Source organism: Falco rusticolus, chromosome 7, assembly GCF_015220075.1.
Source record: "Falco rusticolus isolate bFalRus1 chromosome 7, bFalRus1.pri, whole genome shotgun sequence".
Lineage (NCBI taxonomy): Eukaryota > Metazoa > Chordata > Aves > Falconiformes > Falconidae > Falco > Falco rusticolus.
The window spans coordinates 37,456,322-37,528,410 of record NC_051193.1 but is presented as its reverse complement, the minus strand read 5'-3'; the positions used below and the strand labels follow the sequence as shown (position 1 = coordinate 37,528,410).

The following is a 72,089-nucleotide window of genomic DNA, read 5'->3' as shown; positions in this document are numbered from 1 at the left end:
AAAGCAGATCTTTAGAAAGAAACAGTTGCTGTCAGGGACCAGATTTGCACATCTGTACACGTTTGAGGGGTTTACTTCAAGCTAATCCTATTCCACTCCAGTAACCCAGACTCATGCCAATGGCTGAGATGTACTACGTGGGCAGCTGGAGCACATCCTCTGAGTTGTTTCGTTCAGAAGGAGAGCTGCTCACCTGCTCCAGGACCATGCACAGTAAGTGAAGTAAGCAAGCGACTCACTTCAAACAAGCACTGCTGATCCAAATGTTCATGTCTACATAGATGCACAGAGTACTCAAAACCAGAAGATAATTCTCATTGATCTCTCTACACAGAAGCAAATCATAGCCACCCTTAAAATATGGGATTGGAAAGCATGCTTTTCGTGTGGAGCTTTCCCTCACCCAAACACATCCAGTCCAAATGAATGACCCAACAAAAGTCCAAACCTATCTAACTGGATGCCTTTGTAAAGTTTGCAGTGTAAAATATTGCTGTAGGTTTTGCGTTCCACAGTGCCAACAACAGATGCGGAATGCTCCCTGTCTTTGTCCTCCAGCACCCTGAATCTTCACTACACGTATCTTCTTTCTGTTACAAGATTCAGCTTACAAAATTAATCATTCTCTTGACCCTTAAAATCCTGCCAACTATAAGTAACAATTCACTGCAGCTACATAATTGTCCTATTAATGTTTACTCCACTAGTGAATTACTGAAAACTGAAAATGTATGGGATTTTGGGTTTTTGCCAAGGGCTGGTTCAGTGAATAGGACAGAAAAAGAATTTAGACTTAATGCATCGTTGTAAGGAGAGTACAGAAAGCACCCCGGTGTTTAAACTTCTCACTGTCTTAATGCAAATGCTTATGAGCCCTGGTCCTCAGTGAGAACCTACTGTGGTAGGCATCATGGCATTGTCAGTTAATTTTTCTCACTGTTTTTAAAATTGCATTGTTTCATTCACACTTGTTTTTTTCAGTCAGTTGGCATCATACAGCTGATCAAATTGATCTGGATTTACTGCATTGCCTAAACCTTCTTTCATTAAAGGAAACTGTTAATCTTTAGCAACAAAGAGAAAGGTGGCTATATGCTCATTAAAACATTAAGATTTATTAAAACTACTTCCTTTGACACCTAGTTGAGGCTCAAATAGTGTCTACACCTCATGAGCATTTGGAGCAATCTAATCTGCCAAGGCATAAGGTAGGCAAAGCCAGTTCTGCGCAGCACAGCACATTGCTCTCTGGTATGAAGTAGAGCTGCTAACTCTAGCACATACACTGGTTCTTTCACCTGAACTCCAGCCTCAGACTTAATTAATACTAATACTGGTAATAATAATAATAGTAATAGCAGAAACATGAAAGGGGAAGGAGAACAAAAGACAGAAGGAAAGAAAGACTTCAATTCTTCATGTGAAACATCTGTCTAGAGCCAGAAAGACGTGTAAACTTCTCTTGCAGGAGCAGGGATGCGTACTGCACCAGTGAGTACTGCCAGAAAAATTACAACACATTCAGACACAACCAAGGAAGATGAATGCTGGTACTGTGATTCAAAGTATTGTCTCTAGCAGGTGGATTCAAAGAGCCTTGACAACACTTACTGATGCTGTGACAACAAATTGTGTTCTGTGAGTGAATTGTTTCTTTGTGCTTCCACAGGGGAAAATTTGGCCTTTTGCTCCAGTTCAGGAAAAGGATTTTTCAGAAAATACGAAAACAGTTGGGGAGTGAACACAGTCTGATTCTTCTCTTCAGCCTTATGATTTTTAATCTGAGATGGGAGGAGAGAGGAACACTGTAGTCTAAACCCGGTTGAGAGTAGCAGGAGTAGTGGCTGGGGTAGGAATCACTGCTGAGAAAAGGTTGCTGAATCTGCTTTTTCGTTCTTATCCTCGCTTATCTTCCAGCTCCTGCTTCCATAAGGAAAATATTCAATACAGAGAGATAGGCATGATGTCATGAGTACAGTTTCAGTTTAGGACGCTGGATTTATGGAGAAGCTGGAGAGGACTTTATTCAATTGTTTTTACAATGAGGCTAATTTTTTTCTGAAAGTGGGAATCTGTTACATTATGCCTGGCTGAGAAATGATGCCAAACTGTCATTGAAATTGAGATGACTGATGAACCAGGAGCTGATGCAGAGGGATAATGCTGTGTTTTAAACGGGGGAGCCAAATGAAAGCTTACTGCCCTCATGAGCACAGTGCTGCCACAGGGCAGGCTGGCTGTCACCAGCTTTCCCTGCCAGCCAAGGGCTGGCTTGCAGTCTTGCCCATGCTTTGTTCCCTTCCCTGATGGATGGCAGACTGCAGGCTCTGTAAGAGTTGGAGTGGAAGCCTACTTCTGCTTGGCAGTTCTGCCCAGAGCCAATTGGCATTACAAAAAAGCTAGATATCAATGGTTTGTTACAGTTGAATGATCCTTTTCAAGACCAGGCACCAAATGTTTGTGGTTTTCCAAACACAGACACTCTCCCTAGCCTCTTCTGCTAGCTGGCATCTGTATTGGTGCCCAGAAGCTTTCCAGCTTTGCTGGCTGGCTGGAGTTAAGATGCTGCTTCTTGGGTTGCTGATCTCCTCAGCCAGTACTCATGGTGAACGACTTGTCTGTGTGCTGCTTTAGCTGGTATTTGTGGAGGTCTGTGGTGGGTTGACCCTGGCTGGATGCCAGGTGCCCACCTAAGCTGTTCTATCACTCCCCTCCTCAGCTGGACAGGGAAAAGTGTAACAAAAGGCTGGTGGGTCAAGATAAGGACAGGGAGATCAGTCAGCAATTACCATCATGGGCAAAACAGACTGCAACTGGGAAAAAATTAGTTTAATTTATTATCAATCAAATCAGAGTACAATAATGAGAAATAAAATGAAACCTTAAAACCACCTTGCCCCCACCCCTCCCTTCTTCCCAGGCTTAACTTCACTCCTGATTTTCTCTGCCTCCCCCCAGCCAGCAGCTCAGGGGGCTGGGGAATGGGGGTTGGGATCAGTTCATCACGCGTTGTCTGTGCTGCTCCTTCCTCCTCAGGGGGAGGGCTCCTCACACTCATCCCCTGCCCCAGCATCAGGTCCCTCCCATGGGAGACAGTCCTTCATGAATTTCTCCAACGTGAATCCTTCCCATGGGCTGCAGTTCACAAACTGCTCCAGCCTGAGTCCCTCCCACAGGGTGCAGTCCTTCAGGAACAGATTGCTCCAGCACGGGTCCCCCCTGGGGTCACAAGTCCCACCAGCAAACCTGCTCCAGCCTGGGCTCCTCTTTCCAAGGTCCTGCCAGGAGCCTTCCCCAGCACAGGCTTCCCATTGGCTCACAGCCTCCTTCAGACATCCACCTGCTCCAGTGTGGGGTCCTCCAAGGACTGCAGGTGGATATCTGCTCCACCATTAACCTCCAAGGCTGCAGGAGGACAACCCTAATATCAGACTTGAAGTCCCCTTTGTGATGTAAATGTTATGATGCTTCCAACTGTATCTATATTCCCATCAGCCAGATACAACCAGATGAAAAGAATGTTCACACTCCCACGTTTGAGAACAGTAATGTCTTGCAATGGCTGAAATGTGTTACATTCTTAGTCTGCATTAGAAAAATGCAATGATAATAATTTGTCCAATTCTGAATAATAATTAGTAGGATCATGAATAGGGTAGATAACCAATACATGAAATTTCCTGTTTGGACTGACTGATCATACCAAGTTTTCGTTTGCATTATTCCTTTCTTTAGGACGGAGGGTTATGAGTAAGTATGGATGCATACCTCTGAGAGATCTAGGAGATCTTTTCTGAATGGAGTCACCGTTGACTTCAACATGTTAATGCATCTCTGGGAGCTTAAATTAACCGTAATTTGGTATAATACCTCTTATGCTGTGTTTCTTACACTTACTCGTGATTCTCCTGTGATAACCTCATAAACCCTCCAAAACTACAGTACAAAATCAAATTCTCTGCTTGCTACAATTTACAGTTACCCTGTTTCCATCCTGTCTGGAAAGTATAGTCCTATATGGACAATAAAACAAGAAAAAAGTATGGTAATTACCAGCCCAGAGTGCAATATTTATTGCAGATGATACAGGCAGTGGCTTAAAAGTTAGCCTGATTTTTCTTTAAGTGGTTGATGACATCAGAAACGCAGTAGGCTACATTTTCTGCCAGAGTAATGGGGTGAAACTGCACCCATTTATAGCAGCAAAGAATTTTGCCCAGAGTTTTTAAAGCTCCCACAGCAGCATATAATTTATGGTTTTTTCTGTAACAATGTTCACTGTTACACAGTATGTCTGAAATCAAACAAACCTTTGTGAGACAGATGGTTCTTACTATTGGAACTGAAATGATTTCCTAAAAAAACCACATCCATTATTTTCCCAGAAAGGGTCAGTGGTGTTATTTTGGGGGTTTTTGGCTAAGGAAAAAAAAACTGGGCACATGAAGAATGAGGGAAGATTAGGCCAAGTTCTCAAGTTATTCTCTCCAGTAACTGGGACGTGTATAAAATCTGTCCTTATGTAACCTAAATATTGGCCTATATAAAGGTCAGGCTTAGAGGTTCAAATTCTTTAAAAAGTCATATGTTCTTTTAAATGCTTCTTCCTTGCCTTGCTATGGAGAAAGTAGGTACCAACCAACATCCTACAGAGCACAGGAAACTGTGAGCTGACTGTGTGTGCCTCAGGGTTTGCTGTTTTTCATGTCTGTCTTCCAAACTACTGATGTATTGAGACATTTCAAGGCTTGCTTCCTTTGCTGCTAGCATCACATGATAGTACAGCTAACCTCAAAATTAATCTGTTTCTAGAAGACAGGAAAAAATCCCAGAACAACTACAGCAATTTTATTTAAAAAAAAAACCACAACAACCACCACCAACCAAACCAAATCACAAACAACAACAACAAAAAACCCCACACATTTAACTTCCAGTATGATGTTCTTGAAAATGACAGATATCACTAAGTAATTTAGGACATTAGCAAAATCCCTTTTTCAGCAGGAAAAGCATTCTGGTGCCCCAAGTCCATCCCTCTAAGGCACACAGTGGTACAGATGGGGGGAGGAGGAGCAGTAGATGTTTTCATGTATCAGCTGCTGCTGGTATTGTCATAGCAAGTGAAAACTCAAGGTTGATGGAAAAGCCACTAGCCACCTATGTGGATTTGGGATAATACCACACCTGGGCTGTTTGGCTAGCAGATTTTCATAAATACATATCTATTTAAATCAATTCTTGATTCCCACTCTCACCAAGAGAGAGAATTCATTTCAGGATGGCATGTGGAATAAGATTTTTTTTCTTATGCACATGTTGTATTTTTATCTGTTCTTCCTTTGCTGGGTGTTAGTGAAAGTGATTTCTCACTGGCAGAGAAATACTTTTCATTATGGCAAACTAGCACAAGTTAGAAAGTAGACTTTTATTCCCTTCTAGATCAATTATTTTATTATTTTTGCATATAAAATAGTCTCCTTTGCTTCTAGTATCTCATAACGGTACAACTAGCTTCAAAATTAAAAAGCAGTCTCTACGCAGAGGCCACAGTGCATATACTTAGGCAAGCCTGGGAGAAGCATAGGTAATACAGGTCTCTGCAAAATATTGCTTTAGGCAAGTTTACAACTTTCAGTGCCTTATATTTCTGTGCTCAGGAAGAGCTCTGTGGCAGAAATACTATCTTTAGAAATTGTCACCTGCATTACCATTCATTGAAAACACAACATAGTTGTTGTTTCTGGACTGTTTGTTCCCATACAGAAAATTAAGTTCACTTGAAAACATGTATAATAAAGACCAATATGTCGCAAAAGGCAGGCTTCTCTATTGCAAACATAATTTCTGCATTCAAAGTTATCTGAGTATTTAGCAAACAAAAGTCATTTAGGACAGCAAGCCAAATGCACTGTTAATCATCTGATTGTACATGCAAATCAGGCAGGTAGGCACATGATGGTTCGGATTGGCACCTTGAGAACTCAGATGTTGTTGGTACAAACCATAGCTGGAAGAAAGTGAGCTAGTGTTTCAAACGTATGAAAATGTACTAGTTAAGAATTTACTGTCCATAAATAGACCTTCTCCATGAGCAAAATTATCTGTACTCTGAGATACAAGAATCCATTTTTAAATGCTATTCTTTTATTGAATTTTGCAGTCAGGGCAATAACAAGAGCACAGTTGCAACTAGGCAACTGGGCGTGGATCTCTTACTTTGAACACCTCTGTAGAATGATGATAGATTCTAGCTGCAGGCCACGCTTTCTGTGTCTCCAGAGAGGCACAGCCTTTCTGTGTCTGAAAGGGATCAGCTAAAGCTGCCCAGTCAACTTTTGGGTCACCATTGTACTTGACCCATGCGTTAAGATGATGAGCCGTGTCTCAGAGATGTCAGTTTAAAATAAGGGAAAAATTGTAAATTAATTAAAATTCTAATATCTTATGTCTCTAGGACATCTCACCCAGCAGAAAGCAAGCTTTTTTTGTTGTTGTTGTTACTGTAAAACATACACTTTTCTAGTACCCTTTAAGCCATTCAAATTATTCTTTGAAACTGGGTAAAAAGTGGCTTTTCTGATGTCTAAGTGTCTGTCTGGTTTAGCCTGTCATGGTTTAACCCCGGCCAGCAACCAAGCACCGTGCAGCCGCTTGCTCGCTCCCCCAACCCAGAGGGGCGGGGAGGAGAATCAGAAAGGAATGTAAAACTCGCAGGTTGAGATAAGGTCAATTTAATAATTTAAACTGAATAAAAAGGAAAAAAAAACAATAACAGTAATAATAGTAACATTTATAATAGGTGGGGGAAAGCATAAAATCCAAAGGAAAAGGGAGCAAGGAAACCAAGTGATGCACAGTACAACTGCTCACCACCCGCTGACTGATGCCCAGCCAGTCCCCGAGCAGCAATCGGCAGGCCCCAACAAGCCCCCCAAGTTTCTATACCAAGCATGACCCCCCATGGTATGGAAAACCTCTTTGGCTAGTTCAGGTCAGCTGCCCTGGCTGTGTGTCCCCAGATTTCTTGTGCTGCTCCAGCCTTCTCACTGGTAGGGCCTGAGAAACTGAAAAGTTCTTGATTTAGTACAAACATTACCCAGCAACAACTAAAACCATCACTGTGTTATCAACATTGTTCTCAAATCAGAGCCAAAACATAGCACTGTACTAGCTACCAAGAAGAAAACCAACTCCATCGCAGGCAAAACCAGGACAGTATGCATCCCTTATTCCATACCATTTACATCATGCTACATTTTCCAATACAATGTCACCTCTCCTGTCCTTTATATAAATACACAGATATCATTCCCTTAGTCTATGGACCATCTCTCTAAAGTCCATTGAGTTCATTTAGTCCATGATGCTGAGATACATGTGTTAGAACAGTCTTTCTGGGCAGGGAAGATGGTACAAGGTGTTGGATTGCTGCATGTTAAAGCCAGTTCTGATTCCTTTACAGCTGCGCTGATCTGGTTTCACCAAAGTCATTCTTCGTTGGTGTGGCAGCTGAAGAGGAATAAGGTTCAGATCCTCAAATCTAAAATAGTAGAGATGGTGCCACAAGATATCCAGTCTTTCCAGGGCTGTGGGTTCAAATTCTACCATCGCCACCAATGACAGTATACAATATTATGTAACAATTAACGTTACTCAGTTTATTGGCTGTTTTCACCCAAAATCAGACACCCTTGAGGCACACATTAGACTTCCCCATCTTCCCGCATTACCCACCAAGTGCTCCCAGGCCCTGTAGCCAAGATGTAAAGAACAGGCTAAATTCTCCTTCTAAAGAGCTAAGCAGTAAGACAGCTTTAAAAGACAACCTTTTACAGATAAAAGGAATCGGAAATTAGTTTGAGATGACAGGACAGTAGCCCTAGTGTTAGAAAGGACACAGCAACTGATAGTTTAAGGATGAAGGTTGTCATTAGGTTATACTTCTGAGTATGACTGATGTGATTACAATACATGTAATCTTAACATGTGCTTGACTGGAAGACTGAAATATATTTGGTGCATGTCAGGTTCCTTTCTGTAATGCTTAGCTTCTATTTCTGATGCTTAAACAAAAGAATATAATTTTCTCCAAATTTTTATGTTAAAGATTGTTAAATTTCACCTGAAATAAATTATCATTCAATCAGTCTCTAACATCCACACACATTTAAATCAATTGGAAATCATAAGTTGATGCTGAAAAAATTGTATCAGCCTCCAAATATTCTTTTAAACTCCACATTCCTAACAATTTTAACTTGGCCGCTAACTTTATGTGATGAATTTACACTCCAGCTTCAGCTCCAGACACACATTGATAAACAGTCCCTTGACTTTAATAAGTTTTGGACAAAACACTTCTATGCCCTCTTATGATTTTCTTAATATGAGTAATAAGTGATGCATGTCATTTGTTCAGCAGTATTAAAATGGATGATTCAGTGAAACATGAACAATTCCTACTTCTAACTTAATGGTCGTGTTTTTATTATAATCTGTCAGGTTTAATGTTATTCATTGCATACCTTTTTAATCATGTTTGCTCAGTGTTTTGCACGATAGGGACAATAGTTTGCTTTTTGGATGTGATTATAAATCCCTATGAACACTGTTAAAATTAATCTTAGTCTAAGTGACTGGTTTTGAAAATGGCTTGACCATGTGGCTGCTATGTTTGCATGTATACTTTCTATTTATGGTTTAATTACAAGTGTGTAACTAGTGGGTGTAACAAACCAAGTTGTTTCCATACAACCAGCATTCCCAACGCTTGTTGCCCTCTCCTAGGGACAGCAGCCCAAGTTCGAGGAAGGACTCATTGGGGTAGTCTGTGAATAAACAGAGAACACAAAACAGCTCCTCTTTCAAAGACAACATGCTCATCAATCTATCTCAGCACACCAACGGTCTAACCTTTTCATCTTTGTAATTGTTGTGGGTGTTCCAGAGCAGAATTGTTTCCTTAATGAACACGCCCTTACCGATAAATGTGCCTGTCTTGTGCTTCTTGCCTTTGACTCTGCCTTTTCTGCTGTACACAGAGCAGTCCCGTGCTCCCACTGCTTGGTGTGAAAACTCTTGTATTCTCTCCAGAGAAGGCCCAAGCATCAGCTAAACCTTTGCTAGATCATATACAAGACTTACACCTGGACTGGGAGCCATTTAGTATTTTTCTAGGACTCCTACTAGCCTGCTGGTGGACACAGCCTGTTGGGGTATGACTCAGTTGCAAAGTGCAGCCACAAGGCTAACAGAAGGTTTGGGCACGGCTTAGCCCGGTCCTGATCATCCATCCTACATTATCACATTTTTTTGCTCTCAGTGCATCTCTAGTTGGATATGTCACTGGAATGCCTTTGGTCATGTTCTGCAGCTCTTTTACCTGCAGTAAATGCCGTAACGTTCTGTAGCATTACTTGCTGGCAAATCGTGAGAAAAAAATGTGTCTTTCTTGAGCACTGCAGGGAACTGAGTTTAATCTTTTTCAAGTGATTAAATTTTCCTTCTCATCATAGTGTGAATGAAATACAAGAATGACAGTGGTACCCATATTTCATATTTAAGACAGGTGGAAAATATCACTGTATTTGGGTGAGAAGGTTTTGTGATTGACTGGGAAGGTTTTACTGGGATGACAATGCCTTCGTTCTCAGGCACTGGTCCTTTTGTCAGCTCTCACTACCAGGTAATCTTATAAGAAACACTATTTAGGGGTTGTCATCTTCCACGTACATCATCACTTCATGCTGTGGTCTGAACCTGTCTCCAGCAGGTCCCTTCCTTGCCATGACAATAATCTACTATATTTCTTTTGCTGATGTCTGACAGAAGAGAATCATGCTCCGCTGCAGCTTGGCAAGCCTACAGGTTACCAGTTTTGTCTGCCAGGGAATGGGAGAAGGGTGGATGAAGGTGGGCAGTGGTGAGCAGTGACCATCAGCAGGGCAGCAGGCTGTCTGGTTGCTTGAACCTGGGTTCCTGCTAAAGGGTGAAACCCGCAGCTAAAACCACTCCCTGCCTCCTGCTGCTCCTTTCTTGGCCAGAGGGCTCAGTGTTCCCTCCTGAACCACTTTCAGCCACACCCAAGTACTAATTGTTTAGTAAATTGTCTTAGTAAAGCTTTAATTATCAAGTTGTTATGATTTAATTACTAGGAGACTGGTAGAGACTGAGGTGAGACTACCAAAGATGTATTACTTTTTATAATAATGGAATCTGATTTCTGTTCATCCAGGAAGAAGTCTTTTTACAAGCACAATATTTATAAGGTTTTATTCCTGTTCTAGGCAAGATTTATGTGAAGAAACACGAGGCTCTTCTAACATTTACTGTGCAGCCAACTTGGATTAAGCCTTGCACAAAAGATTTTTATCTCTTAGTTTCCAAATTTACAGAAGGTCTTATCCAAACCTGTTTTAAGTGTGTAAATGCTCAGGCAAATCATTGCCTGTAACCAAAAAAGAGGCTTAGAAAATATGACCTTACAATGGAAGAATTTATACGTGGAATAGATTGCTGCAAACAGAAAGGGAATTATCTGTTCCTTGTATCTACAGTGAACAGGACAAGAAGTAATGAGGCTAAATTAGATCAAAGGAGATTTAGGATAGACATTAGGGAAAACTCTCTAATGGTGGTGATAATTAACCACTGCAATAGCTTACCTTGAGAGAACATGGGCTCCCCATGGTTACAGCTTTTTAAGGACAGATTGAAAAAACCTCTATGAGGAGTAGATTAGGTTTCCCTGCTTCTAGCTGGCTGTGAGGTAATGGACTAGATGCCTTTCTGTGATCCTGCCTGTATCTTTGTCAGCCATTAGTCTGTGAAGTCAGAATAAGACTATGGATTTAATTGATCATTGAGGTTTTATAATTAATTAGATGCAGGATTGGTGATTTCGATGCAGTGAGAAACATGTTGTGTTCTGCTTAGGGCAGACTGCTAGAAAACAAATGTGCATACTGTTCTTTCATGAAGAGGGGATTTCTATCCTCTAGGGACACTGAACTAATAATCTAAAATAAAGGTAGCATATATCTGGTCACTGATGATGAAAGAATATATAATCTTTTTTACAGAAATATATCCAAGTGTTTGGACAGAAGTTTTGAGTGTGGTCTAATCAGTTACATTAAGGAATATTCAGATCAGTCAGAAGGTTCCATACAAAATGCTTAGTAGATTATGGCTAAAGCAGATAGGCTCTTGAATAGATATTAAGGCAATTCTTCTGGTTTGTATTTATAGCTCTGTGGGGGATCTGTTCCACCGGCTTTGACTCACAAATAACACTTTTCACATTTCACAGGAAATTTGATTGGTTGCATGGAAAAAAAAGTTGTTACACAAAAATGCTACCTTCTTCAGAGGGCAATGGATTTTTTTCTTAGTACAGCCTTACGGTTTTGCAAAAGCAAATTCAAAAGCAAATTAAGTCAGAAACAGAATCAGCAGTTATTTTACAAGATTTGCTTACGTGTGTGTCTAAATAACTTGTTTGCAGGAATATTGTTTAAAGGACAACATGGAGCTTTGTTTCAGGAAGAGAAAAAAGCCCAGCTGGAACATGAGAGAGAATCTTCATGGGTAAGTGAAACATCAAAGGAAAAGCAAAGGCAAGTAGCCAGGAAGAGAAGGAGGGAATGGATGGCAGAAGGAAGGGGGGTAGAAGGACATGGAAGTAGAAATATAAGTGAAATGCAGCTTCGAAGAACCTCTCAAAAGAAGACCAGATGCCCAAATTTGGTGCCAAGTGTCAGAAAAAAATAAGTAAGAGTCATATGATTCAAAGTAACAAAAATACAGAGCTAAATAACTTCAAGAGCCAAGGCTGGAGAATGCAGTTCCTTCTGGATATTTTAGGGTACTATTAGAAACCCTCTCCAACCAATGAACGTGAGGAACTCAGGAATATTGAACCAGTTGCAGAGAAGCAAGCTAGGAGCTGGTGCAGCTAGTGTGCAAGAGAGGTTGTAGTGATCAGGAGCGGTTGCAACATTGTCCATTCATGGGCGCCCACTCTTCTTCACAGGACGAGAAGAAATCAGAACTCCAGGAAACTGCTGAGAACCTAATCAGGCCTGGAGCAGGAAATACTAGTATTAAACATGATATTTGAAACTATGAGTTGTACAAAAAACCCCAAACAAACAAAACAAAAAACAAAACCGAAACAACCACAACAGGAGAAAAAGCCCTAAACAGCTGCTCCAGGATTTGTCTATAGCCAGGCTGTAGGCCCTTGAACCCTAAGCATGTTAGCAGCTTTTAATCTGTCATGGCCACAACTCAGGCCATTGGCAAGTGCATAAAGATAATCACAGCCATGAGAATGGCTCTGTTATGGTGATCTGAAGTCAAGGGAATCCCTGGCCATAGCACAGATTTGTTTTCTAGCAAGCTTTAAGGAACCTAGTTTATTTTTAAGCAGCGCTAAAGAGTTCAATATTGAAATCTTAAGAGCTGTTTGTTGACTCTGGATATATTGTTTCTATCCAGAGGCTGCATGAAATGTTAACGAGCATCTCTCTTATTTTTCTCAGTAGACTAGGAAGCAGGGGTTTAGGCAGTTAATAACCAGCATGCAAATGAATCTGTCATTCTCTAAGCCTAAATAAATATCCTTAGAATAAAAAGGTGAATCAGAAAGAGAAGTGAAATAAACCACTCCTATTATCTCTGTGATTCTTATCCAGCAAGCCTTTTATTTTAAAAGGAATAAATGTTTCCTGCGCATAGTTTCAGGCACAATGTATTTCATCAATATGTGTTTCTTTCTGTCCCTCTGGCTGGGATAGGTGTGAAATGGCAGATGCAAGCATCAAGAAGGGTAGTTGGTGTCGGTCTTCCAGACTGTGGCTGTCAAGTCAAGCACCTCCACATGGTGTGCAGGACCTTCCCACTGCTTGCTTGCCAGCTACAAGCAGAGGCACAACTCACTATCACTGAGACACCCTAGTACATAAATGCCTGAGCGGCGTGCCAGAAACTAAGTAGAAAATGAAATTTTGGTGCAGGTGATAATTGAAAAATGGAGAAACCGCTGTGAGATCTGAGAAGAGCGGAAGAGTTTTGGGAGAAGGAGGGAATGTGAAAGCAAAGGAAATTGGTAATGGAGAAGAGGAGGAGGAAGTGGGAAAGAAGATTTTAATGCACCTAATTAGTGTTCAGTCCAAAGGTATTGAAAGGGACTGATGTATAGTGCTCACAGTAGCACAGGGTGTTGTAATAAAGTAATAGGATTTGCCAGCATGTAATACAGATGCAGTGTTAATAAAGCCAATGAGGAATTTGCTAGGAAGGAGTATCGCAGGCCGTGATATCTGCTAGATCTACAGTGTGTCTGCTGAGAAATCTAACCCACAAGCTGGTTATATTACTTTCTTTACTACCATGGGAAACCTGCTCTTAAAAATACATTTAAGCAAGCGAGCATCAAACCCAGTAAACCCTTAGTGCTCCCCTTGTATTCATCTGCATCTCTTCCCACTGCTCCTTTAGTCCACTGCAGCCCAGGTTTGGGAACTACCAAATATATTGGACTCTCAAGTCCTGTCTCCAACCAAGGGTAACAGGAGAGAGAATGGAGAAAATACTTGTAGCAGTGGATTTCTGCAGAAGCCGCCCTAACATGGTCCTGAACTACAAACAACCATTATGTTGCCACATCTGTCTTGCAGATGCCTGGTCTTTATCTATCCAGGTTGTAGGAGTTGACTCTGGGGAAGTTTTGTGTGAATGTTCAAGGTCAGCCAGGCCTTGTATAAACTATGGCATAGGTTTCTTTGTTTTTTCATAACCCAGCTGAACAATTACGGATGTTCTTTCTTCACTTAACTGTATGTTAGGTCATAGGCTAGAGAAAGAATGAAATGTGTCCATCAGGTACTTCTATTTCCTCCCTTCCTGCCATTAGTTGTCCCGACTAGGACTCTTTTCCTCCTTTAGTCCTTGTATAGCTCAAAGTAGCTCCAGGTCATAGGACAGGGCAACAGGAAATCCTGAAATAAGTTGCATGCATGCAGAATCTTATTCCTGCATTAAACACAAGACCTTATACCGAGGGATATAATAGGAAGTCTGCTAACTAACTATGTGGACCCAATTTCAACATATCTGATTTTCTGCAAAGCAAATACATTTTTAAGCATAGGAAGGTGATGTAATTTTGTCATCCTCAGTATTCCTTGCTAAGGATCTGTGCAATTAATATTTCAGTTGTTAATTATCAAATGTCTTTAGAAATCTTTGTAGTATAGGACCATCAAAAAGATGTAGTACGGAGCTGTGTGACTTCTGTGTCCTGATGTAGTGTTAATTTTCTTTTGTTTATTCAAAACTCTTCTACAAGACAAATTAATTAGTACTGAAAAAAACATTTGCTAAATTTTGTAATGAAAAATAAAATAAGCCTTGTTCGTAATTCCTACCTTTATTCCTTTGTTGCAATTGCATAGTTCAAAGTTAAATAATTGAGGGATATTTTTTAGAAAAAGAATGGTGATGGAGCCAGTTGCTTTTTGATGCCTCCCCATTGCCTTAGTAAGCATGTGAAAAGTGATGTTTCTACACTCAGCAGGACCTAACAGAAATATTTGCCTTTGCTAACTTTTTGACACTTCTTTCAGTCAGCACCCAGCCTGAAATGTGGCATTTTTAGCATTCTGCTCTTGGCCAATCTCAAAGTAACGTCTTAGAATATAAGTTAGGTCTTTTATCAGCCTTCTCTCTGGCTTGGTTGCTCAGCCCTTCTCTTGTGCTCCTGCACGGATGTCCTCAAGCCAACTGACAGTAAAAATCCTTATAAGTCCATGACAGACCAACCAGCTTTGGCACCACAAGTGCGTTGGCACAGAGCAACTCTTCCTGCTGTGGTAGTCACTGTGTTAAACCTGGCTCAGTGGATCTTCACGTGTTACCACGTAGTGCACTGTAAGCAGTAAAAGGCCTAAATTCATAGTGTAGGAAATTGCTTTTTGTAGTGGGATCAGAACGTGGTTTTGAATTTACCTTAAAATTCTGTGGTTATAAGAGTCCACCCATTTTAGTGAGATTTAATGAAACCTATGTTACTTTATATTGCCTTGAGGGTTTGTTTTGGGTTTTTTGCTCTACAATTTGTATAATTGTTTTAGAGAATAGGGTTGAATAAATCATAATAGGAGATGTAACTAAAGCTATTATCCCAGCAGCAGGCCAAGCACATTGCATTTTAAAACACTGGGGAATTCCACATGGAGCATGTGCATATAGTAATAAGGATAAGAATGAACATTTATAGTAAGGGGTTATATATTTTCTTGTACTCCTCCTAAACTATTGTTTCTTGCAGATGTGAGATAATGATACCATCTTGTACTTGGATACCACAAATTATTTGCTGTTATACTCAACCAAAATCATTGGTTTATATAGAATGAAATAACTGCTTTATAAGAAATGTCTTTCTCAAAAGTATTGTTGAGTTAGTAAAAGACAGAAGAGTTATTGCAGACTATTTAGACCTTCTGTTAAAAATAAACAAACATGAGAGCTAAAAAGTATTTAAAAAATTGGCCAGACTTTCTCTAGTTCTGAGACATTTGCAGGTTAATAATGAAAAAGGAAATTTTCTGAGGGCAGATGTTACTGGTTAGTAGAAACCCATTTTTTCCACCAAAAATACATTTGAAAATTTCAGCCATCTTTAAAAGATCTGGTTTCAAAGGGTTACTTATTTGTCCCATCTACATGTACGGAAAGAAGGATATTACATTTTTGGCCATGTAGTTTTGATGTCTGCCTGGCAATGTACAGGAATTGTTAAGAGCATGCTGGATTTCCTCAGGAAAGAGAGCCAATATCCTCAACAGTATTGTGTATTTATTAAAAGACGGAACCAAGAATTGAGTTTCGCATCATCCAAACTTTTAGTGTTGCAGGTCCCTCCTTTTCCTTCCACACACACAGCCCCACCCCCACCACCACCCCCCAAGAGTAAGCCATTTGCTATTTAGCTATGTATGTTTCTGCTCTTCTTGTCTAGAGTTGCTTTGCAGAAGACGGTTCCATTTTTTACATCCCCAGTACTTCACTGAGGGTAATCTTGTTGCACTCAGCTACAAGTTAGGATAGACTACAGGGATGTATACCAGATCAAGTGCCTGGGAAGAAGCTTCCAGTTGTCCTAAATCAGTTTTTTTTAATTCTTCATAGATGCAAGAGAATCATTGGGAAGCAAAAAAAAAGTCAGAACTACTCTTTGAATCTCTCCCTTCCTCCACCACCACCCTGTACATGAGTTTGCTGGTTGCTCCTGTTTCCGACGTGGACAAACAACTGTCACTGTCATTTTGGTAAGACATCTCTCAGGCAGTCTTTAGTCACACATGGGAATGAGAGGAACAGAGCAACTGAGGGCACTAAATGAGAAATGCATGCTAGCAGCGTCAGTGTCCTCCCAGGAGCTTCTGCCTCAAGGGGAGAGCCCTCCTTTTCACAAAGCACACTGCCACATGAAGAAAATCCACCCCTACCCATCCAGAATCTTCAGGAGGTATTGCTAAAGCAACACTGACCTTTCTTTACTCTTTCTCCTGTCTGGCTGCATAGTCCTCACAGCAGAGGTCCAGTTGCTCTTTTGAGCCTTTGAAGATCCACCTTTGGGTGATGACGGAGGAAGGTCAGGGCTGAAAATAGGGACACTTTACAGATCCTGAGGTGATGGAATGGTGCCTGAGATTTGGCAGCAAAGATGCGGTAGCCGAGATGGTCCCTTGCTCTCCTTACTAGCAGGAACAGCAGACATCTGGTGTGATGTTGTCCTTTGCTTGTCTCCTGCTTCAGTGATACTAAGGCAGAGCTTGCTGCCAGCCAGAAACCAGCCTGCAGAGCTTTGCAGTTGCAGCTTTTCCCTTTTTTTTTTCTGCTTTATCTGTATGTTCATCTGTGTGTACCTCAGGAGAGCTGGCTAAAATCAAAAGTTCACTATTTCTTCCTCCAGCCACAATGCATCGGTTACTCAAATTAAAGGACAGACCTGCTGCGAAGATGAAAGTGTTCCCCAACTTGCAGCGATGTGTCATAAAGATACTGTACCAATCAGCTTGATACCTGTGGCTTTCTACTAAAAGCAAACGATATTTCACAGCAGCTAACCAAGCACACAGGTATGTATAAATTAAGCAAAATGCTCTTTATTTGCCTATTGCCTTTAAGTGACCACTTTGTGTGCGTAGAAATAAAGGTGTGGGGTTTTTTTTTCTTTTTAAAGGCAACCAATAAAAATAGCTAGGTTTTGGCTCCAGTACAAATGAATTCTTCCAGTAATTAAACAGGGTTAATTCTCTACTTAAAATTAAGTTTTCTATTTGAATTCAAATTTTATTTGTACCAGATTCTCACCTTGTCAACTATGTGCCAAGTAACACAATAACAGAAATGTGCCCAGTACAAAATCATGAGCCCACTGACGTAACCACCAAGATATATCTTTCAGTAAAAGTTGTTTTAATTTTTGGAGTAAGATGGGATTTTGAGTCATTTTTACTTCAAGAGATGTAGAAGAATTTTGAAGAATACCAGCTCAGGAACGGCTACTTTAGATGAGAATTATTATTTCTGAGTTCTTTCAAGGAAATCTATCCTAACAACAGGTGAAGACATGTCTTTTCCATGGTGCAGCAACTGTATGTAGATTGGACTCATGCAGGAACTCATTTACAAAATTAATTGCCTTCCACTAAAAATCCCTGACAAATGCCTATGCCCTTGCCTTCTCTAAAATAGAAGTATAGCCGGTAAATTACTTGAAAAAGTCAGATATACATCATGAGTTGTCCTTATCATCAGAGAAGGCAAAAAAACAGTATTACAGACACTAGCCATGCTGTGTACTGTGCCACTAAAAGGCACCTGGATGCTGCATTAGAGAGAGCTGCCTCTCTGATGTTCTAGGAAAGTAAAGGCAGGAGAGTGCTTAGTGTTTCTGAAGACCTTTTATAAGATACATATGAGCTTTTCTACAGAAATATCACTTCCCAGTAAAATGAGCAAACATATCCTTTGCATATATCTCTATAAATCTTAGAAATTTATCATTTTAATTATGCTTTTTGGAACATATTCCACTCTGATTTCTTAGGTTGTCTTGCGTTAGGACAGAAACTTTCCTAAGATTTTAAAGAATCATATCTTTGCATTCACCAACATCCATTTCCTCCAGTTTTTCCTTTAGATATCTTGAACTATTTTTCTATGTTGAAGATCAAGGTTTTCTTGTCTTTCCAGTTAATACATTCTTGTGGAGCTGTCCATCACCTAATTCCAAAGAACATGAGCCCAATCCTCATGTTGTATAAATCAGCTAATTGCCATGAAATCTGAAGGAGATCATTTACACTAGCTTAAGACCTACACTTCCTTTGTGTCTTCAAGGTAAATAAGAAGAGAAAGTAGAGAATGTTTTTCACTTAAATAGCATATTAGAAAAACCCCAAACCTAAATGTCATAGCACACATTTATAAACATATATAGCTTGATTTTCAGCCTGGCCAAAGTATCTGCAGCACAATGATGAGAAAAGAGTTACCTTCTATTCCACCAACCTGTGTCACCCAGGGTTTTAGCCATTTTTGTCTCTTGTATATCTTAAAGATATACACATATACATATACATCTTGTATATGACCTTCACACAGCAGCCAGCAGGTGAAACAGGAGAAACATACTTTTCTGGCATGAGGGGAGATCTGGAGAACTGCATTTCTGTTTATGGTCTCCCTCCCCATGTTCTGTGCTGCACAGCTATACCACTCATGAAGTCTCTAAGCCTGCTGGAAGATAAGAAGGGGCTGTGTCTCCACATGGTAATGCCTGCTCTGTTTCTTATACCAACAGATACTGTGAATCTCCATGTTGATCCAGCATGGCTATTTCTATTTGGCGCTCAGTGCTTGAGTCAATCAGTTTTAGGATTAAAACACCTGGAAACATCTAACTAAAGATCATCAACAATTTATAGACAAAACCAAAACTGTAAAATAAACATTGCAAAATGATGGAAGACATTTGCATTGTCCAGCCCAGAGAAGCACAAGAACAACCAAGTTTGAGCCCTACAGTACCTAATAGATTGAAGGCTCTGATGAAACAAGTGTGAATTGAAGGGATGAATGATGAAAATTACTGCACATTAACGATGCAGCGAGACTTACTGGATGGCAAAAGAACAGCCATAAACATCTGAAGTAGAGATGACTAAAATTGCAATGCTGAGAAATGAATGCAATATATATCAATTCAGCTCATGTCATCTGAACTCCATTATTTCTCAGCTGTCAGAAAGGCATCTAAATGGGATGTAAAATCTTGTAGATTTCCTCTGAGGACATAAAGGTCTGGATTCTTTGCCACCTCAAGATCTGCTCCATATACGGAGCCCAGCTGTAGCTGCCAAATTCTCAAGCTGCCTGGCCTTGAATGTAAGTCAGAAAAGACTAAGAGCTTTTTTATTGATCATGGTTATTAAAGGGCATTCTTCAGTTGTTGATCAGTGTGGCATAGTGCCCCTCACTTGTCTCCCTGAACAAATCACATTGTCTCTTTGCCTGTTTTCTCTGACACAACATCTGTTATGCCAGGATGTTGTGTGGCAGTTGATATCTCAACAGCCTGCATGGCTTTGAGCCCGCTAAGAATGCTTCCATTCGTGAGCTGGCAGCAAGTGTTTCCAGAGCTTTCCTGCTAATCAGGTTGCCTGCCAGTGGAGTTGTTCACTTTTGTCCATAGCTGTAATGGACAAGCTCTCTTTGGCTTCTTGTTCTTGGTTTATGTTATGTTCCTTGAAGGACCTAACTGGGTGAGATGGACCTCTCTAGAAAGCAGGAGATGGACCCTGCTTCCCAGCTTGTAGAAGTAAATTTAAGTAAAAGGACATACACAGTGATTAGTAATTCAGTTATTTCATCCTTGACTTCCTTTGGATCTCATGAGTGAATAGGCTCTAGTCCTGGTGATGTGTAACTGTTCATCTTTTCAGTCTGTTCCAGCATCACTTCAGTTTCTGCTGACTCCCCCACAAAGAATGATTTTTCAGTAGGAATATCTCTCATTTCTTCTGTGGTGAACAGTGATGCAGCAAAAGTCTCTAATCCCTCTGGAATTGCTCTGTGTTCTCTGACTATATCTTCCATATCCTGATTATCAGTGCACCCCAAAAATTTTCTGGCAGGCCTTTTGTTTCTGATGAGTATTAGTAATGTTTATCTGTAGTTTTGATTACTTTTGCTAGTTGCTTTTTAATGTCTTTGTTGCTGCTTCGTCTTTTGTTTCTAGACATATAAAAGCTGTATAGATCTCCCTATTTATGTTCTTTTTATACCCAGTCATTTCCAAGTTCTTCCATTTTAAAGCTACTGTTTTATTTCATGTTCCATTAAAACCCAGGTTTTTTGAGTTTTAAACCATTTCAGTCTTTGAGAGATCAGTGCAGGAGAAGATCCAGGCAAAGCCTTCTCAGAGCACTGGCCAATTCAGGGTGCCTTCATAATGCTGTTCTTCTATATCCTATTAAAGGGTCTAATTTAATTTCTCACTTCTCCCAAGCAAGAGTCATCATCAACCCACCATCTGCACAGATCAGAAGGGAAAAATATTTTTCCAAGGTGCTTCAGGAACGTGTTTAACTTCAGCGGTTCCCAGGTAATAATGAATGTTTCCAGAATTACTCTGGCAAAACAGTTTAGGCTTAGATGATCATTAGCTTTTGTTTTCAAATTTGCAAGTAAATATTTATTTTGTGCTCTTGAGTACCTGTTCTTTTTCAGATATTGTATGCTTCTTGTCGTTGATTCTTCCACCCACCTCATAAACCTCAAGACAGAACATCTGTTACTAAGTTCTCTGAGTGTGAGCCTGGACTTTGGTTTGAAGAAACCACACAGGAAATTAGACTCTGCTTTCCAGTTTGTTCTTTGTATCCACACAGCATTTAAAAAGCTTTAAAGTCTCACTGCTTTAAAAGAATACACCAGAACTACTTGAAATCTGGGACACTGAAAGCTTACTGCATGAAAGGGGCAAATATTGAAGAGCTGAAGTAACAGGGGACAAGTTCCAGAGTATATCCATCTCACAGCCAGTAGCTCTCATCTTCTACAGGGGCAAACCCTCTCTGAGAAAAAGCCTGAAAATCACGTGGCTCATCTCTGTTCTGCAGTGACCTCTCATGATGGCTGTCCTATGAAACTGTTGAGATGTGGAGGCTTGTGAATATGTGGGCTTAACAAGATGACAATTTTGAAGCCTTTCTTGGAAACAAAAACCACAAGTCTCAAAAATTTCATGTCCAAACGCAGCATTCATTTTAAATTATTTAGTTTCAATTCAGTCTTTTATTTATACATACACAAGATGCCCTCACTCACCCTTGCAGACATAAACAAATTAATTAATTGTTTTCCCCAACAGCCTAAAAAAGGAAAGAGTGAGAGACATTTTCTGTTTCTAAATACTTGGAAGCTGCTACTATAGGGATTTGATAATTACCAGAGTGACAAGAAAGAAGCAAAGTCTTAAAATGGGAACTGACATGTTATTTCCTTGAATTGTAGGATCTGCAATAGAAGTTTAATCACTTTTCACATGACAAGGCTATCAGGAGAAAGTGTTATGGCTGTAGGACAAATCATATGGTAGGGAGAGAGGCTATACACTAACAATTTCAAAACAATGGCTTTTTTTACTAAAGAGCAGGAGAAGATGTCACTGGATATCTGGATGTATTTTGGGCAAGTCAAAGGAAGGATCTGTGATGGTACCACTTACATTAAGGAAGCGTGGAGAACATCTAGAGGCAAAATTTATATAGTAGTACTGGGAAAAAGTGTTGAAAGACAGACCTAGAAGATAGTTTCTGGGTAAGAGTCCCAGCACCTTCACCAGTTGCACCACAAGACCTCTTCATAGATACGTCAAGAACCCCATCCACAGTAAGTATGTTTTATTTGCTCTTGATAGTCCTTCTAAAAGGCTATTCCATACTCTATTATAAACATTCTTCAAATTTCCTGTCAAATTTAATTAATGTCCTGTTTAAACCAATTTGGTTTTGTGCTAGGTTTGTCCTCTGCACAGATGAGTCTTTTCCATCCTCAGTGATAGCTTTATAGACAGCAGCTGTTCTCAGCCTAGGCTAAGCTCAACAGGTCTCTTTTGATCATACTGGTTACCCCCCAGGTCTCACCATTCCCTTCCCTCCGCACCTCTCACAGCTTGCTTGCCTCCTGGGGAACCCTGTGCTATCAGGTGGCTGGGGTCACGGGCACTGCAAATCAACAGCATCTTGCAGTGCCCATTTGCCAATTGTTTTTCTGAGCGACTGTGTTTCACTGGCAACAGTAATCAGTTACAGATCCAGCGTTACATGGTGGCCTGGTCCTTCTCCTCAATTATTTCCTACAGATGAGCTCCTGACTTTTAAAATCTGAGTCCTCAAATGAATGAATTTGGATGCCATTTAATTGAACTCTATCACATTTCACCTCCTATTAATCTGTTCCCTTCCTCGTGTCTTATCTTATGAGATCTTGGCCATTTGCAACATGAGGGGTTTCCTCAGCACATTTCTATTTTTTGTTGCCATCTCCCTCTAACTAACTTCTTACCAGATTACAGTTCCTGCACTTTAATTCCTGACTCTTCCACTTAACTGATTTCCCACGTGACACTGCTGTTTTGGTATCCAGATAGATGGTTTCATTCCCCTTTCAGTTGTCTAGAAAATCAATTATCATATTAAGGAAAGTTATCAGGTTTTTTTCCTGATATGTTTGGTAAACCTCTTTCACATCTTTCCCATTTACCATGACATGTAAAATAGAAAATGCCTTCAGGAAATAATTCCCTTAAAAGTGGGGTGAAAAGCTCTGCATTCTTGAAGAGCAAGTCAAAACTGGTAAGCAAAAATGGTGATGTAGACTAGGGAGAAACCTGCATGCAAGTCTTCATTGTTTCAACTCCTATATGAATGTGTACGCAACGCTTTGCTTTGACATTGTTTTTGAGCCAATTTAAACAGAAATTCCAAGGAGAGCCAAACTTGTTCAGTTTGCAGCAAATACACAGAGGGAGGGGCGATCCACTCCAAGAGTGTTAGGAAAATTGGCTGTTGCTAAGGGCTGCTCTTGTCAAGGGTATAGAGATTTGCAAACCACAACCCTCCCTTTTGACAGGAGTGACAGGGAACCTATATATGTCCCCAAATCTCCTGAAAAATAGAAAAAAATTGCATCTGATACAGGGGGGCACATTGTATACTCACTGCTCACTGACATGCATGTTGAAAACAGTTATTATACTAGTTTAAACAAAAACAGGCACTCTGGTATATTAGAGCAAGACTCTTGATTTGAATTCCTAAGTTCTGCAGCAATACAAATTATTATTCTCATCATTAATAATGATAATAGTATCATAAACACTTCTATAGCAAAGCACAAAATTAAAGATAAAAGTAATCTGTCTTGTAGCAAGGTGCTAAATTAAGTGGGGAGTATGGAAAAAGTCTTGAAAACTCAGTAAAGCCGTTCAAGGCATATATCTTGGGTGATCTGTATCTGAAAAGCCAATATTTCTTTAAAGAATTAAAGCCAAGTTATCTCTGGGGCATAATATGTTATTGATGAAGTATCTTTCCTTTCTGCACCAGCAGAGGGTAGTTGCTCATGGTAGGGAAAGCAAGTGGTGCCTGCCCTCACCTGTGTCAGATACAGAACAGTCCTGAACCACTGCTCTCAATCAGACCTCAGGCATATGTTTACATGTTTCCTATGCAAACCCACTTACAGATGTCAGCAGCTTCCACTCCAGAGTACAGGTTTTTCTTTCTGCTGCAATTTGAATACAGTTCTGCTCCTAGGTCTATAAGCCACTGTTGGTTTCCTCATGTCTTTTATTTGCAGCATTACAGTAGCATTAGAAATTAAATTACTCCTCTTGGAATTTCAAATAAATAAATAAATCATCGTATTGTTCATCCAAACCCTCTCAGAAAAAACCAAAAACTAACCTTCTTTTCAGAGAAATGCTATATTCTGAGCAGCAGACCTCTGTCACTTGAGCTGAGCTGCACCTCTACTCTTGCAGAGGTCAGCGTGGTGCAGTGCAGTGACAATGGACGACTCCCTTACATTTTTTAGAGTATTGTCAGCCCACAGCAGCCAAGCAGCAAGGCTGCTCAGAGCAGCGTTCTGCACTGGATAACACATTGTCATGACAACCAAACAAATGGGTCATCCCACTCCTGCTTGGTTTCATTGTTGCATGGTGTATAAGAGAAATCACAGCACGAGCAAGCCTGAATGTGTCTTTGAGCTTCTGAGAGACTAAACCAACTTCCCTTCCTAATCTACCTATGGCCGTGGTACCACCTGGGGGGACACGGGGTCTGTGTGACTCCTTAGGGACATCAGATCCTTAGGTCTATGAGCTCAGATGATTCTGGAGTGAATTATCTTCATCTTCTACTCCTGTGGTCCTGTTAGCTCACACCCACCCTGCCACTCTCTGTCGCTTCTAGTAGGACTGTTTCAGCATCTTTTGCTTTGCAAGATGCTTTCTATCATAAGGCCTTGTTTTCAGACAGATGAGAACTTCATCAAGTTTATTGCTGTTCCAGCTGGAATTGTGTGTGCCAGACATCTGCATGGAGAAGGTATTTTCTTGAAGTTTATGTAATTATCGTCAGCCAAAATTCATAAAACATTTTAAAAATTCAGGGTGGGGTTGACATGGAGCTGGGCCAAAATTATGGTAATCTTAAAAAAATCTAAACGTATTTCCCACACATTACCCTATCCCTATGGTGCAAAGCAGGGATATGCATTTTCCTTTAGGGCATGCTTCCTGTTTTCCTTCTATCTGTTCTTTTACATAAATTAGATATAAGGCCCTGAAAAAATGTCATTTGCACAGCTCCACAAGAAATTCTTAGTACTTACCAGATAAGACCCCAACAGGTTTTGTTTATGCTGTGCATGCTGCAGGTCAGAGACTGGAGTGTAGTGTCCCCCAAGGGGAGGATAAGACAGCAGTCTGAAAAAGGTAAGCAGACTCTTGAGATGGGAGCTGGATTAAGAGGAAGACCAAGACCATTAGAAGACAAGTTTAAGATGATGAGCAGAATCACAGAATACTTTGGGTTGGAAGGGACCTTAAAGATCACCTAGTTCCAACCCCCTGCCATGGGCAGGGACACCTTCCACTAGACCAGGTTGCTCAAAGCCCCATCCAACCTGACTTTGAGCACTCCCAGGGATGGGGCACCCACAGCTTCGCTCGGCAACCTGTGCCAGCACCTCACCACCCTCACTGTAACAAAATTCTTCCTTATATTTCATCTAAATCTACCCTCTTCCAGTTTAAAACTGTTACCTGTATCACTACACACCCTGATAAAGAGTCCCTCCCCATCATCCCTATAGGAAGAAGACAAAGCCAGTGATTAGCTGTTTTCAGGGGCCAGATCTAATGTGTGAGCAAATAAGAAGAGACAAGAAGTGTTCTGGATTTTATGACAGTCCCAGATAGTGGGAAAACCTGGGACTGGACAGGTAAGCAGATTGTGGAGAGGGATCCTGTAATGAAAATGTACTGGGTGCAGCTTTGCAGGTGAACAACTTAGGTGAGAAGAGAGGCACAGCAGGCAGGCATGGGGAGTGGGAGGAGGTGCAGTAAATGGAGAGGCTTAGCTCCCCAGAGAGTGCTGGTGCAGCTGGGGGAAAAGAAGGAGCAGGACGGATTGCATGAAGACTAGGAAAGGAGAAAGTGGCACTGATTGCAAAGGAAGACTAGTGTGAGAAATCCAAAAATTATAACAGAGACTGAGACAGGACCAAGAGCTATAAAATACTGTAGTGAGGAAATCCTGGAAACATGGGGCAGAAGGGATTGATCTAAGGGAGAAACAGCAGGGGCTGTGCCTGGAATGGAATTAAAAATGCATAAACCTCACTATTCATCTGCTGTCAGCAGATACGTGTAAAACTCTTCAGCAAAGGGTCTTATTCCACCACCAGGAAAGACAACTTGCCATGGCCAGCAGCTACTTCACTAGCTCAAGCCGCAGAGTTCTGTGAGGTAGCTCTAGATGTTGCCAACACAAAGGTGAACCTTGAAGACACCAGGATGATGCCACATTATGGGATACTCTTTTCCTGTTTCTGATTTAAGAACAAACCATCAAAAATAGTAGAATATTACCTGCACACTGCTTTTAAAACATGAAGCCTGCAAAGCATCAGAAATGCACTTCTTTGTGCAACCTTTCCTCAGCTCACTTGTATGACTTTATTATGGTGGAAGGTTTACTTAAAGGTCACACGCTTTTATTGTGACAGGAATTGGGGCTCAGTTGCATGGAACAACCGATTGTAAAAATGAGCTATGGCTGAGCTGTGAAAGGTTGTACATCTGCAGGCCCACAGGTCAGAAGGTGTGTACAGAGGGAAACAGGAGTAGAAAGTCTGAAGCCTTAAAGCTTCTGCAGAATTATCTACCCTGCTGCTCTCTATTATGTTGTCTACTAGAGCCAAACTATTCATTGGCACTTGCATTTTACTCATTATCTGAGTCTCTCACTTGAGCCTGAATTCATAAGGTGTGCTTTCACCATTGCCTTTCATGTCTGAGAGCTGTGCTTTGAATGTCTAATGTGTCAAATGTACTGAAAAAAATGTCTTCCACTGGCAACTCAGAACAAGCAGGAACTGTTTCTTGTAATTTCTTTTGTTCCTCAGTCCTCTAGATATAAAATGGATGTCCAAGTACTGCCGTACGTTACAGAGGTGTTCTGAAAATATGTTCATTTCTATTTTTGTAGCTGCTGGATGTTAATACAAATGGCTCGAAAAGTCTCAGAGAAAGCTCAATAACTCAGTCTTTAGAACAGTTTTTGAAAAATGCAGGAGATAAGGCACAAAAGCCACATGAGTAAACAAAATACTGAAAAGCTGTTTAAAAGGTGAGTACTCAATCAGGCAGATGTGCTGTGAACAAACACACTGTGTGCTTGATGAGATTGCTGATGAATTAGAAAGCATAATCACAAAGACCCAAATTAAGTTTGCATACAGATCTTAATTCTTGCATTTCCTGCCTGTTGAGGGCTTGTCTTTTCAGACTCAAAAATAATATAATAGTATAGCATTGCACAGTTTATGTACATACTCATACTTTCTACAAGAGACACAAGCAAATGTTGCAACAATAAGAAAAATCATCCTTCAAAGCCATGGGGATAGTGTAGTCTTTTTTGATCACTGTGGTCACGTTATTTGGCTGTGGTTGTATCCTAGCCTGTTGTTCTGCTTTCATTTTTGTGTTCTTTCACATTCTTTCTGGGTTTACCTTTCTATCTATTTGTGCAGTGCCCTGCGAAGTCAGATTAAAGTCTTGATTGCAGTTGTGAGATGTTTAATGCAACAAAAGTATTAAATCATCTTGTCATTATCAAAATGACTAGGAGCCTATCATGCAGACTGGTGTTTTAGAAATGCAATATAAAAAGGCGGTCCTTGACCCAAGGAATTTACAAATTTAAAATAAGACACATAAAAAAGACATATAGCAGCTGAAATACTAACAAAATGCTGTGGTCATATAATCCAAAAATCACTAGTTTTCTGCATTTATGCAAACATAAGTGAGAGCACTGTATCTTTCATATCAGACCTGCTTGCCATTGCTTTTCTGAGCTGCAGTTATAGGGACAGCTGTTTATTCTTCTCCTTGTCACTAGAGGCTTTCACCTATAGTAAGCAAAATGCAAGCCAGTGATTGTGTAATATGTGATAGATTCTTTGTTCTGTTTCTAGTTCCCAAGCCCTGTTGTGCCCACTGTGTATCAACATCTAAAAAATTAATTTCATAAGGTATAACAAAAAAGGTGAATAGATCTAGGTCTATGTGATAGTATTTGTGAACATTACTAAATCAGAGAAGTGAGTTATTCAATGTTACTGCATTAAAGACAGTAGGAATCAAAAGATTTATAGCATGTTTCTGTTTGAAAATGGGAAGGGAATAGTGGGAAAATCACACTTTTGAACAAAATGCCTAAGGATTATTGCACTTTGAAGAGAAATGTCATATTGGTGCATGTGTTGAACATTCACAAACAATATGTAGATGAAACAATTAGTTTATAGAAGACCTGCAAATGTGCACAATTTATAGCTCGCCTAATCTGTGGTAGCAGTGAAAAAGACCATAAAAGACAGGCAAAAACATGACTATTTCAAGAATGTATGCACATAGACCCTCCAGCAGAAGTTCCATAGTTCATACTAGTTTGGGAAACCGAAAATGTGCCCGCTCCTGACACAAAGAACCAGTATTTCCCTTGCTGATAGCCATCAGGATTGGAAATTCAGAATGCAAGGGAACTCTGTATTCAGTTCCAATTTTTAACATGCCCTGTAGTGAATAGCTCCTTTTTTTTTTCTCTCTAATTTCCTTCTTCCTTTTTCCAAGCCTGTGGTTCAATCCAAAGGTGTCGATAGAGTAAGAAGAAGAAACAGACATGCAGGAGACCAGACCATGCGTACCTGACTTTGCCACTTGTGTGAGTTTGAACTAGTTACCTTCCTTCATGCCTCAACTTTTCTCCCTGTGAAACGGAGCCCACAACAAACTAGTGCAAAAGCAGGATGTCAGCAAACTCTGCAGTGAGTAAAAAAACTCATTCTTGCATGTCCAGTTATTTGTCTTTATTTGATTTGCAAAAATCTTATCAGTTAGTCTTGATTCAGGGAAAAACAAATCACAGCTAGTTCAGTCTTGCCTCAGCCACCTACTTAAACCCCACTGCTAAGGAATGGAGGTATTTTAGGCACAACAACAACAATGGCATTCCTGCTTAATTAATCTCTAATTTTAATCTCGATCCACACTTTATAAAATCATTCCTATCACTGAGTGTTCTACATTAATATGTATTAAGTACTGGATCAGCTCACTGAAGTAGTTCATTTGTTTCATTGGAAATCTTTCAATGAAATTGTCTTTCCAAAGTTATAGAATATTTTAGGATCTATACAGGAATTATAGGGCAAAAAGTTGTGCCTTTAATATGTGAGAATTCAGGCATCCTGACTGCAAGTATTATCCAGCATTAACAATTTTAAATATATTGTTGTACTAGCATTATTGAACATTTGTCCTCCACTTGTAAATTCTTTCATTTCAAGATAAGGCTAGAAAGAAGAAAGATTTCCTAGGAAATGCTGAGCTGAGACATAAACCAAACCAAGGGAAAAAGGTTGTATATCTTTGTGAAAGTTACTTTCTCGATATTAGTCGTGTATAAAGGATTGATATTTTGCCAATCTCTATTTTTCTTGTCCTTGGTGCTAGACTGAGGAAAAGAGCTTCTGGCTACAGCAAACAGGACTGCTACTGGCATGCTCTGCTTTATTATTCCCATCAGATGCTCCTTCTGGTTTGGGTTCTTTTTATTTCTCAAATAATTATTTTTATGCCACCAATTCTTACAAAATATTATCCTCACATTTACAACTGGAACAATACTCTTGAGGAAGTTTCTTCATGTGTCCATTACTGAGGAGGTAAAAATGCATTGATAGGGAACAGTAAAAATTTCATCAAAACTGATAATTTTCAACTGATGATTATACAATAACCTGTAACAAAATAAAAATTAAATAGACCTAGACAAAATGCAAGGCAAACAAAATAATGCAAATAGAACTTAGTTTAGGTTCCATTTTGCAGTTTAACATTATCATTAAAAAGAGCAATGAAAACCATAATGATAAGATGCCACATTAAAAAAATAGCAGCACAGAAACTAATTAGAGAAGGTAGAGAAAAGGAAAGAACAGCACAGCAAACACCAAAAAACCCTCTGAACTGGGACTGTGACAGAGTTAAGTTAACCTGATTTCTGATATTAGTAGAGGTAAATAAAAAACACAGGGAGTTGAACAAATAAATATGTATCTTGGAAAAACATAAACAAAACCAAAACCAAATAAACAGCACAAAGTGAGTAGGGGTAAGTTTAGGTTTCTTTGTCAGTAGACAAACAAAGTAAAAATACGGGAAACTTTGCATGTGGTGGGAAACAGCAGGCAATAAATACCCACATATTGATGTGTATAAATAACAACAATGGAACTGTTAGAAGCTGTATACAAGGGAAGTAAATGCAGCATCTTTCCTTTAAAATGGCAGGAAACCAGAGAAGGCACTGAGTGAAAATGACAGCTTGCTTCTGTGGTTAGCAAAAAAGTACAGCTGAGATTAAGACATAATCAAAGGCTGACTAACAACTAGAGTTCTGACAGCAGTAATGAGTCTAGAAAGGCATGTGAATTGGTTTTCCTTTATTTTTTGCCAAATACCAACTCCTCCCTGGGCTATTGCAAGCACCTAAAGCCTCCATCATGGCCAGTTCAAAGCTTGGAAAACAGCAGGTGCCCCTAATTATCAAAGTTTGGGTTGAAACTGTTGGTATCAGAAGATGCTAGACATTTCAGAGAATAAAGTTTTTTAAGTTGCCAGAGTATCTGTATTTTGTACAGATAAATGATATTTTTTTAAAAAAATTCCTCATTCATTTATTTTTTCTGTAATATACTTCCTCTGTATGTTTGTTTTCCTGTTCACTATCCTTATATAGATATCATATATAGAGATATATTATTAAGATCATATATAATTAGATTCTACACACACTCAGAAATACATGGCAATGCTTTCTCTTTCTGGATTATCCATATGTGGACAGTTTTCATAAAAATTTGAACAGTGGTTCAATGTTGAATTTCCCCTCTCTCAGACATGGCTCACCATCATTTCAAACACCATGCGATTAAAACTAAGCCATTCATTTTGATATATGTCTGTCTCACAGCAAACTGTCCATTTTTCTTTATAAATATCCCTTTCAGCCAGAAGACAGAATAATTTATTCTGTCAATTCAGAAAACCATAAGAATATAGTGCCTTAATAGAGATACTGTTTCTCGCTCTCTTGCTTTCTCTCCTGTGTACACACAGGCAGCCCCTGCCCTGAAATGAAGTCTCAGATCTAGTTCAGTTTTATACAGGAAATAAAATTACTTTACTAGCCTCAGGAAAGTACTTAAAAATATCTTTTAAGATGTTCTTTTTTGTATCACTAACCTGGTAATAAAAATGTTCTGTTTACTGTCTATTAAGAATCTAGGTGCATATTCACTGCACCAAATCTTTGACACTGCAGGAAAATAAAACATAAGAAAGTGGTGTGAATTACAAACTGAACATTATCTTCACCCCCAAGTGAGTAAAGTGTGTTGGTTATGTTACATATCATAATACAAACTTCCTAGCTACTATTAACTATATAAGATATATATATAATAAAATAGTTATTAAGCAATAACTATTAACATCTGTCAGACTGTCAAGCACCTTTTAAAAATTCCTAGGATTCAGACTTTTTTAACATCAGTTTGCAAAGGAACATTTTTGTGACCGAAAGATATTGCAGGACCATAAATGATGGATTTGAAAGGGACATCTTGGATAATCTAATCCAAACACCTGCTTCAAGCAATGACGGTTTTACATTAGTCTCCCTGTAAGTGTACTTAACCTTTTCTTAAAGACATCTAATTATTTTGCCTCTACTCTGGTGGCAACCTGTCATACTGTCTGGTCAACCTCAGTGCTAAAGAAAATGCTTATCCATCCAGGCTAAATGAATCTTTCTTCCAACTGAAGTTCTGGCCATTACTTCTGCCCACTATAAATTTTTGCACTTCTGTCTTTCCTGTTTTCACACATTATGTCTTTTAGCATTTCTCTCTCTTCAGACTAAAAAAGTCCCTCTACGATTCTCATACTCTCTTTCAATGAATCTGTCTACATTATTCTATATTTCAAGTACAGACAGCCCAGTTCTACATAAAATGATAGCAATAACCTTCCAGCTCTTTGAAAAATGTATTTGCTTAGATTTCTTTAAATACATATGTATACTTTTTGTAACATCTTCAGATAAGATCTCATTTTTGTTTGCATTAGTAACAGAATCATATTTCCTGAATATATTTTATTGTACTTTATGCCTGTGGTACATATATTTTCTCTCCAGTTTCTCATCTTTTGTGCTGTGAATAGCAGGATGGAAAGTAAGTTACTAGAAGAACAAGGTTTTTTGTTGTTGTTTTGATTTGCTTTTTATGGAGTAGTTTCTTGATCCTGTATTAAATTGCCATGAGCATGCATCTATGAGTGGAATAACTTCAAATGTAGAATCTTACTGAGTGTTTCAAATTTCTACATTTAGGGCTTTTTCTTTACAGTATCAAAGAAGGGCTAGACTATGATCTCAGGAATGGCAAAATCTCTGACTTTCCTAATAATGAGAAAGGGGGAAATTTCATTAATTTTTTGTTCAAGACTGCTATGGTCAGTGGAAAGCTGCCCTAGTGATGAAAATTTTGCCACAGTCTTCAGAGCAGCCAGGATTTCATGTAATGTATTTCCTGAAACAGCTGGCAGAATTCTCTGTGCCATAGTAATTGGGTGACGGATAGCACTGAGATAGTGCTTTGTCAGTAGAGAGGGAGGTTATGAGGGTTTTCAGTGCTAGGCAGGGGAATGGGTTTGGCTTTAAGTCCTGTAAGTTATTGCAGTATATTTTAGCTCTACACACTCTGGCTACTGTTCCAACAGGAAAAAAATTACTGTGACAAAAAAAAATATATTTTGGCAATCTCCAGCTAACTGTTGGTAGCTGCTATTTCTGTCTGTAGTGAAATATGTACTGTGCAGAAAAACTTTCTGTTTTATGTGCCCTGATACAGAAGGTGCTGGCCAAGATGCCTGTCTCCCCAGTGAAGTCTACAGACATTCACCTGTTGCCTTTTGTGAGGGCAGAAACATATTCTTGAAGTGAGTATGATGACACTAGAAATAATTTGATGTTTTTCTTGTCAGTCATCTGCCAGCACAGTGCACTGAATCAGCTCACTGATGAGTAAGAGGTGGCAGAAGTAAAGCTGGCACAGGGGAAGAAACACAACTATGCAACTGGAACACAGCAAGGAGGTTAGCAGAAAAGGGGAGAGGATGCTCTGCTCAACCCCAACAAGCTTCTAGGCTGGCTCAGCCCATCTTGTCCAGTCACACACAAGGATGGAACAGCCTAACAGAGAGAGTGTAACACAGCTCCTTAAGGCTCCAGCTGCATCTGATAAGCTTTTTTCTAATGGACAATGCTACTCAGAGTATGGTATGGGGTACAAACTTGTAAACCCATCTAACAGGTCCTAATACTTTGTGTCTGTGTATATCCATGGCTGATGAGATCCCTTCAAAGGATAAAGGATAAACCTCTTCACTGATAATGATAGTTTCTTATACTCACAAAACATTGTTGCTTTACCAGGGAGATGGAGCTGCCCTGGAATTGTTATTTCTTTCTTTCTCTTTGCAATATGTATAAGGATAGCCCAAACTAATCACAGCTATTTCTCCCTCTCATGTGGGGTCTTACATATAGTTTGTATGCAATTCTGCTGTTAGCCTCAGATTTTAGCTGCCAGGAGTTTGCAGAGACCTTTAGGAGCTGTTACATTGATGCTTTGTGTTTCTTGTCACTGCTGCAGATTCTGCATCTCCCAATTTCTTGCAATGATGAAATAAAAAATTGATTGAACTTCTCTCCAGCCGAAAGGTGTTATACTAGTAGGCAAACAGGCACTTGGGAGTATGAGTACACCTAGCCAGGACAGAAGTTCAAGGATTCCTTGTTACTTCTGGATTCTCAGACTGCAAAGTTGCATGTTGCTGACCAGAAGGTTGAACCAATATTTCTGTGTTCAGTGTACAAAAGGAAGTTCTTACCAATCTGAAATTCTCCATCTAAGTCTGCTTTCCCCAGTAGCTCAGTCCATGAACACATTCATTACTCCTGTCTAAGAATGCGGTTTTGTTATGTGCCATTTTCTTGGAACAAAAAAAAAAAAAAACCAACAACAGTATCTCAGTTTCTGGATCCATGAAAACTTTTCTCTGGATTCAGTTGTTTCAGTCAGTGCCTTTGATGACCCAATGCCCCTGATTCCTGTAACAAGTTCCAAAGTAAATCTCCCAAGGTTTCCATGAAACTGTTTCCCAAGAATGATAGGTTGTTGGGAGCTCACTAGACCAGCACTCCTCAGTCTGTACTCACCGCTCAAGTACTTTTAGGTGAAGAAATCAGTATAGTCATTAATACCTTGGATGATCTTCACACACAGACAATGATTACACAAGGTGCTATACTTTCCAATTTCTAATGCAAAGACCTCAAAAAACAACAACAACAAAAAAAACCCCCAATAATAAATTAGGGTTATCCTCAGTAGAAATCACTAAGATCTGCCAGAACACAGTTACTGTAATTTTCAAGAACTATTGTGAAGACTATGGATATTTGGATCAGAGAGGTTTTGGCAGCAAACAAGCTAAGGAAAAATGATTCACAGTTTGGTTTGCTCAGGTGGAAGGAAGGGAGAGAAGAGAATTAGTCTGGATTTACAGAACGCTGGGGCTTCTGTTTTGAAATTATTTTTGGATTAGTATCTGGGCAGATTCTGTTCCAACAGATTCTGGTTATGTTGGATAGACTCCACTCCATAACAAAAAGGATACTGATCTCTTGGAAATAAAATTAGTAGGTTTTGTTTAGATGACTCTTGAAGTAAGTGGAAGAAATGGGAAAATGGAGATTTGTCCTAATTTCAGCAATCCAAGAGGCACCTCTGAGACACAGAAGGGTAAAAAAATAGAGTTGTTCCAAAAAAGAGAGTATTTTTGCCTAACAGGGTATCTGTGCAAAAAATGTAAGGTCTGAAAAACATGCAAGAAAAAAGGGAGGACAAAACCTGAAGTTTACAATGGTGATTATAACATATCATGTGTAGGATTCTGAGAACAAGATTTTCCTAAGGATTTTTTTCATAAAATGTCAGGTTTGGACAATGCAGCTGATATTCAGTAGTTAACTCAGAAAATAGAAGAAACGTGTCATCATATGTCAGACCATATATTTATGATGCAAATTAGAGCAGATAATTTGACAGTGATGAGTGTACAGATAAAACCTACGTATTCTACAAACTCTCTGCTTTTAAGGTCTAAAGAAAAAAGAATAAAAGGAGAAATTTTGAGGGTAGAAGTCAAAAAGATTAAAGCCTTTCTTTGACGAGTTGATCAAGCTATTGTAGGAATATCACTGAAATCATAGAGCATTTGTAAGCTTTTTAACTACCCAGGTTATCTTTTGGTCAAAAAATGCAAACAAGGGTCTGACATAACAAGGCTTTTACATCACCAAGCAGAGAACTTAAGACCTAAGGGAGGAATTAAGTAACCTTGGACCTATGACAATCTGAGTGTAAACAAATAACTAAGTATAAAAGCAAAGGAACAGACTAACAAAGAGCTGCTGGTATTTACCCTAGAAAAAGCACAGCTTTACAGCAGGGCAGAGTGAAGGATGAAGCAGTCATCATTCCCACTCCACATTTTCACTTCTTTGGAGTCTAACTCACAATACCTCAGCAAGGCTTGATCTGGGGAGCTACAGCAAATGGTTACTACCTTTGCAAAACACTAAGTAATGTTTCAGTAGTAAAAGGAAAGCAAGGCGAGCAGAAAAGGTGCAGAGGCAACCTGTGCCTATAGAGTCAAGTAAGCACAGCTTACCTCAGGTACCAAAACTTTTGGAGAGCTTTCCAGAAGCAGTGTCTGCCTGTCACACCTTACTCCTAAGTGTTGTCTTTTGGTACTATATATAGGGCTACAGCTTGATATATCCACCCCTCCTTCTCTGCTCTTCCCTTTTCTATCCTTCACTTCCCCCATTCTCACTTAAAACGAAGTCAGCATTAGTAGAAGCAAACTTTTTCAACCTAAGTGTCATCATTGCCTTCAAGTACCAGTAAATGGGCTATCTGAAGCTAATGTGTGCTTCCCAGTGCGGGTATTTTCAGACAGGTAATCTTGAATTAGCCCATTGTCATTCTAGAGGAAAAGCAGATGGCTGTAGAGTTTTCTTACCAGTTTATAGAGATTTCTAGTCGCTTCACATAAATGCAGATAAATTGGTAAATGAGGTCTGGCGGAAGAAAGCACTACATCAGCAAGCAGAAAACAGGTCCCTCAAGAACCCTAAAAACCAGGCATAGCTTTTTTAAAAGAAGGAAACAAGGAGCAAGAAAGAATACAAAGAGTAAGAAGTAGCCAATCTATTTCCACAAAGGGCAGCTCGAAGGAAAAGTCAGACAATAAAATGCAGGATTTAAATTGCTTTGTGGTGGAAGTAACGTTTTTCTTGATCTCTTCGGTGTATGACAGACTGTTAAAGGTGGTGTGTGAGGTGTCTTAGTGTTGGGTCGGTTAGGGTTTTTTCAGCTTCTTAGCCTCGGAAACATAAAATGTTTTACTTTCCTTGCTTTTGCTGGGGTCTTTCCTGAAGAAGCTGGAGCTCTGATGTGAACGAGTACGGAGAGGAGTCTTACGATTGCTGGAGACAAGCCCCAGATAAGCTCTTCTTGGGCAGCCGGAGTAAGTTTTAAGATCAGAGGCGCGCTTAACGCACCAGGCACACCACCGCCGGGCCCCGTTCGCCCGCGCCCCCCCAGCCTGCCTGACGGCGCGGGCCGGGGCGCGCAGGGTGCGCGGCTGCTGGGGGCCGGGGCGCGCAGGGTGCGCGGCTGCGCTCGGCCGCCGGCAGGGGAGCGGGCCGGCAGCGGCGCGGTGGCCCCGTGGGCAGGTCCCCTCGCCCGCAGGCGGAGGCGGGCGGCCCTCCCCTCCGCCCGTCCCTCCTCCCGCCCGCCCCGTCGCGCCGGAGCCTCGGCGGCGCTGCGGGCGAGGGGTGCCGCCTTCCCGGCCGCCGCCACCCGGCTCGGAAGCCTCTCGCTCTCCGCCCGCCTCCCCGCGGGGTCGCCCCGGCCATGGGGCTGCGCGCCGCCGGGCTCGTCGGCTGCTGCCTGCTGCCCCTCGTCCTGCCCGCAGCCCCAGGTAACGCCGGCCGGGGGGGCGGCGGGGGGCCGGGCACCCCGGCGTTGGGCAGCGGAGCGGCGAGGGGAGGCCAGTTGGGAAAGTTTTCGGAGTTTGCCGGGAAGCGGCGGCGGGGACCCGGGGCAGCAGCCTGCCCCGGCCGGGGGTGCCGGGGGGCTGCGGGGGCTCCCCCTGGGCACCCGAGCCCGTGCGCGGGATGCTGGTGGCTGGTGGTGACGCTGCAGGGGAGCGCTGCTTGATGCAGATACTTGAAACAAACAAAAAATGCGACCGAGACCTCTTTGACTTAGGTTATTCGTGCATGGTTTAATGATAATCGCGGTATTTTTGGTTTTTTTTTTATCCGACGTAGGGTCGAAATGAATTCAACGCTTTTACTGTAAGTTGTTTTAAATGGATTTTCTAAAGGTAACTAAACACTCAAGGTACCTTTGTGTTTCAAGTCGTTCTGAAACGGTGCATTTGGAGTGGCACGTTGTGAAATGGCATACAGGCATCTGTTCTGAAATGTCCCTTTTAAAGTAGTGTATAGGAATATTACACGCACTTTGAGTATGCTGAAGTGACTTTGGATTCATTTGCAATTAAGTCTTTATGTCATTTTACTTATCCTACAGCAATGCTCTGTAACATGCTCCTGATTAAGTTCTAGTTAAAATTTTATGCTGCAAAAACACGTGTTTGAAGAAAAAAAGATCAGAGCATTATGCAGTGTGGGTTCTTTTAAAACATCAGTAATGTGTATTGGACGTGTTGTGATTTATTTTTTTTCCCGAGTCTGATTTTTCTGGTTTGATATTATAAATCTCTTCTTCCAGGCGTGAACTGTAAAACTGGCTGCCACCCAGAGAACGGATTTTGTGAATTTCCCAGTGAATGCAGGTAAGAAGATGTCAGACAGGGCTATTAGCACAGGAATAGGTGGCTTTAATAATTCATAGTCCTGGTAAAACAGACAGACGCTGAAATGATTTGCCCTCTGAAAAAATGGAACTGTAATGAAACAGCACTCTATTAGGATGCAGTAACTGGAATCATAGAATATAGACATCTAGGTGCCTTTTTAGTCTACTTCTTCCAATAAGAAAAGTCTTTACATTGATTAGGATTTTTTTTTTTTTCTCACTGAATGAAAGTTTTCTTCACATAAACCGCTGCTGGTATCCCAGAAGCAGCAATGGTATCTTTTTGTTCAAATGTGCTGCACAGTCCAATTTTATATTCCAAAACTTTCTTTATCGCACCTCAAAAAGGGGAACATCCTTGTACTTATGTTTATTAAAAATAAACTATGCCTCTATCTTGTCTTTTATCTCTTTCAGGTGTCAACCCGGTTGGCAGGGTGCTCTTTGTAACCAGTGTGTTCCTTTCCCGGGGTGTCTGCACGGCAGCTGTGCCAAGCCCTGGCAGTGCATCTGTGAGGAGGGCTGGGTTGGCAGCCTCTGTGACACAGGTTTGCACATCCTTCCCTGTCCTTGAGCAAGTGAGGTGAAACAGCCCCATCTGGTGCTGGAAACATGCAAAAGGCCTTCTGGAAAACTCATTTTAAAAGATTGAATGTTAGTGCCAGGTAATAAGGGGATTCTGGGCAGCAGCACATAAACCCGGAACTTTTATAATGATTTAGACAGAAGCGCGCAGTGTCTTTTGTAAGTGGGCATATGTTTGAGCAAAGCGTAAGCTCATCATTCTATTTTAAACATTGATTATGGTGGACAAGGCCAACAAGTAACTGCTCCCTCGTCATATAAGCCCTTTCTATAAAAATACGTGTTGTCTAATATATATATAAAAAATTGAAATATTTATCTAGCACATTTTATATATATATATATATATATATATATCTATACACACACTACTTTCCTAATACTTCTTGAAAGGAAAACACTGTGCTTTTGTCTTCCTTTACTTAACCCGGTGATGATTCGGTGGAGTAGCATTAGTATGACTGAGAAGGTCTGCCTGGACAGGCTGCCACTTCCCGCTGGGCTCTGAGGGGTAAGCACAGCTCTCGCGTGCACTCAGTCACCCTTTGCCAGTCAGAATGAGCCAGCCTAGCGTAAGCAAGCTGAAGAACTGGCCTTTGCTGAGCTGGTTTATTTTGGCTGACACAGGCAAATGTTCAGCCAGAGATCTGAGGGGGCTGAAACCCTACGAGCATCCAGGAGCATGCACCTGTTCAGCTCATGTAGCTGCATCTGGAAGAGGACAGGTGTGCAGGGCCTCATGCTCTTTGCATGTCTTTCAGGCTTTTGTTGTTATACAGCTTATAATTTATAGAGCATGCCTGTGTTCTGCCAGTGCATACCTAGAGCTGTAATTAATGATGACACAGTTTGAACCAGATAAAATTTTCAAGATGACTAAAAGACTCAGAAGATTTCAGGTAGTTCACATCCTTGCAGTGACATGGTCCTTGGTGCAAGGTACTCAGGTACTCGTATAGCTTCTCATCAGGTTTTGCAGCCCATACCCATGAACTGAACACATAAGCATAGACCGGCTTCTTAGTTTAAAGCTGGTCCTGGTATGTTTGCAGGAGCTGCGGTAGCAATGGTGCAGATGTGACTGTAAGCTCTTAGAGGTGGTGTTCTGGGCACCTCTCACAAATGTGTTTGTACCTGAGACAGACACCTAGATTCTCATTACAATTGGTGAGGAGGAATGGGTCCCTCTGTCTGTGATCTACAATCGTAGGTTTCTAAAACTAGACAGAACAACCCCCCACGGCCACCTGAGGAGGCTCAGTTCTATTGCTTGTTGATGACTCCAAAGAACCAAATTTTTAATGGTACCATCTTCATATCTAAAGATTCCTGTACATTAATATTAAGGTTTTCAAGCTGGGCATACTTATAAAAGCTGTAAGCGCCTAGCTGAATTTCTGATTACTAATATATCTTTGCAGTTCTGAGCCTTGCAATGTTTCCCTCTTGCAACTGGCTCCCAGGATGCAAAACAATGCTTTGGAAATGGTACCCATATCTTTACAGAAAAGTATTTATTTTAATATATACTCATTAAGAAAGTTCTATAATACAAAAGAGGTATCCTTTGTTGCTACAAATTGTTATCCTGACCCAATAAAGCAGTGAAACCACAAATGGGTTAATAGGTCAGCCATTGATCTCAGCATCCTGTGCCAAAAAATTGGTGTCAGTTTCCTGGCTCTATAAAGTCATTATAGGCTGCTATAACTCATTAACAGGTACCCTAAATGAAACTTGAACAAATTTCAAAAAAAGAAGGCTTTTGAAGCCTCCTACCCTTTGGGGGATCACTGGCATATACACATAACTTTTTAAAATATTGAAATACAGATGCGTCAGTTTCTTACTATGAAGTACCAGACTCCTTGCCTCTCTCTTCTAATACTGAACTTTTGTGTACGATGAGAGCAGGCCACAATTGTTATATTTTCCACATGCATATGATATTAAGTGCTATTTGTTTAGCTACTGGAGACAATTTTTAGCTTCAGGTGTGTAATGAAATAAGGCATGTTAGAAAGCTACATGTGCATTGTTACTGCAGAAGTTGACAAAGGATCAGGAGTAATGCAGTTTTGGTATTCTCTTGAAATTCTTCCTTTTTGCTGCTATAGAAAGTTTAATGTTTGCCGGGGAATTTCTGGTATAGACACTGTTTTAATGTTGCCAGCTACACAACTCATAAGAATGACAAAACCTGGAATGAAAAACTGTGGGAATGTCTGAAGTTCTGCAAACTGCTGCAAACAGCTGAAATATTTGTAAAATATAGACAAAGTCTCAGCAGCTTATCTGCTTGCTAAGCATGGGAGGAAAACAAGATGATTTGGGCTGGTAGTGTATCTCTTTTTGTTTTCTAGAAAAGTTAGTGTACGGTCTCCTTGGCTGGGATCATGGAAGTTCCTTTCTGGAGTAGTTTTAGATCATCAAGTGGTTTGCTAATGCCTCTGCGTAGCTGTTGTTTTTACTGTGGGCAGCCTGGTTCTCAGTTCAGGTCAAAAATGACATTCCCAGTAATTTAGAAGCATGCAGATTATAGGTTGGGCTTGATCCACTGTAACATGTAGGGCAGGATCAGTGGTATCATTTACGACTATTATTGCAGCCACATGGACAGACTTAAAAGAAAGATATCTCTGAATTGATGTTAGTGTTAATGCTGCTGGTTAACCTCTTTGCAATGGAGTGCACCAACCTGCCTAACTGAATACCGTGGCATCTTCTCTACATTCTACAAGCCTGCAGAAACACAGCCTTGAGATTTGGTGTATGGACACCTGGAACCCGGCTGCACAGCACAGTCTCCCTCTGCAGCCAACATACACTTCACAGTACAGGAATCACATCAAACACTGAACATAACAAAGGAAAACCAACTCAGTCAATTTATTTCCAGGAAAAAAATGACAACCCAGTCAGAGTATATGATCAATGTTGCTAAATTTGAGATCAGTCATCTCTGCCATCGTGTCATCTCTGGCTGTGCCTGCACAGTTGTGTTAATGGGCCCCTGATCTCCCACATGAATCATAGCCCCAATTTGGCTAAAAAGCCAACAAGTAGCGTGAGCTCAGAGTATGCTGTGCTACATGTCACTTGACTCCTTTGCCAAGGACATGTTGGTAAGTTGTCATCAGAGTACAGGTGGAGCCTCAAAATGCCCATGCCAGGCATGCATGAGACAGGGTTTAGAAATTCTGCTGTGACATAAACTACTGGCTGTTCCTGCCTTGTAAAAACACTCAGTGATTGCTTCATCTACTGCAACATGGCAAGGTAGTTTTATGCAAATATTAATGAATTTATTGGTAGTGTGATTGCAGCCATTCATACTACTTGTGTAAATGTTCTATATATTTTTTTTTAATTCTCAAAATCATTTATCCCTTGAAGTGGGTAAATCACTTGGTTGTTGGCCTTTTGAGTGGTAAACTAGAGAAAACTAGAGAAAATAGATATTTGAGGCTATTTATGTATTATGTTCTAAAAGGACATGTTCCAGCAAGCTTTTAAGTTGTGTTTTAAAATTATATCCCCGACATAAATTACTGACAGTAATGTATGTGTGCATATATACATACCTATCCATATATATATTTCAGAGTTTCCTTGTTCCTGCATCAGAATTTGTGCTTTATTAATTGCCTTCAAAGCCTGTGAAAATAGGTGGCAAACAACACTGTTCCAAAAACCATTCAAGGTTATTTTGGTCCCTGTGCAAATTGGAGCTTACACTCAAAGTGCATGCAAAGGGGTTGTTTTGCGGTGTAAACAGGCTAATGCATAAAAAGACAGAGCTTCTTATCCAGGGAAGATCGTATTTGAAAGCTAAGGCTGTTGAAATGTTTTGCTGTGGTTAAAATTTTGCAGTACCTCATGATATCATCTAAATTTCATGTTATGTTGTGGGAAGTAAAACATAAATGCCCTTAAATCCCTTTTCATCTTCTTAGAAAGTGTACGTGGGCACATGTGTGTGCAAGGCATCAGATAACCTCCAGTCAGCACTTCTCTGCAGCTGCTCCATTAGCTGGCTAAAATGTGCACTTGTTTGTTTATTCATTTTTAATTATTTAAAAAATTAAATAATCATTTGAGTGGGAAGTGGCTCAGCCAGGAAATTGTAAAGAAAATGAGAAGTGTGACTTTGGGTCCAGACATCATACAGCTCTCTCTTCTGGTACAGTTCTGTAAGGGTTGGAGGCAGCCCAGCCAAAAGATGAAATTTTAAGAGATTTTTTTGTAACTTGCTGATCTCTGTTATTATGAAGTGTTTGTTCATAGCACCTAATGATAGGCCCTGGGCAGGGAGCGGGGAGAATTCCCAGTTCCTGATTGCATTATCAGAATTCTGCTCACGGAGAAGTCAAGGTTGTAAAAGGATGACTAGACTATGTAGGAGTTCTTTGTCCCATACTCATATTTTATTGATAATATTACTTATTTACAGACTGGAACAATTCAAACATATTTTACAAGTGAGAGCTAAGAAGAGAAAAACAAGCTGAAAGTGCTTGCAATAGCTGAACAGTCCATTAAAACTCCATTTTAACAGAGGGAAGACTAAATAACAATTTCTAAAATGCAGGATGAAGGACCATTAAAGCTGTATTTTTTTATTTGAAGTATTATATACTGCTTGTTGACTCTCATTAGATTAATTAAGCATTGATTTTTATATATTTTTTTAAACAGATATTCACCCATGTTCTGCAAAGCCCTGCACCAATAACTCAACGTGCATAGAGACTGGCGATGGAGGATATATTTGTCTGTGTGCCCAGGGATTTACAGGAAAAAACTGCCATCTCAAAAAAGGACCCTGCATTATTAATGGGTAAATATTGATTTCTGACATGAATTTTAAGTCCACGTTCCTACTGACTATTATTCAGAATTGTTTGCTAAGCTAAAGTATCTCTGTGCTAAAATATATAAAGCTTCTCCTAGTTGTTGGTATTTTTATCAGACTTTACAAATCTGATCTGTTTGTATTGTAGAGCTTTACAGATTATCAGCTTGAGTTTGTGTGCAAAATTTGATATTAAAAGTGCTAATTTGCACATTTCGTTGTGATACATTTATGCCTTCCCATGATTTTTGTAAACAAACTTAAAGTAACCTCCCGTCCTGTGTTCTCTAGTGAGAGATAACTGCATATACAAACCACATAGAGGAATAAGAACAGTAGCCAACGCACAAGCTGTCTGCACAAAAACATCTAGTCCACCAGCTTGTCATTTTTCTTAACTGACATATAATGGTATGTCCGGAGTCTACTGAAGGAGATAATCTCCCTTCTACCAGAACAGTGTGTGGGAGGCCATTGTTCTCCGTTCTCTATGTGGGACATCAGGAACAGCGTTGCCAGTAGGTTGAAGGATGCGATCCTCCCCCTCTGCTCAGCCCTGGTGAGACACATCTGGAGTGCTGGGTCCAGTTTTGGGCTCCCCAGTGCTGGAGTGAGTCCAGCAGAGTCGTGACGATGATTAAGGGATGGGAACATCTCTCCTATAAGGAGAGGCTGAGAGCTGGGTTGTGTAGCCTGGAGAAGTGCAAGCTCTGGGGGAACTTATCCATATGTATAAATACCTGACAGAAAGAAGTGAAAAAGGCAGAGCCAGACTTTTCTTAGAGGTGCCCAGTGAAAGTGCAAGAGGCAGTGGCCCCAGACAGAAAAATTTTCACCAGTATCACTGGTAGATCTGCATGAAAAAAGGATGGTCTTTCACAGTTAAAGAAAATGTGCACTGGTGTTTTTGTGAAATCTAGAAGTATCTGCTGCCTTCTAGCTCATCAAGGATCTGATCCCATAAGCATACAGAACACCTTTCTGGTGGATACAAGCTTGGTAGAACTTATCACCTTAAAATCACATTTTTCTTTTTGGAGGTTGCCTTCTCTCTCTCTAGCTCCATACTGGTACCCTCTGGTTCTCTTTTTGCTTGGCGATAGATAATTATGACTATTCAGATCTACCTTATGACTAAATCTTCCTGAAGACTTGTACGCTCTTGTTTAAGGAGCATTAACAACTCTCACTGTCTCTGGCAAGAATTGCATTCTTACAATTTCACGTTAATGGATTTTTTTTGCCATTGCTTTTAACTGGGGGATAGTCACACAGTCCTGTCTGGGTTTGCTTTCAGCCTCTAAGATAACTGCTCTGATTTGTCTATTCCTCTTCACTGAAAATGAAGGAGTTTAAGTTCCCTGCAAGTCCCTTGAATCACATCCAAACTACTTGCCTAACATGGGGAGTGTGAATAGCTTGCTTTCTGTACTTTCATCTGTAGAGCAAATATTTCAGTAATTTAATGCAGACATATATTAACTAACCCAAAGAACAGGTGAGGTACAGCATCAGTGAAATAACAGATTAGTTCCATGAACTTCATTAAAACTTCATGGTTTTAAATTGCTGGAACTACATTTTTGTGATGGTACTCTGTGTTTGAACCAAATGCTTATGAGCTAGCCTGGAAAGCATGAACAATTTTTCTTAATGAAGCAACATACTTAGAACAGCAACTCTTTTCCTCTAGGAAGCTGTGTCTTTTTCAGAAAAAATGAGCAGTAGGCTCGTGCTTTTAGTTCAAAATAACAACTTTTCTCAGCATAAGCACTCCATGTCTGCTAATACTTCACAGTCTACCAGAGAGTGCACCTCACATCCTGGAAAAAGACTTCATTGTATGATGTCATCTCACTCACATCTCACCTCCTCTCAGTTCACCTCAGTGGTGATGTTAACAATGTTGATACCACTAAGCATTGCCACTGGCTCCTTGGTTTAATATTTACAGAACCAAAACAACTCACAAATCAAAGTGTTTGTTCTAGCCTGTTTACAAAATCAGGCAGTTGTATCTACGTTAGTGATATCTGTGTGATGTTTTGAAGTTCTGCTCTGAAGCAGCAGCGAGTGGTACTTTCTAAAATGAAAGCAGAGTGTTTGGAAAGCAAAGTGGTACATCCGTGTTTCCACAACCAGCCCTTCGTGTACCATACCTTGCTGAACATATGATGAATGCCAAAAATACAAAGTAACTAAAAAAGAATCTATTCAAGGAGATTGATATGCATAAATTATTTAAACATATTATAATGAGGCAAATGCAACTCAGTTAGAAATGAAATTTTCAAAATTCTGCATATTTCCCCTTATTTTTTATTGAAATTATTTACATTTCTGGAAGGTTCAGAAAAATCTTTACACTTTAAGTCTCCAGCAATTTCTTCGTATTTTCCTGGAAAGAACTGTAATTCAACCCAGCCATGAGGGTTCAAACTTCTACACATTGCCATACCTGAAACAGCTTGTCAGATTTTCCATGGGACCTATAAGGCTAATAGAGGGTACTAGACTGTCCAAGAATGCCATAACCACTCATTTACTCGAGGACTGTAGAACGACAACCTCCATATTTTGCTTAAAGCTGACACGGTGGCTAGTGATTGTGATAAAATTCCTTGTTGGCATGATCACTTCAAGTTGTCACCAAAAACTGCTATGTCGAAGTCCAGGGACAACCACACCTTTAGCTTTCCTGACACTGCTTCCAGACTTCCAATTTGTTCTTTCACTAGTTTGTTGTTTTTTTTTTTTTTTCCAGCCAGCATGTATAGTGAAGGGCAATATAGGAAAACAGAGCAATTTATGTGAAAGCAGCAAAAAACAGGCAGATGATTCCTCTACCATGATATTCAGGCTCTCCTGAGTGAGAGTGGCCACCAAGTGTTTCAGTCCCCAGTAAAGCCAGATGTGCAGCAGTGTCTACCATAACTACTCCCAGAACAATGGCTTGGCATTTGAGAAACTCAGCCTTATCCTAACCGGTGGTCAGGGACCATTTGTAGTCAGAAGCTTATGACTCTTTCACAGTCATCTCACTCAGATCTTTTAAATCTCTGTGTCCCACCACGGAAACGGCCAAATGCTACTGACCACTGCATACGTGAAATGTCAGCATTCATGAAACTCTGATGTCCGTTACCCCTGGATCTTTCCCCTGGAGATGTAACACTTACTTGGCCTTTTCAACTATGCACTGGGACTATGTGGTATGTCTTCAGAGATTTATAAGCATTAGGAAAAGTGTTGTTGTCAGAGAGGCTTGTTGGAAGCTTTGCCAAGTGTCACTCATTTTTAGAAAGTAAGTTTTAAAAGCTTTGTTCAAATATGAAGAACTGCCATGAAAGTGGATTTTATCTGTGACCCTGTGACCTAGGGTCCCTTTTCTGCCAACAGGGCCAGCTAAAGGGCCAAGTCCACATTGCACAGTTCCCATGAATGTGCAGGTTAATGCCCTTCTGTCAGTGGGTGGCCCGATCTTTTGACCTTACACTCCGTAAGGCACAGTTACATTAGAAAGGTAAAAAGAGGTGTCCCAGTGAATTTACATCACTTAAAACATAGCACCAGCCTATTAATTACTAATTTCTTAAAGGGTCTGCAGAAGTGCTTGGTTTCGTATGGTGCCATACTCACATCGCAGCTGTCTTTGCCAAGGCTGAAATTATCCCGTTTATATTTTTTATTATATTCATCAAAAATTTTGGCTGAACAGAAACTTGCAGGAAAGTATCTGTTTGCTTCTAAATTTTTTGTGTTGTGGAACACTGAAGAAGTAGAATAAAAACAATCAGCTTTACATCTAGCTGCTATGGCAGTGTTTTGCTTTGCCAATACAACACATAAATTATCTTGTGAGTAATCAGGTGGAAAAGGAAGCAATACCGCTAGTGTCTTTGTTCAGTCTTGTCTGAACGGTTGCTCAGCTAAATAGCTCTAAGCATATGAAAACACTGCAAAGCTTAATTTTAATAAATATTTGAAATAGTTTAAAATCCCTTCACAGCTCTTCACATTGAATTTAAATACTGGTGTACTAATCCTGCCCGAAGGGTCAGCAGAAGATACAATCTGTATTGTGAAGCTGTTGAACAAACTCATTCTTGATCCAACTTCATTGACTTCAGTGGATTTGCATTTGGAATTGGCTGTTCTAAAGAAAACCAGCTTCTTTTATTATATAAAGTGTTTCCTAATAGCTTCTTTCATTGGACTTAATTCATTTCTGTCTATGTGTTTCTTATCTATTCTAGCTCTCCCTGCCAGAATGGAGGAACATGCATTGATGACAATGGTTTTGCACCCCATGCTTCCTGTCTGTGCCCTTCTGGTTTTGCCGGCAACTTTTGCGAATTAGATAGAGATGACTGTGAATCCAACCCGTGTGAAAATGGAGGAACATGTACAGATACTGGTGTGGGTTTCAGCTGTTTTTGCCCCCATGGCTATACAGGAAAGCTCTGCAGCAGCCGTGTCATATTCTGTGCAAGCGGCCCATGTGAGAATGGAGGGACATGCAGTGAACATCCCCAGGAAGGATTCAAATGCACCTGTAAGCCAGAATTCGTTGGTATGACCTGTGAACATCCCAGCAAAAACACAAGTCTTTCTGGAGTGAGTATGGAGGCAAAGCACAGGCAGAATTACAACCCACCCTCAAAAGCTCAGCACAGATCAGTACATCAACAAGAAATCCTGAAAATAACAGTGAAAGAAACAATCCAAAATGCAGATCCCTTGCTGAGCAGAAGTCAGGTGATATGTTTTGTTATACTGGGCTTGCTTACATGTTGTGTTGTCTTGGGTACAACTGGGATTGTGTTTTTTTCAAAATGTGAGATGTGGCTTGCTAATGCCAAATATAGTCATCTCCTACGCAAGAAAAAGAACTTTTTTCTGAAATCTAACAATGGGGAAAATCTCTCAGTTAATATTATCTTCCCAGAGAAGATCAAATTGACTAATTACACTAAGAACTACACTGCCATCTAGGCCCTTGAAAGCCGAGCAGCAACTTGCAACTTTTCATAGCAATATGTAAAATAGATTGAATTTATTGCCTGTGATTAGCGTCAATATTTGTGGGCACATTTCCAGTAGCTTGTGCTGAGTGATAATGAAGACATACAAGGTATCTATATTGCTAAGGATTTTTTCATTTCCCAAAACAAAAGGAAAAAAAAAAAAGATTAAAGAGCAGGGAATGTTAACTATTTCTTTTCAAGGCAGCTATTTTTTGTAAAATAAAAAGTAATTTACTACTGGAACTATATTGCAGCTTTCTTGTCTTGTGCACGGTTTATTTGGCAAATACGGTACCTGTAAATTACTCACTAACGCTTTTTTAAAATAAACAGCAGTTAAGGGCTATACTGGTTTATTTATTCATTTGTAAATGTTGTGCTACAGCAAAGTCCACAAGTGTCCCTTAATTCTTCTGCTGTGTGTGATAAAGGCTTCAGATATTGTTATCAACAGGAGCAAATTCACACTGATGTCTCACCTATACAGTCAGTTTTGCTATTTTTACATGCTTATAAAAGAGATTACTCCTTCTATAGAAACTTATAGGTCTTTGTTATATTAATTTCAGGTTAAAGGTCTCTGTTGCTTGCAATACTGTCTCCATAAATCATGTCATTTATCTATTTTAAAATGTTAGAAAGGTGTTCAATGTCTTCAGACATACTTTCTGTTTAGAGACCTAATAGAGATGTAAAGGATCCAATTCTGACTTTTCTATAACTATTCCTCAAAGAACTCTGCTGAGAGAAGTATCCTTCACTCCCGTGTCATAGGGAGAAATGAAAAGACAACATGTCACCTGAAAGAGGACAGCTGCTTTTAATTCTTCATTTCTGCTTTTTTCCTGTCATATTTCAAGGAAGAGGGCAAGATTTTCAGGAATCAAAAGCAGCACTGGCAGACAGGCAAAGGCTCAGGAAAGCCACAAAATGTTAGGAGCCTGAAGGCAATTATAGGTGTTAACGTCCCTGAGGAGCCTCACCTGGCACCATCACCCACCCCCTGCCCATTTCAAGGGCAGCCCAGGGCTACTGGTCCTGCTATGAGCTATGCTGTAGGAGCACTGGTCTTCACTGCTGCCTGCTGGATGAAGCTCAGCCCTGTCCTGCAGGTAGCCTATCTGTTGGGTGATGGACCCTTTGGACCTGTACTCCAGCCCTTTCTCCTTTTGCTCCTGACTGGAGCCCACAGATGGACTCTGGACCTGGTTCATCACTTGCTGTGCCTGGGACTGTCGATGGGCCCCTTTACCAGCACCAGCCCTGGCAATGTGTTAGCTCCTGTGTGACTGTGCTGCTGGGGAGGGTATGTCCCACCCTGGGGCACGACCCTCTTGGGTCCCTCAGCATTGTTTCCTTACTGGGCAGCCTGCCCATGGCTACTCCTTTAAAAAACAAACAAACAAACAAACAAAAAAAAATCCAACAAAACCAAATCACTTTGAACCACAGTGCCTAAAGATGTCCTCAGCTGCCCTTAAGTAACAATTTACTTCCTCAGCCACCCCAGATGGGAACATTTAGCAGCTCCTTCTAAGCTGTCTGGTAACTATGCTATCCCCAAATCCATTAACAGCTGCTTAAATTTAAGAGGAGGAAAAAAAAGCCTTAAAGCATATATGGGTCATCACCCTAGGGTATCTCTGTTGACGTCTCAATTGTTATAATAGCAAGTTTGCTGTATTGCTGATAATATTTGCACATATCATAGCACTACAATGTAGTGCAATGGTTAGAGCTAATAGAAAAAATGGTGTGGAGATACTACTGTGGAAAGTGTTGACTTCCAGATGATGGGATGAAAATTTTAAAGGAAGCAGATGCTCCCTCTCAAAGCTCTTGTTGAGAAGACAAATATTCATCTAACCCAGCAACTTTTCAACCAGTCTTAGTGAAGAAGACTAACTTCGAAATCCAGATGAAGGTAAGCAGTGATAAATTTGAAGCCATGAAATATGAGCCACAGGAGTTTACACATTTCTTTTAAAACAACAGATTTAAAACAAGTAATTCAGTATTTTACGTTTTAATGTGATCTAGTCTGTGATTCGATGTATGTTAGGCTCAAATTGGAAATAATCAGAACCACTGAATAGCTTGTAGCTTTGATTCAAACCCAGTGGCAACAGCAGGTACCCACTAGGAATTGGTGGTTAAATTCCAGACTCAGCTGTGTACCTTCCCTCTCTCTTTGGGCAGAGGGTCCCTCAGAGCCAGAGCAAGGTTTTGAGTAAGAAAGCTTGTGTATAAATTATAAATATAAATTACAAAATCCAGGTAATTATAATTCATTTCTATAAACTGCCGCATGATTTTTTTGCTGTGGTGACCTGGTTGGCATCTTCTCCATCATAGTATATTTCTTTATATGTAGACAGGAGAGCCTCTTTGAAGAGAAGATCATTAGCTCAGCATGGAAAAAAACACAGATTTCAGCTCCCAGTATCCTTCCTGTCATTGGTGGTGTCAGTGAACAGTATTGAAGGCTGCTGTTGTCCCGTTATACTCTCCAAAGGGAAAAAGTGTTTTCTTAAACATGAAAGGCTGGAAAAAAATAGTAGCTGTCTTTAGCTTCTCTGTTCCAGAAAAAATTAAACATAAATATGGGAGTTTCTCATACCTGTGCTGTTAGTGAATAGCTCCAAAGCCTCATCACCACATAAGTGACAGAAAATTGGGATGATAAGAAAGATTTAAGTTTAAGAAAACTACAATATTTGAATCAATATCCTGTAACATGTCTCCAAAGCAAGAAGTTTTAAACAAACATTGTGTAGAAACACTGACATAAAGGCAAAGAGGAGACAAAGAGCATTGATACCACTTAAATTTTATGTTTATTCTACATATTTTTTATTAATGGACAGGGAACATGTTTATGATAACCCACTGTCAGAGGTACCAACCTGTGTTGCCATTTCTCACCTTTTTGATTTCTGAATGATCTCCCTTAGTCAAGCAATGATGTCTCTGAGCCTCAAACCCCACCTCTGCCTTACTGCCTGGTAAATAAATAAGGACAACTAGGTTGAGGGATGGGTTGGGACAGTGGGACAGTTTGTTAAGGACAATAGCTCCCTCTTGTCCCCAAGCCATAGGAGAATATATTAAAAGGTATTTTTATTTTAACCATATCTCTTTCAGCCATATTAGCATCTGTTCCTGCTATGTTAACAAATAAAGATCCATAGATGTTTCACAAAGATCAAGTTTATAGAGACAGGGTGTGGATGTTTTTCTAGATTATTTTTTTTCTTCATTTGTTGTTGTTGTTTTTTTGGGTTTTTGTTTTGGTTTTTTTTTAATGGCTGTAGTGGAGGAGAGGTCTGGCTGCTGTAAAAGTAGAACATATAAAGTAGTAATCACCAAATTCTGGACAAGGATGTCTGAATAGAGAATATGTGCATGGCTTTTCTTTTTACTGCCATTCTTGATACTTACCCATAAACCAATAATGCATGTATTGCTTTTGATTAATAAGCATTCTATTTGTAAGTGCTAAGCCATCTGCTGATGACATTTCCACAACAGCCCAGTTAATCTGCTCTTCTGGGTTGAAAACCCGAGTTCTGTTTTGAAAGAAATATTTCGGTGCAGATGAACCATGATATTCCTACTTAAAACAGACCTTCAGCTTTTGAGGGTGAAGCAGTGTCAAGAACCTGGCTGGAGGAATACATACAAATCGCCACTGAAGACAGTGGTCCACATTGCACTGCCTGAGTACAATACTTTTCATAACGATGTCTTTCCCTCTTCAAGTTCTCAAATTCGCCTGTGCCTTGGCAAAATTTATTTACCATTACAGCCTTCAGGGCAAAACAATTTGCTGTATACAGACATAGGACACACTTGTGGTTTGTTTTTTTTTTTTTATTTTATTTACTCCAGGACTTTCCTGGCAGAACTATGTGCATATGCAGTTTCAGAGCAAACTAAACTATTGCACACATTCTATGCATGCACTGTTATTTTCCAAAACACATTTCATTTACCATGTGTTTCTTGTGAATGAGCCATGGACAAATTTTACATTCCTGGGTGTCACGCAGCCTAGGAAAATACCCAGTTCCGCCTGGCTTAGGTGAAAGGAGAGTCTTGAGAGAAGACTTGTGGCTGCTCAAGCAATGTTGGAGCCAGCATTTGAGGCCCACAAAGATGGGCCAGCTTTGCTACACCTATGTGGCCATTAAATGAGATCAACCCAGAAAATGTACTGTATATTAGAATTTTCTCTTATAACATCAAGTAATATTTTGAATTTTCTTCCTGAATTTCTTGAAGGAAATGAGGATATGGTTCTCCTAAAACTTTGCAAGAAGGGGGTACAAGACTTTTATATAAAGGAGAGTATTTCAGTCTCAAATAAAAACTGAACTGTTGTTCTTGGATTTGAAGAAAACCATTGAATTAATCAATTTTGGTCATTAGCTCTAAAGCTCAAAGAGAAAGTTTTTCTTCTGTCTCACTTTCCTATAGGTCCATGAGATGAAGGACCTTTGCTGAAGCTCATATCTAAATCAGGGTCTCAGACAAGTTCATGGGAACACAACGCAGAGTCTAGTCCTTATCTTTAGCAATCCAGACAAATTTTGCAGCACAGAGCAAATTGTTCTTATGTTCATAGTCTCTCAAAGGCAACTCTGAGCAACTTTAAAGATGCTAAAATATGAAGTAAGTTGGTGTAATACAAAGAAGAGGGACTAAGCCAGGCTTAACTATAAGTTTTGTAGGACCAAGAATGTTCTCATAATATTTGCCACATGAAATTTGGAACAAAATACTGTTTTATTTTTTCTCTATATAACCACTTTCCTCTTTCGAAATTATATCCTTGCTATTAATTGCAGCCTTCTACTATGTATATCCACTTGATGGCAGCATTTGAACACACAACCGTTTGAATCTCTTGAAGCTCTAGTTTCCTCTGCATTTTGCATCAGGAAATTTGTAAACCATCCCCAGTGACTGGGCAAAAAGGGAGAATGAGAAGGTGCCCATGGCTCTTCACCTGTAGGTAACTACTGCTCATGACCTGGTGAAGTGCAGCAAAACCAAAACCACATCTGCATTGGTAGAGAAAGTTAGTAGTGTTTCCCCAACAGTTACTGGTCTCCTTTGGAATTAAACTGGAGAGTAGAAAGCTCTTATCTACAGACTCATGGTGTTAACGATACTTCTGGAAAGTTTGCTGCAATAAGAATACCTGGTTTGGATCTTCTGCCATCATACACAAACATATGCACATCTACATATTCATAAGTACTGTTGGATTTTAGTCTGCTACCTGTGGCATGCAAAATTTATCCATTCTTCTATCTTGTACATAGTTTTTGACAGACCAAACACAGACAGTATGCACTTTATAAACAAAACTACAGGAATGAAGATAGCTTAAATGAACAGTCAGGGAGAGGAAATGCCAAACAATGAAAGGAAAATTAAGAAAATATTTTATACAGATTTAGGTAAATGAAAAGGTTTTGGTACACTAGTATACTCCAGTCTCTCCCATTTTGCTTGTGTATTTTTTTCAACTCAAAAGGGCGTGCACAGCAACTTTATCAGTAATCTCATATTCACTCTCACGTGGTGAAATTTTTCTTTGCCTGCCTCTGTCTTACTGACTTTCAAACCTGTTCAAATTGCAAGGGGGAAAATATATGTTTTATTTTCAAAAAATCTTTTTTGTACCAAATTCAAGGCCAAAACCTCACTCAGTTTTCCACAGCAGTGGCAAGCATCTTACATCTTGGTGGGAGTTGTGCATCTACATTTCCAGCAAGGGGTATTTAATATTTTGACAGGCTAAATAAGTGTAGAGTTCATAGGAGTGATTCCATTCTACCTTCCAGTGTTTAAATTTCTGGAAGTATTTCAAGAGTCCTGCATCTTATCATGGGGCAAGTGTAAGCTTTTAAGGGGTTCAAGCCTTAATTCTCACCTGGGCCTGGTTTTCTTCCTAAATAATGGGACTTGGAGGACTGAGATCAGACTGATCTGACGGCTGAGAGCCTGGATTGCTGAGAGATACGAGAGGCAGCCTGTTTTCCAGGAGTGTTGGAGCAGTCCCTTTAGTTTTGAGCCCGAGAAAGAGCTGTGATGCCTCCTTACTGAGGGAGAGCAAAGATTGCCTGGAAGCCAGAGATGAAAGCGTAAGAAATTGCATGTGGGCTTAGTGGTGGGAGAGCACCAAAAAGGGACCAAGTTTGATGTGAAGCCCTGTCAGGGAGTTTTTCTGTAGACAACTGCAGGGCTGTTATACTGCTTAACAAATGAGCTCATTAGGGGAGATCTCTGTGCTTCACAGAGCACGTGTGAGGCTGAGGAAGCTAAGGGGAAGAAGGCTGCAGCTTTACCAGGTTTGTCCTCCACAGCTGCGTGCGGGCCCAATCCTGCTCTCCCCTCCAGAAAGCTGGAATTGTCTGGTACTGTCAGTGAGACTTCTGCTGTTACCTAGGGTTGTTGTCTTTCTTTTGAATATCAGTCCTTCTGATATTTCGCTCATTACTACCCAGATTCTGCATTGATCTTGGGTGGAGATTTTCATTTTTCTATCCTACCGTCATGATCTTCACCCCCAAAAAAGTGCTGATCAGTGAAAAAGGGTGTGAAAAATTCAGGCTGTCCCCCAGCCTCAAGCCTTTCTTTTCCAGAGAAGCCAATAAGAAAGGTTAGAGATGGTTAGGTCTGTTGTCACATTACAAAATAACGTGTGACATGCAGATGGCTTTCCAGTAGCTACCTCCAGTTCCTAAGTAGGTAGATGCAGGGTCATCATGTCCACTGACACCATTTGCAGAAATATGACCCGAGGGACAAAGGGGCTTGTTTTACGCTATACATATTAGTGTCTCAAATCCATCTATGTTTGGAACTAACTACATGCCAATGCATATTAAACATGAATAAAAGCAAAAAGAATGGTGGTGGAGCACTTCGGAATGGAAGATCAGGCCCATATCAACGCAGCCATAACCATTAACAATGTTAGCAAGGGGCTTCGTGTGTCCTACTTTGCAGAGGCACACAAAAAAGGAGAAGAAAAAGGAGAAATAGCCTAGTTTAAAGAGACAATGGAATGGTGAGTCCAAGCATTTTCTTTGAGGATGTGAAGTAAAACAGTGTGGTGGGAAGGTCTCCACAGACCCCCAAGACAGAAGAGGAATGAAGGCCACCCAGTTAACCTGGAAACAATGAACCTCAAAGTCCTTGTCAGTCTAGTAGGCACAACTAGCTTGAGGCAGAGGAGGAAATCTAAGTAGGTGGCATAGCTGGATGAAGAAGCAGGGAATTTAGGCACTTTTTTTCTTCTTTTTTTTTTTTTTTTTTTTTCCCCCCTTCTGTCTTCCCTGAGATGTGCTGTTTAGATTTGTGATACTCTACCCAACTGCTTACTGGCAGCAGAGTATGTGTGACCACTACAGGGTAATGGGGAATTGGCCATCCTGTATGGATGAATGTCTACTGTTCATCTCATAGTTTAAAGAGAGGTAGGAAGTGTGGGCTGAAATGGGATTGGTGGTCGCTTGTATTTGTTCAGCAAAGACTAACCTAAATGCTTGAGGTGTTTGTTGGTGGGCTGTCTGTAGCCTGTTGACGCCTATAGCTAGGCAAAAATAGTTTTCTTCCATTGGATAGGACCATGATGGAATTCGTCAAGAAAACAATTATAGCTTAAAAGGATTCCTTGCAGTTCATTTTCCCCTCCAGTCTTTGGAAGAACTTGATATAGAGGAGACAAAATGTTATTAAAGCCTGTGGTACAAATGCTGGAGCTTTAAACTATCAGCCTAAATAGGTCTTCAGATGTATTCATGTAATAAACACATATGCTCTTCAGATGTATTCATGTAATAAACACTCTTGTGGTCAGTGCTGAGTTTGCAAACAAGTGAGTTGCCATTGAAAAAGTTCCAGCTAAGGCTGCCCACGAAGCTCTGCCCAACCAATATTCATGTTTCTCCTGAAGAACCACATTTGCCATAAAGCTCCAGTGAACCCAACTGATTGTGTATAGTATGTGTCTCCTGCTGCCTCCAAATCTCCAAATTTTGTCAAAAAAAAAAAAAAAAAAAAAAAAAAAAAAAGAAAGAAAGGAGGGAGTGTGTGCTTGCATGTTTGCAAGGTGTTTTAGCAGGCCATGGCTGTGGCAGTGAGCAATGCTGTGACTAGATGGTGCACTTGCCATATGGTATATAGAAACTGCAAATAAGAGTGGTGATAGCTGCTCCTTGCACAGGTATTTCTGAAAGCTTTGGTAGTGATTCCTGTGTGCATATCTGTCTTCATCTTTGGGGAAGGATAATTTCAGCCACTGGATAAGTGGAAACTGGATTTCGAGCTCTGAAGCCATAAAGGACGTATACTTGGTATAAGTGCACACACCGCCAACCACCACCACCCAAAAAACAAACAAACAAAGAAAAACCCACTAACAACACACCACAGTACTTCTGTCCAATCACCCAGCAAGGTTTATTCACTATTATTTCTATTACCTGGGTTGCAATTATACCGCAAGTGAGCCTGCTTGTACTGCAACTTGTCTGACGATCCTCTTTCTGTGAGCATGTGCTGGGGCTGTGATAGCAACGCTTGATGCAAATCAGCCGCATTAAGTTTTCCATGCTCAGTATCTGGCTCAGGCTAATGTTGTTTTAAGTCTCAGCAAAAAAACTAGTTTGGTTTCCAAGGATGAGAAGAGATTGTCTCTTCTACTTGTTATTTAAAAATAATAATCTGACAGTCGTGTTGAAGCATAACAGTACTGTTCTGAGGGCTGCTCATACAAACTTCATGTCCTTTTAACATGAGTTTTATTGGGTTGACATGAATTTCTGGTTATTAGTGCGATGGCTAGAACAACAAGCGTGAGGGGAGCATATGCCAGGTTTATTGGAAACAACCAATCCAGATAAATGTCAAGCCTTTTAAAAGCAGCAGTACACCTCCTGCAGGTCAGAGATCAACCCTCCCAAAGTCTTAGAGCTTCTGGCTGAAATATATTCTCTCACAGATAACAAGTTACTGTGCCTTAACTGGCCCTGGTTAAGGTTGTGTAAAACTTCCCATCCTGGAGCAAATAAAAAAGTAATTTGAGTTGTTTTGTCTTTCAGTTTCAGTGAACTCACGGTGCCTTGTATTTGCTGTGATCTGATAGTTGCAGATGATTACAGGATGCAGCTGGCCATGGTGATCTGTTATTCTGCAGGAATATGTAGGTCTCTGTGCCTGGAGTGTGATGGACCTGAGATCCTCGTTCTGAATTCCTTCCAGTGACAGAGATGGGCATTTTAAGACTATTAGACTGAAAAGCTTCATAATATTTATTCAAAGCCTGAGACCCTTGTTCACAAAAAGGGCAAGTGGGAAGAAAATAGACTTGCAGTTTGATTCATTCTGTGTGTGTGTGTATGCATAAAGACTTCAGGATAAAGCTCCTATTCTGAAATTAGAACTGAAACTGGAACAGAGGGCCTTAGGGTTGCATTCTCATTTGACATGACTGCATTCTTCTCAAAGTTCCGTGAGAATATCGTGTGATTCCTGGGATATTTAAGTTTAGTACTTGAACAAAGCAGCATGCATCACGCATACGGCAAACTTGTTTTGCCTTGGCACAAAACTGTCATGCGGCTCGAAAGGTCCAGCTGGAGCAAGGCTCCAACAATTCTTTCATTCTATCCAAATGGTCATTTTTTTTCAAGTGCGCTCTGCAGAATCAGTTTCTACTTGTAAGATAACATTTTGACATGAGGGAAATAAAAAAGAGCTGTGAGTTACACTCCTTTGTTCATGCTGAAAAGTGTAACTGAACTGATTTAGAAAAAAAAGTAAAGTACAAATTTCTCTTTGAAACAGTGTTACTGAAAGGTTACTCTGGCAGTATTTTATCATTTCAGATGCTCCAGGACAGTGAAGTCATTCAGACTTGACAGAGGTAGAGGAGGGCTGAAGTTTTTCCTTGGGTGAAAGTATTTTAGAAGGATTTATCACTGAAGTCACTGCAAAGGCTGGATGGTAGGATGGGTGTAGGTTTTGAACTTTTTTTTTTTTTTAATCTTATGAAAACACAGATGTAAATGTTGCTTTCATTTGTACCAGTCTAAGCATGAGATTGGCTTATATGAACCACACAGTGGTGTGCATGGGTTTTGACTCTGAATTCTGGTCTGAGTTCCTCTTTTAATGAGTAACACTGTAATACTTTTAGAATATATACTTCAATTAACAAATGTCACCTCATTCTTTTGGCACTCTTGTGACACATGTATTTTTATTTGCCTCGGAATTAAAGAACTGATGGCCTTGCCAAGGTCCTGAGTTCTGGCTCTGATTTCTGCCATCAGGCCCCTAGACTTCTAGGTCCTCAGCCTTGGGACACATCTTTTTCACGGGTTTGGTTTGCTCCATGAGCGATATGGCAGTTGTAAGTGAACTACTAACTGTCATCTGTGGAAAAAAATGAATCTTGATCACTCTCTGTCTGCTACCTGAAAGCTGCTTCTTTACTCAGTGCTTCCAGAATGGTTGAAAGACCTTTGTCCTAGAAGAAAGATTTTACAAGAAATTTCAGAAGTATAATTCCTGTTTTCCCCCTTTGTGTACTAGTTTTGTGTCTGTGGTCAGATGGTAAAATACACTGCGCAACAATCAGTGGTATTGCTTGCAGCTGAGTAAACCCTCTTTAAACTCACTAAACCAAACGAAATGGCGTTATGTTTTCCAGCAGGGATATAGACTCCGTTAGCATAAAATAGCCAAAGGGTAGTTGATGATACATATTTACCAGTGCAGGAGTGAGTTTGAGCTGGTAAAGCATATGTGCTGAGGGAGGCTGAAGAAACAGAAGGTTTCACAGGGGCAGGGAGGTTACTTTAACTGTCATGTTATGACAGCGTGTGTTCATTACTTTTCTGGGCATGGCCCTTTGTTCTAGTGCCTTGCTGTATGTGTTAAATCCTACGTAGCGCTGAAGCTCCATAGACTTGGAGTAGAGCAAAAAAATAAAATAAAATCTACCATGTAGTGCTAGGCTGAGTGTTATCCTGCATGCTCAGGAGAGACTGGAGTGGGCATTCAGCTGGATTGGGAGAGCAGGGTAGATGTGTCAACCCAGTGCTGCCCCTGAGGCTATGAACTCATTCCCTGATGGGTTTTTAGGTCAGGGCAGCAATGCATTGATGGAGCTGCAATAATTCTGTTTCCAGAGCCCTGCAGTCAGCACCAGCATTCCTTCGCTCCACCAGGTACTGCAGGTTTACCCAGACCAGCTGACCTAGGGCACCAGAGCCATTCGGCTCCTTTGAAAATCCCATTCTAAAAAGCCCTACTGAATCTAAGGGAGAAGTGCTGGCAAAAACCCTCAGTTCTTTCTCATGTTCACATTCAGTTGCCCTCTTTTCTTTTTCCACAACTTCAAGTGATAAAGTAAACTAAGCCAGTAGTAATTAGATCTGAAAATCTGTGAAGAAATCTGTTCACAGGTACTGGTATCATGAAAAATGCAAAGTAAGACATCTCTGTTTTGACTACCAGTAGACTGCCTTTACCTACGTGATAAGACTTAAATTCTGCAAGCTGGGAGGAAAGTGTAGTTCTCACTGTGTGGAAGCAGCAAATGTTGGTGGAACACAGCACTCCTGAAGAAAAGGACTCTCCATTGCTTAACAGCTTTGGAAAAGGTTTTTTGGGGAAGAAAAGGGGATGTGAACTCAGATATAGCATCTATATGAAAACATGTAATGGTACTGAATAGTAAATGGATGCAAGTACAGTAGAAATACTACTGCATGTCTGAATGTTCACATGAACACTGCTCAGTTAGAACTCAGTTCTGCACCCTTCTTTAGTCCACTAATTTCTGTTTCTTATATAAGATCAAGCCCTATGGTCGTGTTTGCTTTCTTCTAGAATAAATCCTTAAAACTACACACAAAAATACATCTATTTTACTAACAGGTGAAGTTTTTAACAATGTTAAAAAGAAAGAAACGTCAGTAATGATACCCCGTTCATTCAGATGAGAGTGGAATATCAACTACCTTCTTTCTTTCTGGACCTGGTCTTGCAAAACGTTGTGCTGGCATCATAGAAAAGGTCATGAGAGACACCAGTTGCATTTACTACCTGTAGGGAGATGATGCCAGTTTGGACATCCACAAACTGAACTGAACCTTTCCTTTGAACTCAGACTGATTTAAGTTTTCTTCAGTTGTTATGTTTTCTTCTGGTGCCAAGTGCAAGATATATTGCAGAAGAAAATTAAAAACACAGCCTGTTTTTTTTTTTTTTTTTTAGATCTCCATCCTGCTCTTGTGGACCAGAGATTTGGCTGACTATCCAAGCATCTGGAAGCTTCCTAAAAGCATCTTCAGAGGTTTTAAAGACTGCTTTTTTACAAGATGGTTTCTAATGGCTTGTGTGCCCTTCTATAAATAATAGTTTCATCTGTGTGTGTATCTGCACACATACCAGTTACAGTGAGTCTACCTGCACACAGGTGTCACTCAGCCAAAGAAAGTGATTTGTTGTGTCTTTTTTTTCCATTTGCAATGAGACTCAGATTAGCTGGGTTCCGACAGAATGATTTATTTTGCCTTCGAAAGAGCTGAAAATTTTCTTTTGCTATAACTTGGGGCTTCATTGCTTGGTGTTTTTTGAGAAAGGGGCAATAGCATACTGGGAATTGTATCTAGAAAGTGTTCATATGCAATGAGCAAAAATAATTATGCTAATGACAACTGCTCTTGTAAGAAGAATTCGAAGCACACGTGGATGTTTCAGCACTCCCTATCTCTCATTCTGTTTAAGACTTCCTGGCAATATGTTTGTCCCCTAGACAGAGGGAGAGGACAAATATTATTTAGGGAAGGGGCAGTTATCTGATTTTGCTGACATTTATCAAATATCAGAATCGCAACAAAGCTCAGGTGAGAACTCTTTCAGCAGTTAATACAGACATATGAATTCAATGCCTAATACTGATGACACAAAACACATTTTCCCGTTTGTGTTGTTGAAACCTCAAAAGCAACTCAGAGCTGAGCCCCTTTTCCCATTAGTACATACTTGGTGAACAAGCAGGACAAACTTAGCCAGAGCAAAAAGGCGGTCTTGTAAAAGTCTCCAGACTACAGACTTTATTTCAAGAGAGTACACATAGAAATTTTGTGTTGAAGAAAAGTTTCCTGGTTCCATCTTATTACTAACCAGTATATAGGGTCTATTTACTTCTGTCCTGTTCCACAGGAAAAAGTCTGGCTTACAGCAGTACGATGTTGTCCTGTAGCTGGCCAGGTGAGTAGGAATAGGCAGAACCCCCCAGAAAGGAAGATGCACACAGATAAGATACCTTCCCCTTTTATGCTGCTGGATCTTCACTCATAGCTGGTCACTGAAGTCTTCAGCCTTGGTGCTCTCATTCTTTATTTAAGACTAGATCAATGTAAGTTTGTCAAGGTCTGAATTTAAATATTCCTATTTGTCTCTTGAATCTGCTTAGGGTGGAAAGCTACTAAACTAATAGCAACATTTAAAAAAACAAACAAACAAACAACCTGTGTCCTTTCATGTGACCCTACCCAACTCTCTTCCACCGCATCTGCAGACCAGCATTCCTCTTGCCAGGGCTGCCCTAGGTGATTTCAGGAATCCATGCCACTCTAAAGGATAGGAGGAGAAACAGCAGGCAAGTTAAATCCTAAGCAACACCAACACTTTCTGCAGAGGTGCAGAAACATGGCACCTCTATGGAATGTGGGAGCTGCGAAAAGGGACTGAAGAGTAATAATGTGGCATTCAGAATTTACTGAAGGAAGGGACTGAAGCCAATGGCCAGAAACCCCAAAGATAAGAAATATTCCAGAGGAAGCCAGGAAACCTTGTTCAGTCACCTCAATTTTACAATAAGAAATTCTAGCTGTAAGTTCTGAAGGCTGAGCTCTTGCAAAACTGCAAATCTTCTGTCTTAGACTAGAAATGTACTGGTAATGTGGAGCTATCTGTGCCATCTGGCAGCTGTCAGCTTTCTCTATTCACTTCCCCCCTACTAATGCAAAACACAGAAACTGGACCTTTTACATCTTGCTACGTGAAAAAGGTTGGTGTCTAGAGGCTTTTTAAGGCCAAATCATTGCACTGTTCTGGTGCCTGCTCTCTGGGCATCCACTGCAAACATTAATAATGACTTACTCTGGTCGGCAATAACCATATATTCCTCTTCCTCTAATATTCCTTTATGGCAGTATGTCTTCTAAGAACATTGCACATGTCCTCTTAAATACCTGAAATTCACCTCGTACACTGTTTCAGACAGATTTTTAAAACAGCTGGTGTTTATCTCATAGCTATCTCCATTTTTAGCTGCAGTTTACTGACCTCCATCATTTTTATCAAAGATTACATTCTTTTTTATTTCTTTTTGCCAAAACACTTACAGCTATTCTTAAATCTTTTTTAGTCAGTGCTGACACTTTGATATAAGCCACCTGTGACATCAAGTGATTAATTTGCTTATTTTTCCATTTGTGTTGTGTCCTATGAGTGGAGGCACTGGGTCAGGCAGGACCTTCAGGTGGTTGTGGAGAAGTTGTGCCTATCCCTGAAGGGCAAAGCAGGGGCAGAGGTTTGGGGACAAGAGGGCAAGGCAAGGCAGCAGGCAGAGATAGCTGCAGCAAGCAGCCAGGAACTTGCATTGCAAACACTGCCGAGAAGGCAGTGAGCAGCCAGCAGCCAGACCTTCATGGTGAGCGAAAGACACACTCATGGGAGAGCCGAATGGGCTGTGCAGATTTTGAATTGATGGAAACTAAGCCTGGAAAAAGAGTTCATAAAAAGAGACAGTAAGCAAAGGCAGCTTGGTTTACAAATGCCTTTATTCTGTTGCAGAGTAACTAGATTTCTGCATATCTAAAAGTGGGATGTTAAAATCCTAGCTTTTCCAAAGTAAAGGTTTTTTTTCTGTGTTGTCTGTTTGTTTTATCATTGTGGGGGTGCAGACTATAGGGAAAAAATCTAGATAAACCTGCCTTAAATTTCTGGTTGTTGTGGGCACGTGCTTTGCAGTGCAAGAATAAGCAAAGGTACAATTTCTCTGGTGGCACTGACTACTGAGGCTGAATGTGAGCTCTTTGGAATGTGCCAGTATTTTCTTCACTGTGAGGGTGGCGAGGCGCTGGAACAGCTTGCCCAGAGAAGCTGTGGATGCCCCATCCCTGGAAGTGTTCAAGGCCAGGTTGGATGGGGCTTTGAATGCTTCCAGGTCTAGCAGAAGGTGTCCCTGCCCATAGCAGGGGGGTAGGAAGTAGGTGATCTTTAAGGTCCCTTCCAGCTCAAACCATTCTGTGATGCTATGATTTCAATACAGCAATAAAAAATAAAACATGAGGAGCTGTGGAGAACAACATGCCTTGAATTTACATTTCATTGCTGGGACCATCCCTGCCTATCAAATATGCTCTGGTTCTGCTCTCTGAAGGCAGCTGTAAAGTCAAAGGCTTTTGATGTTCATAATGTAAATTAAACTGTCACGTATTTCACAGAGTAGCCTTACAGCCCCTCTCTGCCCTGAGGTGCTCAGCTACCTGGAGGGCCCAGATCAATGCACAACTGAGCTCGCTCTAATATCTGGCAGAAAAAGAGAAATCTCACTGTAACTCTTCTCTGCAGCTACACACTTCAGATGAGAACACTGTAGGGCAAAGAGTAATAAATAAATCCCTGCTGCTTTTCAGAAGAAAGGTGAGTTTGGTGCATGAACCGTACTTTTCTGGAGATTTGTGCCTTCAGATTGGATCTAGTGTTCATAGAGTGCTCCAGACTGGTGAGATTTTCTGCATCAGGATGTCACAGTGCTGTGAGCACGCATTATAGGCAATTGGTTGCCAATCCCCACAACAGTGCCAGCTTCAGAAATGAAAGATGTTGGTGGGGGTGCTGCTAACCACACTTCTTACATTCCAAAAAAATAACATATTACCTGGGTGAAGTCCATCTGCTGAAGCTGTAAAAATTCTGAGCTCTCAAAGGCCATAACAAACCTCACTGTGGAAACTTGATTCTCCACTGTTCAAAGAAATTTTCCCTGTTCAGGACCTTGCCAAATGTCTACAAGGTTCTGGCTTTACAAATTTCTGTAGGTTCTTTCTTGGTTCCATTTTACTTTTATCCTACTCCTCCAAAACACCAGGTCACCTCTGCTTGTAGCATTTCCCATTTTACCGTTTTTAACTGATTTCTGAATAGCTGTTCTCTGAATATTGCTGGCCAATTGAAACATAGCATTATCTGTACTACTTAACCGAGATCAGGGGTCCCATTGCAACACGCTGTATGGAAACAGAGCAGGAGACAAATTGCTGTTCCCAAAACACATAAACAAACCATACCAGAGTGAAGGGTAAGAAAGTGGGAAGATCTCTGTAAGGTGGGTGAGATTTGGTTAACAGACAATTGTGACTCGGGAAACAATCCTGAGCTGGATTATTAGAGCTGCTGTCTTACACCCAGAGTCTGGTGGCATAACTCCAGCCTTATCTGCTAACATGGTGTGGTAGGTTTGTAAGCATCCCCAGGGCTGGCTGCATGCAGCATTGTTTGAACCAAGGCTGTGAATATGCCAGCACTGATTCCAGGACTCGTCTACAATACTTCTCTGTGTTTGTTTCCTCAAAAGCAGAATTAAAAGAATTCAGTTTGATAGAAACTATTTTATTCCGTTTCATATGTTTGCTGCTCCTACCTCCCAAGAATCTGTTCAGCTTGTTAAAAAATGAAATTGCTACAGATGGATATTTCTTTCAATTACTGTGAAAACATGTAACAAATCCTCTGGCATGCCAAGAACCAAGCATCAAAGCTCAAGAGCTTACATATTCTATTAAGTGGTTTAATATTGTAGAGAAGAACAGAAAAAATACAGTGTTTCGTCCCTCATGGCCTTCTTTAGGAGACCTCGGGGAACCAAAAGGTTGCAGTTTCCCTGGTCTCCCTGCTCTAATATTAAACCACTTAATAGAATATGTAAGCACTTGAGCTTTGATGCCTGGTTCTTGGCATAGCGAGTACAGTTCATACTGGTTTGATGATTTGGGGTGGTCTGTGGGAGATTATTTTTCCCTCCTGTTGAGAAACCACAGGAAACAGAGGTCTGGTGCACAGACTTTTCCTTTTGACTTGGGGTATAGCTTGCTGCTACTTTCCCTTGTGCTGCTACTTGTTACCTCAACAAACTTTTCATTCAAAAGGAATAGCTTCAGCAATGCTAGGTGGATGGGCTCAGAGTTCCTGCTTTACATACAACAGAGACTTTCTATGCCATGGACCCATTTGGAGCTGCAGACTGAGCCACACATAGCCCCAGAAATGCAAAGAAAGGTGAGCATTGCTATAGACCTAAGATGTCCTGTGGCTCAGTGAAAACAGACCATCTTCTATGTCAGCGTTAGCTGACCAAGAGGCTGTTTCATCATGTTCCCATCTACTGACATGCTCCTGTGCTAGGTGTGCATGCTCTAGAACTGAAGCAGGGAAAAAACACCCCAAACCCAATATTATTTTCATTTGTTTTTCCAGGGATACATATATCCAAATTGGAGCTGAGCAGGAGTAGGAAGTACTGCTTCATGGAAAATTGTTTCAGACTTCATTGGAAAAGCTGAGATGAGAAAAATACTTAATTTGGAAATGTTCATTTTTATTTTCTTTAGGCTCTTGCTCATTTAGATTCATTTAAAGTGATTATTGGCTCAAAGGTTTGGGACCCAGTGCCCAGATTCCCCAGGATGAATCTCCAGCCACGCACCAGCCACGTGACTCCCACGTTGTGCCACATGGTTCAGAAGTAAATCAGGATATGGAAAAAGTCCTCTAACTTGAAATGAAGAACATCATAGACAAGGAGAAGCCTGGATGGTAGGTCTCAGCTGCACTTCAGCAGGGATAATCTTGTTGTAGCAAAGTACTTGATTAATATGGCAGAAAGGGAGACAGGGCTGAAGCCTTACAGGGGCATTGGCCAAGAGGGAAATGATATCATAGCACTTTCTTGGAATTAAATATTGTAGACCAGATTGAAGGGGGCCAGGGGAGGAGTGAAAAATAGACTGGTTTGGGTAAATGAAATATTTAATCATCAACATTTTGAGGCAACATCAGAATCATCTGCCTTACTGAAATTTCAGATCACTTTTACAGAAAATTATTCTACCTGCCTCTTTTGCAAAACTGAGCTCAAGAGGCTTGCTCTGAGAAGTTTTGATAATGATTTCAGTACTGTGTCTTTGGTCCAGCTCTCCTTTTAAGGTTGGATTCTTCCCTCTCTCTTACTGCTTTTATATCAGTACAACTTTAGGCACTTGGACACTGAACAAAGACACAAATTGGTCTATGGCCTGAAAATATGCCAATCTCTTCTAATTTTAAAAGCAGGAATAGCAAACATTTCCTAAGTCCTGCACTCCCCCTCCACCAGCTCAACACTGGCCTAAATGAAACTCTTTAAATGCTTTGTGATTGCTATAATGAAATCTGGCTGTATACTAGATGTGGAAACATGTTCCTAAACCTTGTTGCTAATTTTAGAATTAATATTATGAGGGATTTCTATTCCTTGTTCAGTTTAAAAACTGATTTGATAGCAGTAGAAGAGGCTATTGAAAGAGGTCACAAAAATACTCAGCTGAGGATTGATGAACCTGTGTTTCCCTCATTAACATGAGGTGAATTCATTGTCTGTGAAGTTTCTTCCCTTCTCCCAGCCGCAGTTTAGGCCAGTTCTCAGCTTGAGTGTGTACTGATTTGAAAGAGTTCTTGGCTACACTATTGATTATATCCAACAACAGACATCTCACACACCGTCTCTGGAGCCCTTCAAAAAATTGTAGCCAAGTTCTTGTACGTGACAGAAAATCTGTGTTAAAATCACAGGTCATAGAATGGCTGAAGTTGGAAGAAACTTCTGGAGGTCATCTGGTGCAAACCCCCTACTAAAGAAGGGCCACATAAAGCCAGTTGCTCAGGACCATGTCCAGGCAGATTTTTAATACCTCCAAGGTGGGAGAATCCATAACATCCCTGGAAACCTGTACCAGTGCTCAGTCATCCTCACAGTAAAAAAATGTTCCTGATATTCAGGAGGAACATCCTGTGCTTCAGCTTGTTCCCATTGCTTTTTATCCTGTCACTGGGCATCACTGAAGAAAGCCTGGCTCTGTCTTCTTTGCACCCTCCTTTCAGGTATTTATATACCTGAATAAGATATATATGATATGTGTTATGATATATGATAAGATCCCCCTCAAGCCTTCTCTTCTCTAGGCTAAATGGTCCCATCCCTCTCAGCCTTCCCTTATAACAGAGATGCTCTAAACCTTTAACCATCTTTGTGGGCCTTTGATGGACTCCCTCCAGTATATCCATGTCTCTGTTGTACCAAGAAGCCCAGAACTGGACACAGTACTTCAGGTGTGGCCACACCAGTGCTGAGGGGAAGGAAGGATCACCTTTCTCAACCTGCTGGCAATGCTTCACCTAGTGCAGCTCAGGATATTGTTAGCCACCTTTGCAGCAAGAGCACATTGCTCGCTTACATTCAACTTGGCGCCCACTGGCATTCCCAGGTCCTTTACTGCAAAGCTGCTTTCCAGCTGAGTGGCCCTCAATGTATATTGGTGCATGGGGTTGTTCTTCCCAGGTGCAAGACTTTGTACTTCCCCGTGTTGAACTTCATGAAGGTTCTGCCAACCCGTTTCTCCAGCCTGTCGAGGTCCCTCTGGATTGCAGCGCAACCCTCTGGTATACCAGACACTCCTCCCAGTTTTGTGTCATCCGCAAATTTGCTGAAGGTACACCCTGCCCCACTATCCACATCATTAACAAAGATGTAAAGTAGGATCAGACCTAGACTGACCACTGGGGTATGCCACTGGTTATTGGCCTCCAACTAGACTTTGTGCCATTGATCACCGCTCTCCAGGCTCAGCTGTTCAGCCAGTTTTCAATCCTCATCATCATCTGCTCATTCAGCCCATATATCAGCTGCTCGTCTATGAGGATCTTCTAGAAGGCAGAGTCAAAGGTCTTACTAAAGTCCACACAGACAATATCTGCTGCTCTCCCCTTGTCTAGCAGGCCAGTCATTTCATCCTAGAAGTTTATCAAGTTGGTCAAGCAAGACTTTTTCTTGGTGAATTCATGCTGACTACTCCTGATTATTTCCTTGTTGCTCGTGTGCCTGGAAATGATTTCCAGAATTAACTGTTCTATCCCCTTCCCAGGGATTGAGGTGAGACTGACCAGCCTGTAGTTTCCTGGGACCTCCTTCGTGCTCTTTCTTGAAGATAGGATCAAACATTTTTCTGCATCATTGCTGTTCTCCCCTAAAATTCACAAAAAGTCCCTGGCCTTATCCAGAGATGAGACCTGTAGAAGTAGAGAATGTATACCCATAATAGTGAAGCCTTTCATCCTTTATCACAACTAGAGAGGTAGAAGCTGATTCACACTTGCTGCTGGGTAACTAAGATGCTGGATCCATGTGAATATATTCTGCCCTCCAGAAGAGCTTATTTTCTCAGGCTTACCAGCAACTGCCATGGTTACAAGGCTTCAGAAACTGGCTTACATGCATATGGCAGGGTAGGCACATGGTGACTTGAACTTCTGGGAAGACAGGGGTATCTCAGAAGATTTAGTGGCACAGTCATGCTCGGGACAAGTACTTTCACGAGGTAGTTGGCAGTAGACAAAGCTTTAAGCTGACAGAAAAGGTCATAAGTATTCAGAAGTTGGAAGATGAAGGCAGCTGAACACACAGGAATCTATTTTCTTTTTTGTAAATGAAGCAAATAATCTCTGAAACAATGTTCCTAGTGTTGCAATGTATTTCATATCCCTTTAATTCTTCACACAAAGGTTAGTTATCCAGTTAAAGGGATACTGTGACTTGTTTACTTGTCAAAATATTTTTTTATGTTGATTCAAAGAAGGGAGCTGTGCAAAGCACAGATCAGTCTGGCTTTTCAACAACCTAGCTAAGAAAACAGATATGCATATTATACAAAGAATCCTCAATAATAATGATTTATATTGTAAAACAGGAACATGAAATAATAAGCTGTTATATTGGTAGTACCTTATTCTGTAAGTTTAAAATGTTATAAAGTAAATAATGTGGACTCTTTAAACGAGTTTCCTTTAAGACATTTAGGTTTTTCTTTCTTTCAAGGTGATTTAAAGTTTGACAGTGCTAAGTATGATAATACTGTACTAGAAGAATAATGGTAATGAGATAGCAAACATCAGAAAGATAGTCAGTGTACACTGTAGAGTGCACTGTATTTTAGTATATTAAAAACCCAGAAAGTTTTACGCTCTTGAGTGCTAGTGGTGATTATGACTTTCTGAAAATCTTATAGCCATCCATGTACTCTAGCTCGTTATAATTTCTGCTTCAGCATATTAATGAGCAAGCATAAACATTTAAAATCATAACTTAGCAGCTTTTATGTTTGCTTTACCTGCTTCTTAGACACACTAATACCTTTTAATAAAGCTTTGCAGTTCAAGATTATAGGATTTTCATGGGGAAGCCCTCAAAGAACTTCACAAATTCCATTCACAAAACCCTGTGGATAAAGATTATCCTTATTGTAGATGATCAGTAAATTAAGAAACAGGGTTTCAATAATCTGCTTAAGGTAACTGTGAAGTACAAACCTCAGTTCTTAATTTTAGTCCTTGTTCTAATAATTTCCTTCCATATCCTAATTTATTTTTCTTTAAAAAAATTACTCAAATGGCAAGTGATTTAATTCATAATTCATAAAATCTACAGAGGTAGGTTTGAAAGAACATTTGGCAAGGCGGCATATGCTTTTTAGTGTAAAAAGATGAAGTTTCTTTCTGACATGCATGGGCATCTCCTAAGCAAACTGCTCCAATCCCCTTTTCTTTCATAGCTCTTTTATGAATAACCAATTGGACTTGTCTTACACACTGAGTTCAACAGTGCCACATCTGAACGGGGCAATACTGAGAGGTGCTACCTCTTCCCCAGCCTGCGGCAGGGTGATCCTCCAGGTGGTGGTCACAACTGTTTGAGGCTCACTTGTAGACCCTTACCTGTCATTTCAATTTCATTATTGATGACATTACCTGTCAATTTCAATTCATTTTAGTCCACTTTTCTCCACTTGTTTAATAGAGGAAATACAGCCTGTCAGGTGCGCCCTTGTGTAGTGATGTTTTTGTGTTCAGACCTGGTTTGCTGTAGACCTGACTTCTTGCAACTGTAGTTTCGGCTAGGAACCACCGTGCCTTCACCAATGCAGCTCCCGAGGGTCATAGTTCTCCTTGTCTATGATGGGAATCCACATTAGTCAGGCTGTGCTGATGGACTCCAACCAGTGAATAAGGGTTACATTCCAGCCTAAACATATCGTTTGGTTATCTGTCAGTCCCTGTCCCTTTTGTTATTTACTTGCTCTCCAGGTACACATCTCACACTTTTCACCTGCCAGCTACTATTAATTTCTTCTTCTCCTGTCTCTCCTGTCAGACAGTTAATACAATTTACTTGCATTCACTAGCATGCCTTCAACTCTTTTCTATATTTGAGGAGAGACACTCAAGAAGATTAAAGTCTGGCAGTGGTTACTGTCATAAAAAGGGGATTGGAGGATATAATATCACCCTGTCTTCTCACAGTGGATCTCAGCCCACCATTTCTTTAAACTCACCATAGCATAATCACCATTCAGTAATATAACCAGAACAAAACCTTATGTATATGATTGGACAAGGTACAATATGCTGATCATAACATATTCAATAGTGGTGCAGCAGCCATGCCCTGTATTATTTGTTAAGATTGCACAGATACCCTAAGCATAACATTGGAGCTGTAGACATTGCATTAATGCCCTAGAGTACTGTAACTTTAAGGTGTCCTTGAATAACTTGCAAAACCAGCCTAGAAAGAATACAGATCAGATAGTGAAAAAATTTCTATTATGTAAGACATCAGTATTCTTTTAGTCTAGTCTTTTTTGTGGCTGAGCTGAAACAAAAGAATACATATTTCCAGAGAAAGGAAGTAAAAGAGCAGATTGTAATGTAGAAATCCAGCAAGACTAAATGGTGGTTTTTTAAATTTTTTTTTTTTATTTTTATTGCTGAAGAGTTGTACATGATTTTTCGTAGATAATATCCCACATTCAGGAACTATCACTTGCTGAAAGACTTCAAGATTTTATGTTTAAGATGGATTGCTAAACATAAGGTGTTACAGAGTACTATAATCTTTCTTGAAACCCCTAATAGCCTGATCCTACTATTGTTGTTGCTGTTATTACACAAAATGCTCCACATTTCTAAGGGAACATAGAAATAAAAATAGCATTATCTTCCCATCCAAGTCATATCATCTAAGAGATGGATTCTGTCACCTACACTCCTGTCTCCAAATATTCCTTCTAAAATCAATGGAAGAGTAATATGGAACTGACTTGACAAAACTGAAAAGCAGTGTAAAGTAAGTAGCTAGTTTGGTTTGCCATCTTCCAGCAAGGACTTCTGGTTACATGATCAGAAGACAATTCTGTGTTACCTCTGTGCCTGACCACTCATACCATCATAACACCCCCACC

At 40.4% G+C, this 72,089-nt stretch overlaps 1 protein-coding gene across 1 annotated transcript; it reads left to right on the top strand.

The window, feature by feature from the left end:
• Nucleotides 1-36,778: 36,778 nt before the first annotated feature.
• On the top strand, nt 36,779-50,183 carry DLK1 (delta like non-canonical Notch ligand 1). The gene is made up of 5 exons (XM_037395358.1): nt 36,779-37,066; nt 37,885-37,948; nt 38,389-38,519; nt 43,255-43,396; nt 47,668-50,183. The coding sequence occupies exons 1-5, from the start codon at nt 37,000-37,002 to the stop codon at nt 48,404-48,406; spliced, it is 1,143 nt and encodes a 380-aa protein (XP_037251255.1). The 5' UTR covers nt 36,779-36,999; the 3' UTR covers nt 48,407-50,183.
• The last annotated feature ends 21,906 nt before the right edge of the window (nt 50,184-72,089 follow it).

Excerpts from the sequence above, each read along its gene's own strand:
- DLK1 (XM_037395358.1), top strand. The coding sequence starts at position 37,000 with ATGGGGCTGCGCGCCGCCGGGCTCGTCGGCTGCTGCCTGCTGCCCCTC. Across the intron at positions 37,949-38,388 it reads GAATTTCCCAGTGAATGCAG|GTGTCAACCCGGTTGGCAGG; the intron begins GTAAGAAGATGT and ends TATCTCTTTCAG. Across the intron at positions 43,397-47,667 it reads GGACCCTGCATTATTAATGG|CTCTCCCTGCCAGAATGGAG; the intron begins GTAAATATTGAT and ends TATCTATTCTAG.